This window comes from Platalea leucorodia (assembly GCF_965183815.1).
Source record: "Platalea leucorodia genome assembly, chromosome: 2".
NCBI classification, from domain to species: domain Eukaryota; kingdom Metazoa; phylum Chordata; class Aves; order Pelecaniformes; family Threskiornithidae; genus Platalea; species Platalea leucorodia.
The window spans coordinates 6,770,975-6,842,233 of record NC_138824.1 but is presented as its reverse complement, the minus strand read 5'-3'; the positions used below and the strand labels follow the sequence as shown (position 1 = coordinate 6,842,233).

The 71,259-nt window shown below is 43.6% G+C and overlaps 2 protein-coding genes across 7 annotated transcripts; one reads left to right on the top strand and one right to left on the bottom strand.

Moving 5' to 3' along the window:
* Window positions 1-14,732: 14,732 nt before the first annotated feature.
* EED (embryonic ectoderm development) lies at window positions 14,733-40,324 on the top strand (the record flags this gene model as incomplete). 3 transcript variants are annotated; one of them, XM_082337761.1, is made up of 13 exons in its annotated part: window positions 14,733-14,861; window positions 17,686-17,838; window positions 24,718-24,810; window positions 25,722-25,787; window positions 26,527-26,652; window positions 26,770-26,851; window positions 28,439-28,530; window positions 29,453-29,586; window positions 30,734-30,839; window positions 31,629-31,787; window positions 32,237-32,310; window positions 39,722-39,874; window positions 40,273-40,324. In XM_082337761.1, the coding sequence occupies 13 exons, from the start codon at window positions 14,733-14,735 to the stop codon at window positions 40,286-40,288; spliced, it is 1,383 nt and encodes a 460-aa protein (XP_082193887.1). In that variant the 3' UTR covers window positions 40,289-40,324. The 3 variants fall into 3 exon arrangements, with proteins under 3 accessions (XP_082193887.1, XP_082193886.1, XP_082193888.1); XM_082337760.1 differs by lacking the exon at window positions 40,273-40,324 and having other exon boundaries at window positions 39,722-39,958; XM_082337762.1 differs by lacking the exons at window positions 39,722-39,874; window positions 40,273-40,324 and adding an exon at window positions 33,403-33,588.
* Window positions 40,325-41,949: 1,625 nt separating this feature from the next.
* Window positions 41,950-56,193, bottom strand: HIKESHI (heat shock protein nuclear import factor hikeshi). 4 transcript variants are annotated; one of them, XM_082337764.1, is made up of 6 exons: window positions 56,039-56,149; window positions 54,987-55,224; window positions 48,177-48,328; window positions 45,520-45,638; window positions 42,352-42,454; window positions 41,950-42,022 (listed from the first exon to the last, which is right to left on the bottom strand). In XM_082337764.1, the coding sequence occupies exons 1-5, from the start codon at window positions 56,066-56,068 to the stop codon at window positions 42,400-42,402; spliced, it is 594 nt and encodes a 197-aa protein (XP_082193890.1). In that variant the 5' UTR covers window positions 56,069-56,149; the 3' UTR covers window positions 41,950-42,022; window positions 42,352-42,399. The 4 variants fall into 4 exon arrangements, with proteins under 4 accessions (XP_082193890.1, XP_082193892.1, XP_082193889.1 ...); XM_082337766.1 differs by lacking the exons at window positions 41,950-42,022; window positions 56,039-56,149 and adding an exon at window positions 56,159-56,193 and having other exon boundaries at window positions 42,226-42,454; XM_082337763.1 differs by lacking the exon at window positions 41,950-42,022 and having other exon boundaries at window positions 42,226-42,454.
* Window positions 56,194-71,259: the final 15,066 nt, after the last annotated feature.

Genomic DNA, 71,259 nt, shown 5'->3' with positions numbered 1-71,259 from the left:
TAAACCTCCCCTGGCGCAGCTTGAGGCCGTTCCCTCTCGTCCTATCGCTTGTTACTAGGGAGAAGAGACCGACCCCCACCTCGCTACAGCCTCCTTTCAGGCAGTTGTAGAGAGCCATAAGGTCTCCCCTCAGCCTCCTCTTCTCCAGACTAAACAACCCCAACTTGGAGTGTTTCACGCCGTAGGATTTACATGGGAAAATGGGTGTAATAAAACCTTTGTCCCCAGATGTCTCCGAAATGGTACACTCTCGATATGAAAAAGGGCTCCCACTGAAGGCAGAATTTGCTGGGGTTTTTCAATTTCCTTTTGTCTTTCCTTTTTGTCTTTGCAAACTTGAATACACTGAAGTCCCGATTCAGCACAATATTAAACTCTTTGATAGAACTACGGCATGTAATTACAGTTGAGAAGGTGTGGAAATGCTGTGTATATAATAACGGCGTGCATATATGCATTTAAAGTTAGGCATATCTTTAATTGCTGTGAACTTGTAAAGCCAAGTACAATCTGGTTTTAGTACTGGACACACTTCTTCAGCCTAGAAACAAGGCAGATAACTCTGTTGTGATTGTTTGTGGCAGCTGGCTATGTTCCAACATCTATTTAAAAAAATAAAGCCATACCAATACGAGCCATAATATTTAGAAATATTTAGAAAACACAGATATGTGAATTATTTTCTTTATTCAAAAGCTTTTGAGACTTCTCCTTCTGGAGCATGTGTCACCAGCTTTTGGTAAGGAATTTATTACTTTACAAATTGCTATGAATCAGAACTACAGTGCATATGAAATGATGCACAAAGGGAAGACAGACGATCGTAACCAGCAGCCTGACGGCCGGTGCCTGTTTAGCTGCTGTGGGAATCTGTGTATGAGCATGAGTGTCATTAAGATATTACATCTGCTTTAACTGTGAAGTGCCATTCCCTGGGTGAAACAAAACAAAGGCTAGATTAGATGATCACCGTTGTTACAAATCTTAAATCAAAACAATGCAGTCTTTCTTTTCTTTTCCAGTATTTAAACATCTCATTGTTGAGCCAAGAGTAAAATAATGCTGTTCTGCAGAAGCCTACACATTATCCTGATGTGCAGCAGCTGAGGATTTAGTCAAGGTTGCTAACTGGGACCTTCTCCCTAAACCTCTGGCCTCCAGTTCAGGTCTTTAACAAAGCGGCTGCATTCCAGTGGGTATCTTCAGGGACCTCGGAAATATGCTGATCTCGTTTTCTTTGTAGCCTGTAGTCCAAGATGTAGGCAGGGCTCCTCCAAGAACAATTTGAAAATTGCAGTCCTAATATTACCTCTTCCATGCGTCTGTATTGTACTGAAACTTGACTTTATAAATAAAATGGTCAGCTTTGAGGTGGTGTCAGCTCTACGGATGAATTGTGAGAATGGTGTTGAACTGTGGCTTTTTGTCAGAGAAACTTAGGGTTGTGACTCAGGGTCACAGGCAGATTAAAAAAGGCTGTAGGGGCTGACACTTTTATAATATGAACACAGATTTCAATGATGTCCTCCATTGTGTTGACACTGGAACTTGTCCAGCCCCTTGATGAGCTGGTTCTGGGCACCAAAGTGGTAGGAAACTACTTCAGGAGGAAAAAAAGTGAAAGCTTTCTGCTGATTTATTGCCTTGGAGTGGGTCATCGAGGGTCATGTGAGCATGAGAGTTGGCACTAGGAACAAGATGGGATCATATAGCCAGGGACTGATCGGGGCTGTGGCAATTAGACTGGCTTAAACTGTCACAGAATTGTGACCAGAGTTGGACAACCACTGTGGGTCAGAGCCCCGTGGCTGTGGATGGAGATCCTTTCTTGCACTCAGCGGTGCCAGCTGCTGGTCCCCAGCCTCCTCCTCCCACCGAACGGTCCTCTTGCCCGAGATCTGCCAGGAGAGCTGCCCTGTTCAGCCACGGTGAGCCGTTAAAGGAATTAAGCAAACCAAACTATTTGGGACTGAAGCGGGCTGGGAAACAGGTCTGCCAGCAGGCAGGGGACAGTAACCTCCAGGGGAGGAGCACGGCAAGAGGTTTGATGGGCTGGGTACACAGGGTACTCCTGTGGTCATAGCTGTTTACAATATGCATGCTGGTTTCTACCCTTAAAAAGCCTGTTTTATCTTCAAAAAATAAAAAAATAAAAAAAAAAACAACCAAAAAACAGAGACAGATTACTAGGTGGCTTGATAACAAAATTTATTCTTACAGGGGAGATATACGAGGCCTCTTGATTTTAGCGAAGAGAGACATAGCAAGAAGAGATGGTAAGAGCTGGGGCCAGGCAAATTTCACATGAGAAATAAGGCACAATTTTTCAACTCTGAGAGCGATTAACCAGCGGAACAGACTACCACGGGAAGCAGTAGATTTTCCATTTCTTCAAGTCTTCAGCTCAGGACTGGATGCCTTTGTGGAAAATACTTTTAATAAACATGAGATTTTGAGCTCAACACTAACTGAGTAAAATGCTGTTGTGCTTATTAAACAGGAGGTCAAGCTGGATGATATAATACCCCTTCTACTCTTAAAAATCCATGAAGTATAAATGAAACAGCTATTGAGCTCCACTATGGAACTGGTTAGGGTACACATTCATACGCTTTCCTTGCCAGTGGCAATGTTTCGGCTGGAAAATTGCAGCTCCTGATGACCCGGTGTCCAGGACAGCATCCTACTCCTGCCGAACCCTCCGCTGAGCTCAGGCTGTCTCTGTCTGAAGCCCTTTAGCTATAATTCCCTCCAGTTCAACATTCTTTGTGTCCAATTCGGATTGTGTTATGTAAAAGGAGAACTACAAATTATGGGAAAAAGAAGTACGCTTTAGTACCAAGTAAAAGGTAAGTAGAAAGAAGTAAATTTAGTTAGATATAACAGAGGCTACATGTGAAGGAAAGCTGAGTAACAGGCTTTTCATGAAGTTTTAAATCTGCAATTTTCTCAGCAAGTCATCTCAAAAGCTCTCAGAGTCCTTAAAAATCTGATTTTTTTTTGTCCTGAAAATAACAAAGCAGGTCTTAAAAGAGCACTTTCCCTCAATAGGGTCCAAAGTCTATTAGCGAGGAAATCTGCATTATTATTTCCTTCAGTTTTATACATGGAAGTGGAAAAAGCGGGCTGTCCATAGCTAGTCAGAAAGTGCTGACTGTGATCCTGCTGGCTGTATCTCAGATAAGTATCTGACAAGAGTACAAGTATACAAATATCTTTATTTTATTACAAGAAACCCAATTTATTTTCTTAAAAGGGTATTCTGTGGCTGTCTTTTGACAATAATCCTGAAAGAAGCGGACTAAGGAATTCTCTTGCTCATAGTTGGGTCTGGCCCTGATGATTTCTGCCAAATACAGCCGCACAACAGACAATATATAGTTAAAAGCTGCAAACATTTCTAGCACCCTATGTAGTGTCATTTCCATCCACTTAACAGCCCCTTTAGATGCAGTTAAGACGTTAAGTTAAGCCAGCAGTGTGGGTACTGTGCAGCCCAATGGCAAATGAATGATATCAGGTGGGAGAAGAGCAGACACGAAGTACCTGAGGCTCGGCCTGACATTCAGCCTGTGGCTGTGCAGCCGCTTTGCACGCACAAAGCTGGACGCCCGCCTGCCATCCGAGTATTTACACGAAGCCGTGATTGGGAACGGTGAGCATGTATGCGCTCAGACTGTCTGTGCAGTTAGCTACACAATTTAAAAGCAGGCCTTCAGTTTGAGGCTGAACTGAAAAAATAAGAATTCCTACTCCTATCATTGTTTTACAATATCACAACACGGTTTTCATCCACAGAAGAGCCACAGCACAGAGCCAAGCAGAGGCCATGGTACACAGAAAGGATCTGAAGGCTCCACAGTTTTCACAGTCAAGTTTCTTCTACCAGTCAACTTTATAAACCACATCCCAGCAACAAGCCAGCATACGCACTGTGGAAACATTAACTTTTAAGTTTCTCAAGGATTATCGGAAATATGTAGCTACCTGAGCTCAAATATTACCTTGGCACTAAAGGTAAGGGCAACAGGCCAATAAGACTTTCTCCTGATTCTGCTGCTATGTAATCTGTTAGACTATTTTATTCTCTACTAATCCCTGTTAATTCTGTGCTTCCTTCTTGCCTGCCCTGCACCGGGAACATGCCTGTCTAGAAGGGAACTCAAGAGGCCATTGGCCTCATTGGCCTTATATAGGATCTGTTATGCCTAAAATATTCCTGACTGACATTTCTCTAACCTTAAAGTCTCCATATACCATCTTCCACAGCAATCTGTTCCTATTCATTATCTATTCCTACAGTTTCCTATACGTAAACTGAATCTTCTTTACTGTAATTAAAGCCTATTGCTTCTTGTCCTACAGAAAATAAATTATTTCTTTTTTCCAATGGCCTTGCCTTTCTTTTATGTCTATTATCATCTCTCTTCTCAGATTTCTGTTGTTTAGGGTAAGAAGTTCCAGTTTGTTCCATTTTTTTATTCTCTGTCCCACGCTTTTCCAGTTGAACATTTCTGCCTAACTGTAGTATCTCGAATTTATCGCCATTAAAAAGCTATTTTCAGGCCCTTTTAGAAATATGTGAAGAGCTTTTGGAATTCCAGTCCTATACCCCAGTGTATTTTCAGTCCCCTCCCACCTCTTTGTCATTTCCATGTGGAATGTGCCCATTTTCCATCCCAGCAGTTAAATTATTACTGAATAGATTGAAAAAGACTTAACAAGGGAGAGTCCCACTCGGTAATGCTGCTACCCGAATAAGGGACGGCAGCAAGGACCGGCACAACGCAGTTGTGAGAGCGCTGTGCTAGTCTGGTAGTACCCAACACGCGGAGAGAGCAAGTTGGTAATCTCCAGACCTTTTAAGGTCTTCAAGTGGAAAAGCGGCGCAAAGCCATGTTGGGCCACGGTTTAACCTGTTGTTTTTAAAAGCAGCATCAGGTTATGTATTCTGTTCCCTACCTTCCCTTTGGCACTTGCTCGTACCCCTGCACGGCCTCTTCTGTCAGGCCAATGCAACTATTAGTGCAGCCCAGTGGTAAATCAAGTTGGGGGAAAACTAAAAGAGCACAAAGACAAGTGTAGGTCAAGGCCAGATGCATGCTCGGAAACAGTTCACCACGGAGCTTGTGCCCACACAAGGAAGAGGAGAGGCAAGTGTGGCTGGAAGCGTATGCTCACAACGGGTTTAAGAAAAACGCAGCTGGTGCTCAGAGAAATGGCCCCATGCACCTCTCTGCACTTGTCTTCTCTCTGACGCTGGGTGTAGTACTTAAAACTACTCTACTCTTTTCAGCTTGGTTAGTTTTCAATCTGATCGGACCCCTGATCTGGCTGACCGCATACCTAAACAGTCAGCAATGTTGGCTCAAGACAGGCATTGGACATAGGAGAGGGGTCCATAAAAAGTAGTTTCATGCCTGGCTTTCACCTAGCTAAAATGATGTTTTGGCCCAGAAAAGATTCTCTTTTATTGTGCCTTCCACCAGCTCAGCGTGCGGCCGACAGAAAGGACGGAGCACGTACCAGCAGCGCGTCCTGGGGCTCTTGTGCCTTAGGTGCCTTCGCCTATCAGAACGCCATACCCGCTTTCCACCCCCGGCTCCGTGTCCTCTCGCCCCAGCTGCCTGGGAGATGTTTCCCAGAGCCCCTGGAGCAGTATCTTGCCCTTGTTTTTCTCATGCTGTTCTCTCATGCTGTTATTCTCATGACCTTGCACCTGCAAACCCCTGATAGTGTTCTCGGCAGGTTCTCATGGGAAGCGATGGCCACCAGCGTGAGAATCACCCTTTCTTCCCCCCTTTTGCTACCCCTTGGTTGTAGCTTTTGGTTTGCATCACAGGAGGCACAAAGCTTAACAACCATCCAGCGTGCAGGACCTGCAGCAGTAGTGGTTACAACCCATAGCATTTGGGGGGGCCCAATAAACTTTCTATCGTTACTACGGGACAAGCGCTACGGGGGGGCCCTGGAGGGGAGTCCAGGAGAGGATGCTTTCTGGGGTCCCTCCCCTCACTTTTTTCTCAGCTGCCTACTTAGGAGAGTTCTCCCGTTCCCTTTGCTTTCTCAGTCTCTCTGTTTTCACTATTAGATTCACTGCGTGCCCTCAGCTATGAACCCCACTGTGAACGTGTCCCCACACCGCATGTGCGACAGGGGAACGGCATCGAAGGCGGGCATCCCCCTGACAGCCCCCTTGCTTTAGCAACCACACAGCGGCAGACTAGCTTTGCAGCATCTTACAGGTAAGAGTGCACTTAGACGCAACTTAAATTAAACTAAATTGGGTTTGCCATCACGTGTAACGGAGGGAGCGCAGAGCTGAGGCAGGAGGGAGAGTGACGGTGGAATGAGAATGTGCTTTTTGGTGGCAGCCTGCAGCTGCACTGGACTGGAATAGGGTGAAACCATACTCTAAGGGGAAGAAAAGCCATTAATACCCAAGAGCTTCCTCTCTGGAGAGAGTGAACAAGTTTACATGAAGTGGTGTGAGCAGAGGAATGGGTCAGGAACAGAAAGCTGCCAGTCACAACAGGGACAGGTAGATGGTGGGGAGCGGGGCTCCCGGGCGAAGAGCGAGCGGAGGCAAAGCCACGAGGGGTCGGGACACGGGAGCTGCTCCCGCAGCTGCCGCCGCGGACCGTTGCCCCCTTAGCACTGGTGGCAAATCTGTGCCTGCACCCTGTCACGAGGTTTCACAGTTACTTTGGAGTTTTTCCAGTACAACTACTGAAAAATTAAACTGAAATATGAGCTGAGAGAATAACCCATTTATTTAAATATAGATTAACCTTAGGTGTCACACCATTTTTCCTAGCAAATAATTCCCACACCACACAGCTAAGCAAAGCCTGAATTAGAAAGAATAAGTATGTCTCTAAGGCATTTCTAAATCATCAGACTTTGTTGCAGCTAATCATTGCACCGATATTTTAGCACTCTGAGTTGCTTCTGAAGATGATGCCAACACAGTCATCATGGCTGTGTGTGTTTCAGTGGAAAATATTTTGGGCTAAGCGTTGTGCGTGACTATTTCAATAGAAAAATATTTAAGGGAAAGTGTATTGTCATGGTAAACTACATAGAAAAACTAGGGCGGGGCATGGGAAAAAAAGGCAAAAGTTACGTACAAATAGGAAAAGGCAACAGCCACGTTTTGCAAAATTTTATTCAATTATCCGTATATTTTTTGCCTTAGCTGCTCCTTTGGTGAGCGATGCTTACACAGACCAGACAACGTGGCGCAAGGCCTGAGTCGGTACTAACTTCCCCAGGGACTGGCTGTGGAACAGGGTTGTTTACCTAAGAGGATTCCCCGGTGTTAAGGAGAGAGCCAGACCAAGGGCAGCCTGCTCCGGAGGCGCCGAGAGGTAATGGGAGCATGGGGCTTCCCTGGATGGTCCTGACCTGTTGTGTCTTTCCCAAGTTGAATGCAAATCTCGGTGGGGATCACCCTTGTAGTGCTTTTGGGGAAGATGTGGAGAAAATTCTAGGGAGGTAGCTGCACATACTTCTGGTTGCTATACAGACAGAGAGGACAAGAGGAAATGGCCTCAAGCTGCGCCAGGGGAGGTTTAGGTTGGATATTAGGAAAAACTTCTTCACCGAAAGGGCAGTCAGGCATTGGAACAGGCTGCCCAGGGAAGTGGTTGAGTCTCCATCCCTGGAGGTATTTAAAGAACGGATAGATGTGGTGCTTGAGGACATGGTATAGATGGACTTGGCAGTGCTGGGTTAACGGTTGGACTCGATGATCTTAAGGGTCTTTTCCAACCTTAACAATTCCATGATTCTATGATTCTATGACAGGGCAAGTGAAATTCAGTTTAGCTGAACATTAGTTTCTTTCAGATTCGTTGATGCTGTGGTGATAGATTCAGTACTTCACCATTCATGCTTCTAGGAACAAGTTCTGGAATGGCCAAAAGGATGGACGTTAGCTCCTAGCATTTAGGACGTTTTCAGTTGCTGCTGATGCAGGCACAGCTGCCACAGCAGCAGCTGAATTCCTGTTGATGATGGAGGTTGCGTTGTTATTGGACTTTGTCGCAGAGCCAGTGTGGGGCTGCAGATCCCCCCCATTTCTTCCACAAACTGGGGTCTGAAGTCCCTTTGTAAATAGGCTTCGTACACTGTAAATGTGCCTGGCTGGTTCAGTGAGAGCTCCTTCACACACAGAACAAACTATTCTGGAAGAAAGGTCACTTTAAACTAGACTAAAGGCTCTGCTCACATGAGCTGTGGGTCCGTGAGGATTTATCTGGTGACGATACTGGCTGAAGTAATTCTGGCCTTTTTCCTCCCACCTCCCTCTCTTCCCACCAATTGTTCATGTGCCACTCCCTGCACTGCGCCAGCAGAACTGTTTGTGTAGCTACATCGTGAACAAACAAGGGAACTGATCTAATACAACTAGGCAAAATGGAGAAATGTTGTTTGTTTTCTTCTGCCGGATCCTTTGACCTGGGTGATTCATTACACAGCTCTATAAATCACTCCCTGCAGAGAACAGGAGGGCAGGTGGAAGCAGAAGAAATCAGATGGATGGGGTGGGATGGGACTGCCTGAGCAGCGCTGTTGCTGACCATGAAACCACAGACTGAGTTGAGGCGTTACTGATGCTAACGGCACGTTGTTGCCCCTCTGTCATCGTCACAGCAGAGTTGTTACAGTGGCATGGACAGTCCTACACCTCGGGTCAAACTCTTTCACCCCTAAAGACAAAGCACGAACTAAAGTGGCACACAGGGAGAGTTCAGGAGATGGCTGAGCTGTAGCCCACCACTACCATCAGGATGAGATCTTGTTTCTCAGCCATGTTTTGCCCCTGGCTGCAGCTTCCAGCCTTCCTTTGCACCAGTTCTGGTGGTCATCAGAGAATTTGCAGAAGTCTGGTCTTCTTCATTAGCTAAAGAGGAAAGACCGAGTTACTTTGTGCTTGATCGGTTTTCTTCTGGGTTAGGAGCTGACCTGGCTCATTGATAGCCTTTTGAAAAGCAGAGCCCACGGAAGGTAAGCGGTGGAAAACCAGAACTAGGAACATGGAGAAGGTTTGGAAAGGAGGGTGGGTGAGATATCCTTCCTTCAGTAGCGTTGTTAGGTCAACTCAGCTGTCTCATCTTCTGATTCAGATACACCTTCCATTTTTATGCAGGTCGTTAGCTCTAGCAGATGGAGAAAATATATGACTTCTATCCACATCATCCTGAACTTCTGCAGCAAGATTTAAATGTGTGAGCTGTTCCTTGCTTTCAGAGCATGAGTCAGCTAAAGGCTTGACCCATTAATCTTTCAAAAGTGAGAAGGGAAAAAAGACTGCAGCCTTTTCTGGCTGTTGCATTCCCATTACGCAAAAGGGACGCTACGGGTTTCTGTGTTAATGCTTTTTCATTGGCTTCTAAATTTGCCATTTTCATAAGGCAAAATCTACAATGTTAGCTGTCAGACTTACAAACTCAACTGGTGTTCTGAAAATCCAGCTGTGTTTCCAGATTCTTAACAAAAATACCAGTAAAACAGCTTCTGTCATTGGAGATTAACTGGCAGGGCTCTTGACAATACATGGAGCAGAACAGAATCCACCTCAGTTGCCATGGCTATGTTTTCCCATTGAGCTAACAGAATTAAAAAAAATTACTTTTTCCAGGTAATTCAGCAATTCTGACCTACACACACATAGAAAACACTTAATATCAATAAGAAGGAAGACTTTTTACACAGCAGATGCTGGTATCAGGGGATTGAGGTGCAGGGTTATCTCTGTACGTAGGTAAAATAACCGTCACCTAAGGCAGCACAGTAGCAGGGGCAGCGCAAAGGCCAGGGCCCCACTGTAAATGCCGGAGCTCTAAAACGTCAGACCCGTAGCTGCTCCACTGAGTAATGCGAGGGGTTTGAGGGCAGCAGGTGCTGCCTGGGGAGAATACCCCTCCAGCCTTTTCCGTGCTCCCTGGGGCAGTGGGAACAAGCAGCTTAGTCTTCCAGGGCTCTGCTCCTTGATCTGCCTGCCCACTAGCTCTCCATTTCAAGTATCCTCCTTCCCCAGCACAGCACAGCCCCTTCATCTTTAGGACGGCAAAATTCAGTGTTACCTACACAGCTGAGAACCCTGAGCTTACTCTTAGTCTCTTTAAAACACCACTATTTCTTACATTCTTTCTTAAGTATCCTCTACTGCCTACTCTGGGAGAAAAAAAGCACTGGGCTACCTGGACCAGCTGATTGCCAGAATCACCACCAGAAGAATGCAGGAGGGCGGCAGTCCTTGTGTTTTATACAGACTACCTGAAGCATATCAAGGAAGAAAGATGCCAGAGGAGATGTCTTGCTGGAAGAATTGGTCAAAGATGTGAAGGTGCAGTCTTGGCTGCAGCAAACACAAGACTGTAGAGTTGAAAATCTGGAGAGAAATGAGCAAGGCAAGTAGTAGAATCACAATCCTGGACTTCAGGAAAGCAGATTTCGGTTTACTCTGGAATCTTCTTGACCTAGAGGGCACGGGGCCCAGGGCAGCTGGTTGATCTTCAGGAACAACCTGAAAATCAAGCAAGTGTGGCAGAAGGCCAGCATGGATGTACAAGGGACTCCCAGCTGAGCTCCAACACAAAAAGGAAGTGTACAGAAAGTGGAAGCACAGATGGGCTGCCCAGGAGGAATAGAGACATCGCTTGAGCACGCAGGGCTGGTGTTGGGAAAGCCAAAGCTCAGCTGGAGATGAAATCAGACAGGCAGGTGAAGGTTAGCAGGCAAGGCTTCTGTAGGTATGCTGGCAGCAAAAGGAAGGCTGAGGAAAATATGGGTCCACTGCTCCGTGGAGCAGGGGACACGGTGACAAGGGACATGGAAAAGGCTGAGGTACTCATTGCTTTTTTTCCCATGTTTTTCACTGATATGATCTGCCCGTAGGCTTCCCAGTTCCCCAAGCCTAGTAGCAGAGTCTACGGGAGTGAAACAGCACCCAGCACAGAAGTCAGAGAGCGCTGAAGCCAACTGGACGTACTCAAGTCCACAAGACCAGATGGGATGCAACGAAGGCTGCTGGAGGAGCTGGCCAATGTCATTGTGAGGCCACTCTCTATCATCTTTGAACAGTTATGGTGATCTGGGAGATTCTTGATGACTGGAGATGGGTAGATACCACACCTTCAAGAAGGGCGAGAAGAAAGATCCAGGGAATGAAAGGCCAGTCTGCCTAGCCTTATTCCCTGGGAAGGTGATGGAGCAAATCCTCCTGGAAGTCACGTCCAAGCACATGAAGGACAAGAAGGCAATTGCAAACAGCCAGCATGTGTTTACCAGGGCAAATTGATTGCTTTCTACAATGAGATGACTGGCTATGTGGACAAAAGAGGAGATGTGGATGTTGTAAATGTTTTGCAAAGCTTTTGACATGTTTTCCTGTACTATCCTTATAGTCAAATTGGTGAAACATGCCTGGGTAAGTGGACTACAAGGTGGGTGGAAAGTTGGCTTGGCCATTGGCTCAAAGAATAGTCAGTGGTACAAAGTCCAGCTGGCTGCAGGTTACTAGTGCCACCCCTCAGGGATGGATACTGGGGCCAGGACCGTTTAATGTCTTTTCTTGATGACCTGGATGATGTGATGGGGGCAATCACAGCCAATTTGCAGGCAATACTAAACTGGGGGCGAATGATTGATAAGCTGGAGGTCAGGGCTTCTATGCAGTGTCCTAGATGGGTTGGAGGAATGGATTCACAGGAACTTCATGGAGTTCAACAAAGGCAAAGGCAAAGTCTTGCACTGGGGGAGAAACAGCTTTGTGCAACAGTAAAGGTTAGGGGTCAACAAAGGCGCCCAGCGGAAAAGGACCCGGAGGTCCTGGTGCACAGCGAGAGGACCATGAGTCAGTGAAGTGCCCTTGCAGCAGAGAAGGTTAACCACACACAAGGCTGTTATCAGCAAGAGTGTAGCCAGTAAGTTAAGCAAAGTGGTTCTTCCCCTCCATCTGGCACTTGTGAGACCACATCTTACAAGTGTCCAGGTTTGAGCTCCCCAGTACAAGAAATACATTCATCCGCTGGATTGAGCCAGTGGAGGGCCGCCAGGCTGGTCAGGGGACTGGAGCTCGTGATGTATGAAGAGAACCTGAAAGAACTGGGTCTGTTCAGCCTTAAGAGAAAGCAAAGGAGGGAGCTTATTGCTGTCTACAGCTGCCTAATGGAAGGATGTAGAGAAAAAAGATGCACAGGGAAAGGATGAGAGGCAAGGATGAGGGGCAAGGGACACAAATTGAAGCATGAGAATTTCTGACTCATTACAAGGAAAAAAAAAGATTACCAGGAGGGAGGGTAGTCAAACACTGAAAATGGGACCATAGTGGCTGCAAAATCTCTTGCGTTGAAGGTATTCAAAACTGGACTCAATGAGGCCTTGAGGAACCAGCTTTAACTGGCCCTACTTTGAGCAGGGGTTGGAGATGATGAGCTTTGGAGGTCCCTTCCAACCTACATGATCCCATGATTCTGTGAAGAAGCATGCCTTGAAGAGAATGAATGAAAGCAGTGAGACTGATTTACCCTCAACCTGCTGATATAAAAAGTATTTCAATGTCCCTGAATGATCCAGAAATATTCCAGTATGTAAAAAAACCCAAAACCAGCTCATCTCTTAAGAGCCCATGACTTCAAGGCATTCCAGAAATTCTTTTTTTTTTTTTTTTTACATTTACTTTTGCAATCTTATGAGAACTCACATTTGGCAAAATCCTCCCATATATATCAAATCCAGCCCTCCCAAGTACCCACCATGTGCCTTTAAAATACCACTAAATCATTGTTACTTGAAATTGACCGCAGATTTTTTAAAAAATATTTTATTGTTCTCCCATTTTCCTCTATACACTACGTCAAGGGCCCTGTTACTTCTTAGTTAATATATGTATGGTATTTATACAGCAATATCATACTAATTAAACAAATCATGAACTATAATATATATATTCTTTCATAATACCCCCGGGTATGTAAGAAATTCTTCTCCCATAATACAATGGAGAAACTGAGGTACAGCAAAGCACAGGGGCTTTCCAAAGAGAATCTTGGCAGAGCACAAATTGAAGCAAATTCTCTGAACTTTGAAGCTTGTGTGTAACCACACAACTAATTCTTTAAATAGAAGCTCAATGAAGTGTACAATGACTTTTGGAAACTCAGGTCCCCTGGTGTACCGGCCTTTCAAGTCTTCTGAGAAAGCAAAAAAAGGCAAGTGGTTTAGACTAAGAACCGTCTAGAGAGGGCAGCAGGATTGTCACCTGGTGAAGGAAGCCCTCTAGCATCCAGAAGACAGAAGGCAGAGACCAGCCTGGGCCCAATAAGTTGGTGATGGAGACTGAACTGGTTAATTCTGGGTGTGGGTGGGGAACCTTCCTGCGTGTGGGCCAAGCAGCACAGGCTAGCCGAGGCTTCCACCTTCCTTACGTTTTGGATGAGCCAGTGGGAGCTGAATGCATAGCTGGCCATCTGGAGGACGTCAGTTGACAGCTGCAAAATGAAGGGGAGCTGTTCTCTCTCCAGTAGCTCAAGGGCACCCATGGGGAGAAGTTAAAAACCTTCACCACTGAAAACTTTGTGCTGCCCTTCTTTCAATGGATCTGCAGCACAGTCGTGATTTAGTCTTAATTAGGATGCCAATCTAAAAACATCCTGTCATATTTTAAAAACAAGCCTGTTCTTTCTTTGTATGTTTTCCCACAAACAGTTTTATCACAACCTTGATCTTACAGCGCAGACCCGGGCAGAGCTTTTATTAATTGTAAACTACAACCTTTTGCTATATATTATGCAACGCTTCATTGGAGCCTACAGTTCTGCAGAAGAAAAAAAAAAAAGAGGCTGTCTATTGCTAAAACCACTACAGTCTATGCACCATTTTAAGCATATCTCTTCCTTTTTATCTCCGAAGGTTATGCAAGATTAAATTTTACATATGGGGCACGGCTCACCTCTGTCACTGCCCTCAAAGCAATCACTTTCCGAGGCTGGAATGTCTCCCTGGGGGAGGAAAGGCTTGTTTCTGCCCCTGCAAGAAAAGCAGGTAAGATGCTGTGCTTGTGGGCAGGTTACTTTTCCCCTTTGGTAGGAGTTTTTTTGCTGTTCATAATTACTATGACTCTGGGACTTGTGGTTTTTCAAATAAATAAATAAAAATCTGGCAACTGCAGTTATTTCATTTATAGATCTAAGTGGGAACTTGCCAGGGAGAACAGGAGCAGGCAGCAGAGCGGAGCCTATCTTCCTTCTCCGTGCAACACCGTTTTCAAGTTAAAGGACTTTTGTAGAGCAAGAGAACGAAAAAAACCCCTTTGGGCACAAGACACGGCCCTCGAGAACCGCGCGAAGATGGACAGAGGGACCGTTAACACCCGTGGCGACGGGGACTGCTTGTTTCTACCCCACACGCGTCCTCGGCCGGCCCTGCCTGGCACGGCCGCGCTGCAGGCAGCGATATAAAGTGCCACTACGCTTCCGTGCTATTAAAAGACGGGTTAATGTAACGCCCAGCCCCGCCGCGGCGAGCGGGGACCGGGCCGTCCCCTCCGCCAGCGGCCGCCTCAGGCGCCGCGCGCCGCCGGGCGCGGGAAGAGCGCTTTTTCAGCAGTGTGGCAGCTCGCCGCTCCCCGGCCGGGCAACGGGACGCGGGGCTGCTTTACGGCAGGCGTTTCGACCTCCCCGTCCGCGCTTTGCGGCTGCGTGGCGGGGTGGGGGGCGGGGAAGATGTCTGAGCGGGGAGAAGCCCCGGCAGCGGCGGCAGCGGCGGGAGCGGGGGGTGAGATGCCGGCGAAGAAGCAGAAGCTGAGCAGCGACGAGAACAGTAACCCCGGGGACCTGTCCGGCGACGAGAACGTGAGGCCGGGCGGGGGAAGAGGCGGCTGGAGTGGGGGGGGGGGGGGGCAGGGGGGAGGGGAGGGGCGGTGAGGCGGGAGCGCGCGCGGCGGCCGCGGGGCCTCGCGCCGGGGGCGGGCGGGAGCGCTGAGGCGAGGCGGGGGGGGGGGGGGCCGCCGCCCGCCGGGCCCCGCCGTGAGGGGAGCTCCCGGGCCGGCCCCCTCCGGTGTCCCGAGGTCCCCCTCGGACCCCGCCGGGACGCGGCGCATCCCGGGCGGGAGAGGGGACGGGGGTGAAGGGGGAGAGGGGGGTGTCAGCCCGCCCGCCTCGGCCCGCTGGCCGCCCCGCAAGGCGGACGGGCCGTTAGCGGGAGGCCCCGGTGGGAGAGGCCGGCGTGGGTCTGAGGGGGAGACGCTCGGGTTTCCTCCACGTGGGTGAGGGAGAATTTGAGGCCCAAACTCTGAGCGGGTCTGACTCGAAGTCCACTTCAAAATGTCAGACTTCCTTTTTTTTTTTTTTTTTTTTCTCCTGCAAAACAGCAAAATTTTCCATCTTTCTTGCAGTTTTGTGTTGTGTGTCTTCACCGGCACGTTGCAGAGTAACATGCAGTGTAAATTGATGTGTGCAGCCCTTTGGTGAATGAGGAACGGGGGACAGTGCTCATAAGCTTCTGTCAGCAGAAGGCTGCAGTAGGGGATGAGGGCTGTAATCTCTAAATTAGGCTAAAATGTGGTGTTCAGAACAAAGGTAATGTGCTTGATATAGAATAGCTTTATATTTGAAAGACAAACTTAATTTAAGGTATCTAGTAGTCATTTTATGTAGTTACTGGAGTGGAGGGTGTTATGTGGGTGTTAGCTTTATGCAGCGTGGGTTTTTCTCTGGTTAGAGCACTTATCCAGAAAGTGAGGGGTCTGGACCACATCCCTCACAACCTCTGAAGTGCTGCTTGTGAGGCGACAGGCAGGTTTGAGGTGCTCCACACCACAGCTACTCAATTTTTTTATTGCATTAGTGAATCCAAGTGTAATTCGGTGACAAAGGCGTTCAGGTTTCCTTTTGTGTCCATTGTAGGCTATCGGTGCCCACAGATGTGGGCTGTCTGGTTATTGAAAATGTGACCTGTCTCAATGGTGAAAGGACTTTCTTTTCAAGAGTTTGTTACTGGACTCCACGACTCCTGAAAGACGGGGATTCTCTTTAAAAGTTACCATAATAGTGTTGATTTGGCGAAAGGGTGTATTTTGTTCCACAGGTATGCTGGGTGCAAGTTTGTTGGTTATGTTGTAGTTGCAGGTACTTGTTGTAGTTGCATCATACCAGGTACCTGGTGTTCTTATATTGACAATACCTGACTAGCCCAAGAGAAAACTTCAGTCTTGTGAAGTAGTACGACTCTGGCTAGCAAGTGTGCTTGAGAGACGAGAATTTGGCGAGCTCTCTGAAATTTCTTAGAGTAAAGGAGAAGAAATGGGAAAACATTAAAAAAATACTGAACTCGCTTATGCTTATTTGGGGAGGGTTGGCTCTTTTAGGGGTGCAACGTGAAGGGAATGACTCCAGGTTTGGGCAGTTCACTTGCAGGCTTGCGTGTTGTCTTTCCTCCTTTTTCTCCTCTTGACGTCCTGATTTTCAGAGTTGTTGGGCAACCAAAATCAGTACATCTCTACCGGCTTCTGGCGATAGAGATACGAAACTGGGACAAAGAATAAATGTTTGGTGGGAATTGGTGCATTAATGTTTATAGTTGACCTTATTCTGTATTCCTGGTGGAGTTCCTGATGCAGCCTCATGTTACACTTAATCTCCTCCAGTGACAGGCTGTCGTCTGCCTCTGTCTCCCTTAGTTCAGATCTAGAAATCACATGGCCTTGAGATGAGTTGTTTTCCGCCACTACTCTGATGGAAAGTGAACAGACCTTGCCAGAAAAAAAAAAAATTGTTGATTTTTAACAAGCTGAACTTACTCCTATGGAAGCAAAGGGTTGCCAGTTACGATGCAGGTGAAGGTGAAGTGCGCTGTGATGGGTGATGCAGAGAACAGAAATGTCCTTTTGAGTAGTGTCCTGCAGTCAGACTGTGTATGAGATTGTAGTTTCTGTTAATTGTCCAAAGCTGATCTAAATCTGCTCAACGACTGGGTGGGTTGTTTTGCACACCTCTTTTTTCAGTTCTCCCCATCCTTACTTTAGCTCTGGCTGCTGACAGTTGGAGGGCCAGTTGGATTAGTTAGCTGATCAGACAGCAAGCTAGTTTTGTTTTTGGTGTTGTTTTTTTTTAACTTGGCTTTTAGTTGAAGCAAGTATCTGCAGGCAAGAGCAGGAGGGAGAGGTGGGACTTCCTCTTCTAGTGGCAGCGCTTACTTATTGCAGAACTGTGCAGTGCCTGATGCTGCTGAGGGCGTACAGAAGTCTCTCAGAATGGTTAGATTCTTGGTGTGGCTAAGCATAATGTTTTTACACAAACAACCTCTTCCTTCAGTACTTCAGAAGTACTCATTTCATCTACGCCAAGGATGGTTTCCAGGGAAAGCAACCACTTTATCTTTAGACATTTTCTTAAAAGCCGCTACCAGGATTCTGAAGAAACTTCACTAGATCACAGTTCACGTCTCTCCCTCTTGGATTAGTCCTCATGTGACTCATGTTCTGTTTCCAGGGAGGAATGCTATTATGTTAGTAATAGATTTAAATACGTGAATCTAAATAACGCCAAGTCCTAGGAGATCTTCTGTTCTTACAGAGGAGAAGAAAAAGTGAAAAGGCCAAGTGCTGCAAAATTAGTTGAATTTATACAGCAGTTAATGATATCTTTATTACATTCTATATAATTTGTATGTTTTCAGGATGATGCTGTTAGTATTGAAAGCGGTACTAACACCGAACGCCCTGATACACCAACAAACACTCCTAATGCGCCGGGAAGGAAAAGCTGGGGGAAAGGAAAATGGAAGTCAAAGAAGTGCAAATATTCCTTCAAATGTGTAAATAGCCTAAAGGTAGGTATGTGTAAGCTTCAGCATGGGAATGCTGGGTACCACTTGCTGGTAGTAATGTTAATGTTGACCATGAGACGGTGTCAAGATAGATGTTTTTAAATATCCAGATATAATTATGTTCTGTGCTCATTTGAAGAAAGTACCTTTCTTATTTGGAATAGCTGAAGTTTTGAAGAAAAAGGCTACTGAGAAATAGGAAACAGTAGGTAGTGCTGCAATTAACCTAATTGTTGTACAGGTTTGCGAAGTTATGTGTGATATGTTACAATTATGTATTTCATTGAAGCTGTAGTTGCTTGAGATAAAGAAACTGGATAAACAAATGCAAATAAAACAAAATGTGTGGCAACTTGATGCAAAGTACAGAACCTGTACAGATTTTTCTACCTGTTGAAATGTATGTAAAAGAAAAAAAACAAAACAACCCAACAATCTTGGAGTAGCTTTTTCCTCACACTTATCAGATCAGGTATTTTCTGTCCTCTGGCAATTGTCATAAATGCTATATAGTGCAATTTGGTTAATTTATTGTGAGCGTTGTGATTATGTGTTCACACCTGATCTAGCTCATATTTATCTTTGCACATAACACCTGACGGTATTAAGGGATGTGGGTTCATGGCCTTTACTCCCTGTTCTTGTGTTTTAGGGTATTATTGTTTTCTTCTGCACTGATGACAGGCTATGGTGAACTGAATGAATTTTCTCTTTGATTCTTTTACGCTATCAGGATGTTGTTCTTTCATTCCCCGGCCTTGTGTGGGATATTTATGTGGCAAAAGCTGTAAATAAGCCATCTGATTTGTTTTTTATAAGATTTCTAAATAAAGAAAAGATTGCGTCTGCAACAAGATATGGGAGTTTTGTTAAACTTTATATGTAGCTAACAAGAGGATGTGTGGATATTTTCTACAGAATTGCTTTAAGAGGTTTTTGTCGTTCCCCCGCACTTAAGTGTTGAGCTGTGCTGATGTAGCTGTTTCTGAACTTGGGCTTCAGACTGCCTCACTGAAATGCTGGGGTAGTTAAGCAGGAGGGGGTTAGAGGTTTGGAGCACGGGAACCTCATAAAGGAGCTTCACCACTGGAGAAACTGTGATATGAAGTTATACTGACGAAAGTATCTGAGAAACAAGTTGACCTCAATGTGTTTTTTGAAGTATAAAAATTATCTCTGGTCCTTTCAGTGTGTAGGAGGAAGGGAAGCTCTTTCATTTTCACCTAGGTAGGCAGCTGTTCCTGTGATTCGCATGAATCACCCCCGCAAGTAGTGCTTTTTGTGGCTTCAAGTAATGCTTCAAACACAGGCGCAGGCCTTTTGGCACCCAAACATTTAACAAGTTCTGAGTTTTGCTAAGCGTATTTGTTTTCTATCTGCAGACCAAATATTCCAAAGTAGGTAGTACTTTTCAAGTGTCTTCCGGGAAAACAGAACAATCCCTCACCCCAACTTCAACCCAGGCCCCACTATAGGGTGATCCTATGAATTTAAGCAGTCCCTGACTTCTGTGGATTTGGATCAGGGCCTGGGAACAGATTCCTGTGCAAGTGGAATCAAGCTGTGAGGGAGTAAATGTAGCGTTTCAGTTAAGTGGGGTATTTTTATTATCTTTTTTTTTTTCCCCTATTTCTCTTTGAACTGAAATTAATGCTAATAATAATAAACATGCATGTTAATACAAAGACTGGGTAGCAGCCAAATTTGGTAATTCCTTTTTACTTCATGTTTGAGGAAGCCTCTCTTCTTTTCTTTTTCCTGTTCTTCTATACTAATTTTGCAGACACTGTGGAGATAAACTCTAATGATTGAATGTTGTATATGGGTTTGGAAGATACTTGTGACTCTTTGGATATCACATCCTATATCCCATAGTTTATATGTCTTTGAACTATGCTGTAAGGTACATGTACTGAAATTAATGAAGAGTCAACATGATTTAAAGACATGGAAAGTAATTTTAATATTATTTAGGGATGTATAAATTATGTGATTTTCCACTTTCCTACTCTTGTTTTTCCCCCTTATTTTGCTTTTTACTTCTTTTCCTTGGGGAAACAAAGAAATGTGGCCATTACTGTCTGCTTTGAATGCTAAATGGTTATGATTCAGCCTGAAAAACTCAGTGCTTGCTAAATATGCTTTTTAAACACTACTGTGGAAGTTATTTTGGGTGAAATTTAAGCATCAGGAAAACAAAAATATAACTTGGAAAATGACAGGAAATAAAAAACTACCTTTGTTTTTTTTCTTTTTGCGGTACTAGGTTACTGTAAGGTGTACTGAGAAGTCTTTGCTCTCTGTGGGCTGAATGGAAATGTAGTTTATAAATGAGCATATACAGCTAACATGCACATCCTCACATACATCCATACGTGTTTTGCTTATAGATCTTCCAGCAAAGAACTGTGTGTATTCGGCTTTGATGTGTTCCCTTTAAAACAATACTATTATTTGCCCTACCCTTTGCTCTTGCTCAGGGTGTGGCTCAGTGGTTGCCAGCCGTCCGGTGTTGTCTCTCGGCTTCTACTCGCTGTCCCCTGAGCTGGGAATCAGTAACCAGCCACATGCAAGATTCTAGCTTGTTGATGTGTAAAGGAGAGGTGACTAAAACCACTGCCAATAATGGCTTGCTTCCACTTCACGGAACTGGAAATGCTTGTGTGGTCAGTTGGTTCCTCGCTGGCAATGTGGGTGACAGTGCATTAAAATGTGTTCATGTGGTTCCAGGTGATGTTTTTTTGTGTTGGCGTAGTAGTTACTTGACTGCCTTCAGTCTAAAACCAGGTCTAGTCTTATTGTCTGACTGAACCTGAGTTGGTGTTGAGTGAGTAAGGGCAGAACTAACCATTGATTATTTATTTATTTGCTTTTGTAGCAATTGTAGGTCTATTTTCTCCTCTGGTGCATGAAGAACCTGAGTACTTTGGGTTTTGTGTCCTTTATTCGTTCTAGGGTCAAGATGGCATTTCACAGTTCTACTTTTGGACCCGCACCTGGGTCACTGTCTGCACAGCCAGTGGTCAGATTTGCTTGACATACTTGGCATCTCAGGATAACCATAATGTGAAGCACCTAAAAGTGTATGTTTTTAAAAACCTGCTTCATTGTTTAGCACTTGGGACAAAAATTGGAGCAGACAGGTATTATCAAAATAGCTATGTGCTGTCCCTGACCAGTGAGGATGATGGTAGTTTAAATGAGGTGAGCATAACTTCTTCAGATACCCTAGTAACTTCCCGCAAGAGCCTCTGCCCGACTCCTGCATCCATTAAACACCAGAAAAACTGCAACCTGTACAGTCAGGCTCTTGGAGGTTGTAGTGCTCAATGTGAGGAATGGAGCAAGGATGATATAAGTAGTCTAAAGACATTTGTCTCGCGGAGTAATTTTTCCAGGGAAATAGGTTGTCTTTGAAAAAGCTTACTAAATACTTTAGGTATGCACTCAAATATAGAAATATAGAAACAGTATAGCCCTCTGTTGTATCTCTCTGCTTATTTCATATCACCCTGGTCTGGGTCCTACCTAGAAAATCATGAACTTATCACTTATGCTGGAAAAAAAAAAAATCCTATCTTGAAGGGGAAAAACATCTTCCTCTTCACTTTTCCCATTTCACTAAATTTATCAGAAACAGTGCACATGACAGAGAACAAGGTAATTCCAGAAAAACAAGTGCAAAACCTGCTAATATATCTCTGTAATAAAGCAGTGAGAATCCATGCGTTTTACTTGTGTTATCTTCATGCAGCATGTCAAAAGCCCTCACTATTCACCAGCATGGACTCTTTCACACAGAAATTCAAAACCAACTAATTATTAGTGGATTTTTTTTTTTTAATCTTCTGTATTTGACCTCTCAGCCATTCTCTTCAAGGAAGACTTAAATACAGTCAAAAAATAAGCCTAGAAAGTAAAATTCATAACTTTGTTGGACACTAAAAATCATGGCTTTGTGTGTGCGGTTTTATGGCATACAGTTTTCCTCATTCTTCCTCTCTAATTAAACTGTAATGCTTTACAGATGCTGAATACCTGCTTTTTCCTTCTGTCGTGGGGTCACTAATAACCTTGCTACTTTTCTCTTTGCTAATATCCCGTATCCCGCATCACATAAAGCCACTAATCTGTTCTTTCATGTTATGATGGGTAATACTTTGAGTTAAACTTTAACCAATTCTTTTTTCTCTGTATTCAGCTTTGAAAGTTGTTACCTCTCTAAGAATTGCAGGAGGGCCTTCATAGAATCATAGAATGCTTTGGGATGGAAGGGACCTTTAAAGGCCATCCAGTCCATCCCCCGTGCAATGGGCAGGGACATCTTCAACCAGATCCAGTTGCTCAGAGCCCCATCCAGCCTGGCCCTGAGTGTTTCCAGGAATGGGGCATCTCCCACCTCTCTGGGCAACCTGGGCCAGGGTTTCACCACCCTCATCGTGAAAAATTTTTTTCTTGTGTTCAGTCTAAATCTACCCTCCTTTAGTTTAAAACCATTACCCCTTGTCCTGTCGCAGCAGGCCTTGCTAAAAAGACTATTCCCATCTTTCTTGTAAGCCCTCTTTAAGTATTGAAAGGCTGCAATAAGGTTTCCCCGCAGCCTTCTCTTCTCCAGGCTGAACAACCCCAGCTCTCTCAGCCTTTCCTCATAGCAGAGGTGCTCCATCCCTCTGATCATTTTTGTGGCCTCCTCTGGATCCACTCCAACAGGTCCGTGTCCTTCCTGTGCTGAGGACTCCAGAGCTGGACACAGGGCTCCAGGTGGGGTCTCACCAGAGCAGAGGGGCAGAATCCCCTCCCTCGCCCTGCTGGCCACGCTGCTTTTGATGCAGCCCAGGATACAGTTGGCTTTCTGGACTGCGAGTGCCCATTGCCGGCTCATGTCCAACTTTACATCTATCAGCACCCCCAAGTCCTTCTCGGCAGGGCTGCTCTCAATCCCTTCATCCCCCAGCCTGTACTGATACTGGGGATTGCCCTGACCCAGGTGCAGGACCTTGCACTTGGCTTTGTTGAACCTCCTGAGGTTCACATGGGCCCACTTATCGAGCTTGTCCAGGTCCCTCTGGATGGCATCCCGTCCCTCTGGATGGCATCCCGTCCCTCAGGCGTGTCAATTGCACCACTCAGCTTGGTTTTGGTGTCATCTGCAAACTTGCTGAGGGTGCACTCGATCCCACTGTCTGTGTCACTGATGAAGATATTGAACAGCCCTGGCTCCAGTACAGACCCCTGAGGGACACCACTTATTACTGATCTCCATCTGGACATCGAGCCATTGACCACTACCCTCTGGATGCGACCATCCAGCCAGTTAGCTATCAGCCAAACAGTCCACCCACCAAATCCATACCCTTCCAATTCAGAGAGAAGGATATTGTGGGGGACTGTGTCAAAGGCCTTACAGAAGTCCAGACAGATGACATCCATAGCTCTTCCCTCGTCCACTGATGTAGTCACTCCATCATAGAAGGCCACTAGGTTGGTCAGGCAGGACTTGCCCTTAGGGAAGCCATGCTGGCTGTCACAAATCACCTCCCTGTCTTCCATGTGCTTTAGCACAGATTCCAGGAGGATCTGTTCCATGACCTTCCCAGGCACAGAGGTGAGGCTGACAGGTCAGTAGTTCCCAGGGTCCTCCTTTTTACCCTTTTTAAAAATGGGTGCCATGTTTCCTTTTTTCCAGTCCTTGGGGACTTCACCTGACTGCCATGACTCTCTGAATATCATGGATATCATGGATTTAATCTCTGAAAGATTTTTCTCCCTTCTCTTTCTAGCTCTTCTAGCTATGTCTATTAAGAACAGATATTGCCTTTCTCAGTAAATAATGTTATTTTAAATTCTTCCAGACTTCCTTACTTTTCTTTTTGTGAGTGGTGTTGGATTCCCCACCTACACCCCCTCCTCAAATTTATTCTTTGGTTCTTGGACAGGCCCGAGCTGCCAGGGCTAATATTTCTCGTGTTGTCTCTGAAGCACTGCCATTTGAAGGCTGCTTAACAGCCGTCATGAGACACTTCCTTCCTGCCTGCACTGTCCCAGACAGTCCCCTGTGGGGAGGCACTTTAATGAACATTATTCTTACTGAAAACATCCTGTCAGGACAGGCCAAAATACTGTTATCAATTATTAACAAGCACTACCATATTCATCACAATTCATAAACATATCTGCTTTTTTTCCTCTATTAAACTGATGTAAGCTGTATAAAAATAATACTTGGCATTTCTTTGGTAACTTTGTGAAGGCGATCTGAAAACACTTTGTAGACGTGAACTTTGCAGCAGCGTTGTGACATGCTGGAGTGAGTTTGTCGTGTTTGTCGTGTCTGTGATAAGAGTTGCAAGACCTAACTGTGCTGTAATAGTTGAATGTGGCCCTTTTCCACTCCTATACCAGTATAGTTCTTCTCTGTCCTAATGATTCTTCTCTGTGAAGTTGTAAATCGTTCTGTGGAAGTAATTATAACAGTATAAAATGCATATAGATGTGGCCTTAGATGTAGAGGTTGCCTTGTTGAAAATTGCAAAACAAAGTAGTAGAGCTGCAAATATAACTCAGGAGTTCTGCCAGCTTCTGGCCATAACTGCGAGACAACGTTTCTTCCCCTTCACTTATTAAAAGCTTGGGGCGGGAGGAGAAAGAGGGGAGGGGGTGGAATATTCCTTTAGCTTCCCTTAAGACAGCCAAGTTAAAATGTGATGTTACAAAACTTTTTTTTTAACTGTTCACTCTCTGAAATTATACTGGATGTGAACCCAGTAGTTTGAGGAGGAAAACATATCAATTAAACTGTTTACCACCACAGCTGAATTTCACAGAAATAATATGTCTGTGGGTTTTATTTTTTTTGTCTCTAATCTTACTTTACATCTACAGGAGGACCATGGTCAGCCTTTGTTTGGAGTCCAGTTTAACTGGCACAGTAAAGAAGGTGATCCTCTTGTTTTTGCCACTGTAGGCAGCAACAGAGTGAGTAACTTGTTTTTAATCCTAAGCCTGTCTGTGTGGTTCTGCTTGCATTCTTTATATTCAACCAATCCCTTTACCTGTGTTTAGTATGGACACAGGATACTTCATATAGAAAGCTTTATTTCTGAAGTATGTAGCATCTGTTATCTGGGAGACTTGCATCCTGTGGATTGTTTTATGAAGTCATGTGTTAGCTATTTGGGAATTAGCCTGTATAGTAAAGAAAAAAAATCCTTCAGTAATATAAACATGGGATAAGGAAGAGAGGTGCATGAATGTATCTTTGCACTAAAATTACTCTTCGTGGTTATTGTTTCCAAAAGGTCATGTGCTCTAAAATGGGATGAGAAGTGTCTGCAATGATGCCAGGCAGCTCAGTAGCTAAATTACTGGCCTGTGTGAAGTGAATTTATAGGCTTCCTCTGAACAAGGATCTGTGTCATTTCAGTCTTGAAAATATCTCCTGAAGTGCATTCTATGCAAGTGTTGTGAATAAACAAGAAGCCTTTTATTTCCAGGTTTGTTCCACCTGGCAGTTACCAAAAGTGCCAAACTAAGATTAAACAAGGTATCAATGGCTCATTAAAAGACCAAGTCGTGTTAGAGATAGCTGCAGTAACTAATTCCAAATAGAGTTTAATCTTACTAAGACAATTCAAATAATAGATTTTAATATCTGGGAAGGACTGCTGACAAGTCCTGCAGTGGTGCTTTACTGAGACTGCTGTGAGGATTCTTTTATCAAACTGTTTCTTCCTGTTGGAAACAAACAGATGATGGATGAGATCTAAACCATAAAGGAACACTACCTCTCCCCATCAGGAAGTCAATACACAGGTGCATGGGATTTCCTTTTGAAATATCACAAGTAAGCAGCAATCTCTCCCACTTCTTTTTTTTTTTCCCTCCAGGTAACTTTATATGAATGTCATTCCCAAGGAGAAATCCGTCTGTTGCAGTCGTATGTGGATGCTGATGTATCCTTTTAAGTTAAAAAGCCACCTGTTTGCTTCATCTTATCAAAAATGAAGAGGCTTTGTAGGAAAAAGCATATGAAGGTTTTGTCTGTGTTTTAATACTTTGCTCATGTGGCACATTCCTTATGTTAGGTCCAAGTCTTACCTCTTTCCCACATCCTAGAGTCCCTCCTGTTGGAAAAATATTAAAAATGCAGACATATGGAACATGTTGTATACAATATATGAAAACTGATTCTCCATCGGTTTAATCTTCCCAACACTAATATTTGTGTAATGTTTCACATTCGCCGCTTTACAGCGGTCTCACTTCCCCGTGAATTGGAACTGGGTTTAAAGCCTAAGAATTATGTTTCGTGCTCCTAAGTGGTAATAACTTGTGTTGATCATTTGCGGTACACAAGTCAATAATTTGTGAACTCACATCTTGATTCATCCTCATTTTATTCCCAGTCTTCGGATGTTTTGGAGAAAGATGTTGAAAAGTGATGCCAAGAGAGAGAAGGTGTTCCTTGTATGTTATGGAACAGAAGTGAGGAAACTGGCATCTATGCAAAAGGCAATGTTGATTGCATTTGTAGATGTATAACCAAATATGTGTCTTTTTCTTATTGGGTCCAGCAGAAGCTCCTGGGCACTTGTATAAAATAGCAACAAGTTTACTTAAAAAAAAAGTTCTTTTGCTTTAAAAAAAAAAATCTTCTGTTTCTTCTGTCTTCCTTAACATAAGACGTTGTAGGCAGATGAAAATTTCTATACCTGTGCGTGGACATACGATAGCAATACAAGCCATCCTCTTCTGGCTGTGGCAGGGTCCAGGGGTATTATTAGGATAATTAATCCTATTACAATGCAGTGCATAAAGGTGAGTGCTCAGAACTTTGAGACACAGCTTGCATTTCAGTAAGGCATGAAACTTATGTCTTCTAAATACATGTAAACATGAGGGAAATGATAACTTGGTCTCTGAATTCTATCCCAGCACTACGTGGGCCATGGAAATGCAATCAATGAACTGAAATTCCATCCAAGAGATCCAAATCTCCTTTTATCTGTAAGCAAAGGTGAGGAAAAAAACCTCTTTTGTTTTTGTATAAATCAGAATACTTTGGATTGGATTTTGGTCTTGAAAACGGCCAAAACCTTCATGACTTTTATGAATGGCACGGAACAAGTTTACCTTGAAAGTTGAGAGCAAATCTTGTTCTTTTATGGCTATATATCTTGTACTTATTAAATCCATGGCCTACAATAAACATAACTCTACCTGTGGTGCAAAGGGATTGTGAACAGTACTGCTTTTAGGAAAGAAGAAATGTGAGCATTGAGGTTGCTCTTTCCTTTCTACCAGTTGAGTTAAATTTTTTTCAGTTGTTGAATCATGTTGCCATCTAGTGGGGATGTCCTAAAGTCGCAGACAGCATCCACCACCGTGTTCATGGGGAAAACTTCGATTTTCTGTTGCTCAGGAGCAGCTCTGACTTTAATTGGACTTTGTGTAAAAAGCATATTAGTGAAGGGAGAAGCAAGTTTTTTGTATGGTGTCTTACGGGCTTGTCCAGAACGTCTTAACAGTCACAACTTCCTAATCTTGACTGTTTTGTTAAGTAAGGGAATACTCGATCTGCCGCAAGAGCAAGGCTTCAGGAATGCTAGAGTTGGAAACGTTCACATAAGGGGACTTTTGACTTTAGCATATTTGATATTACTGATGAAGCTACACAAGAATAGGAGTTGGGAACCTCTCTCAATTCTTGCAACTGTCAAGTTTGTGCTGTGGGTCTGTAATGTTGAATTTCTTAGAGTTCTGTATATTTTTTAGGTTCTCTTTTAAATAACACTTTGACACCAGCCATAGTACTACAAGTTTTAATGTGCGATCTCTGGACTGGGTACTATCTCCGAGAGGGCATGAGGCAGGAGAATATTGGAGTCTCAGAACTGCTTGGCTGAGAGATGAGTAGAAAAAGAGGAAATTATTCGGGACTGTGTAGCCTTCCAGTTGATGTTGCTGTAATTCAGTGCAGTGTACTTGTGGAATCCAAATGGGAGGTACAGTAGAGGTTCCCATTTCCAAATGGGAGGTACAGTAGAGGTTCTTAATAAGAAATTGTTAAAACTTTCTTTAAACAAGTGGATTAGTCCGATTGACTTTGGAGTACGTATCGTTTGTAGAAACAGTTTCTGCCATCACTACAGTCTGTGGTTCATAAAGAATAATATTTTAAAGATTAAAAAAAAATGGAAAATCAAACCTCCTCTGAATGCTGATGTAAGAATGGCTGAAAGGAATTCTAGTGTTTTTTCATACATGCAATTATTTTTGAGATAAGATTGAATAAAACTGTACTTGTCCAAGATCAGACCCTTCTTTGCTTTTCGGATGATCTAAAGATCCAAGTATATTCTTGTTAGAAGCTGTCCCGAGGGGAGGGGGGTGGGCACACTTTCTCAATTACAGAATTACTCTAACGATAGTTTAGTTGTAATGGCAATTGTAGTTAATGCAGTTCCGGTGTTTCTTACAAGTGAAGAATTAAGTGCCTTTTTGATGTTTACATGAACACCTGTTATTGAAAGTAGTTAAGCTGAAATATATTATTCATATGTACATATAAAAAGCAGCATGTAATTTTATTTGTTCTTTATAGATCATGCATTGAGACTGTGGAACATCCAGACAGACACGCTGGTTGCAATATTTGGAGGAGTAGAAGGGCACAGGGATGAGGTGTTAAGTGCAGTAAGTGGAAGACTGTGGGGCAGTGATTTAGATTTACAAAGGGTAGTAAGCTTACAATATGCAACTCTTTATCCTCTTGTGCACTGTTTTGATATTATACCTACTTAAAAAAAAAACCTGAAGTGCATAAATACTGTTTTAAGGGGATAGACAAGTTTAAATCTAAGGTGGTTTGACCGATCTGGCCACCTTTCAATGCACAGGGCAGGTGTTCACTTCCCGTGTCTTTCAGTAGCTAGTTTTCTCACAGTGCAGCCTAGAGGTAAACAAAATAGAGCTCAGTGGGGCTAGAAAGAGTAACAAGTTTTCATGATGGTCCCACTTCTGAAGTTCTTGAGGTCTTACCAAGCTGAAGCAGCAGGAACAAATAAGCCTTGAGAAACATGGTAGTGAAGGAAAGAAGTTCTTTCAGGTGAGTTATGCTGCTTTTCAGTGGCTGTGAACAGACACTGGTAGCCAGCAAAAATCAACTAGAGTAGTTGACTTTTAATACGCTGCTCTTAAGAACTGTTTTCATTCCTGTTGTGTGACCTGAAAGGTGAGGGTCTATATGAAACCTGACACTGTATTATTCTCTTGTGGTTCTAAATAGTCATCACCCATGTCGTAGCCCTGGACTTCTGCCAGAGTTGGTCCATAAAATGAAACCTAGGGAATTTACTGAGGGGGGAGCACTAGCAGTAGATTCATGGTCTGTCAGTGCTGTTGAATATGCCTCTCTGTCTTGAGAGAGAGTAAATATAATTATTAAGATACTGTGCTTCTTTGCAGTGAGCAGGATTAAGTTATTACTATTTTTCAATTTGAAATACACAGTTCTATTGCATTCACTAAGCCAAAAATGTTGTTTTGATGGAATCAAATCTGAGCTGATATAATGCAGCTTAGGCTGGGGGTCCTCAAAATTATTTCATATACATAGGATTATGATCTTCTTGGTGAAAAAATCATGTCCTGTGGGATGGATCACTCTCTAAAGCTCTGGAGAATTAATTCCAAGAGAATGATAAATGCTATCAAAGAGTCTTATGAGTACAACCCAAACAAAACCAACAGGTATGTAGTCTTCATCTTCTTGGCTGTCTTTGCAAACCATGAATATGGTCCAGGTTAATTCCTATCCAGACTGGGAGCTCTTGGGGATAGTGAGTGACCTGGGGATTGTGCTGGATACTAAATTGCTCCAGAAGATGTGTCTTATTGATGTTTGCTTCAGTAGAATTTTATTGAATTCAGATTTAAAGTCCTGACACTTTTATTTTTAAATATCTTAATTATTCTTATCTGCTTGAGTAGAAAATGTCTGGAATTATTATCTTTATCATTCTTAATTAAAGCTTGTATTTCACTGTGTTTCAAGATGTCAGTGGCTTTCTCTCACCCCAAAATTTCTAGGCAGGAATCTAATCCATGTAATTAAATATAGCAAATAGTTTTAGATTGGGTAGTTATTACTCATTATCGTATCTGTTATCTGACTTTGGGGCAGGGACAAAACTGTTTATGTAGTAATAACCTGAACTTTAATCTTTCTCTGATCTGACCTCAGATATGAGTAAGTTGTCAAGTAAACATGGCAATTAGATACATGATAGATAAATCCTCCTTTATGAAGTTCATCAACTGTTTAATCTTAACTTCCAGTTAAACCATTGAGAGAATTGAAGAGTCTAAAACACAGTGAACATGTTCAGCAATGAGGCTAGCTGTGAAAATACTCTCGCTTTTTTTGGTAATGTTACCAAATATTAAATGATGCTTTTTTAGCGTGCTTTTTTTAAAAATTACTTTTTTTTTTTTTTTTTTTTTCTAGTGTGCTTTTCTGTTTAACAATGTAGACGTTGCAGGAGCAGCATCAGGAAAACTGAGCTTTAATTAGTTCTTGAAGTATTTGGCAATGGAAGCTGTATTCAGCATCTGAAGGAGTGGTTTTGTTTAGCACTGTCTGCACAGGCTTGTACAGTGGGAAACGTTATTTCATTAGGAATGAGGGTGAGAACAGGGACTGTTCCCATTATTTAAAAAATAAAAACAACCAGCCAAACAACAAAACAACACACAAGATCGACTTTGTTACAAAATTGTTAAAACAACAAAAAAGACAGGCTTGTCCTTTTAACATTGAGATCTTAAAACTGACCATTAAAAACTAGACTTGTGCTTCTGTGTTTCTCTGAACCTCACTTGGCAATTTTCTCCATAGGCCTTTTATTTCCCAGAAAATTCACTTTCCCGACTTTTCTACAAGAGACATACATAGAAACTATGTTGACTGTGTACGATGGTTGGGAGATCTAATTCTTTCCAAGGTAAAGTGGGAGCTTTTTCAGCTATATTACTCATATTTGCTTGTTTTGAGGATCTTAAACAGTAGAAGTTTTACTAGAATTTGGGTTGTAGGTTAACTTAACATGCTAGGTCAAATGATTTTATGCAGTGTATTGGGAATTTTGTCAGCTGCCAGGATGTGTGGATAAGCAGCTTGTACTTAAAAAGTAAAATAATTACTACAGCTGTACCTCTGCTAAAAGTACAGGGATACAATTAACCAGATCGGTAGAGAATACAGAAGGAGAATACATAGATACTGATGAGGGGTCTTGCCGCTAAAGGAAGAAGTGAGGGTTCCCATAATGGACTAACTTTGATTTGTGTTTGTTGTGTCCACCAGTAACATTTACTTGCAGATACTAAACTAGGCGGTCTTGCTGCCTCTTTGCCAGAAGTTGTTGCACGCACGGTCCTGTGGTTGAAGGGGTTGGGTGAACAATCCTCAAGTCTAGGTTAATTTAAACTGCTCATGAAAGTGTCTTTGAGCGCATCTGGTTGAATCCCTCTGAAGTGGGTGAGGGAGGGCGCCTGCGGTCCTGTTACCTGGCAAAGCTGTGAGGGCAGCAGGCTCCCAGCGATGGGCGCTGACGTATTGTTGGTGATGTGGCTGTGATCTAAGGACAGAGGTGAGATTTTCAGTTTTATGGTTATTTTTAATGTAGTTGGGGAAGCTGTGAGATGAAATGTTTGGTTATGAGTACTGTTAGACTGAATGTGCGGTATAAATTGTAAATACAAGTGATTCTTTTTTCACTGTTTGCCCCCAGTCTTGTGAAAATGCCATTGTGTGCTGGAAACCTGGCAAAATGGAAGATGATATAGATAAAATCAAGCCCAGTGAGTCAAACGTGACCATACTTGGGAGATTTGATTACAGCCAGTGTGATATATGGTACATGAGGTTTTCAATGGATTTCTGGCAAAAGGTATGTGTGAGCTTTGACTTTGCTGTGTTTGAAGGTGCATAGCTTTTCATTGATTCCATATTTATGGACGTGGGAAGTCTTGGTTCATGCGATGTGATGTTTGAGAAGCAGAATGATTTACAGCAAGGGGCTTTATATGAAACTGGAGGAGCTCCAGATTTTTCATTCTGGGTCCTGCCTGATGGAAAAAGTTCAACCAAAGATGGATTTATTCTTCACTAAAGATATGTTTACTGATGTCTTCCTCCCCCATCTGCAGAGGTGGATAATGAAGTTGGAGAAAGGAGGCAAATTTTATAGCATTTCTAGCCCCTCCAACAAACTCATTAAGTCATTCATGTTCAAACACTCACACACAATTTATCAGCTATAGATCCTTTACAAAATTCTGACTTCCATACTTTGACGTAGTATTTTAAAACTTTTCTATCCTCTGCTTTCCTTTAAAGATGCTTGCTCTGGGCAATCAGGTTGGCAAACTTTATGTTTGGGATTTAGAAATAGAGGATCCTCATAAAGCCAAGTGAGTACTTATTTTTTTTTGATTTATTTTTGTTAAGACAGGGAGTTGGGGTACTTTCCTTTTTCCTTTACTGATAACTATGGAAATTCTTTAACAGTAGTAGTCACTTTCCACTTTAACTACTAGGTAAATAAGTATTCTGAGCCCCTGAAGGTTAACATTTATTATTTTATACTGATTTATTATTTATATTACAGTACTGCCAAGAGGCCCCAATCAGATTGTGCTGGGCACCATACATAGATACAGCAAAAGACAATTTGTTCCTCAAAGAGCTTACAAGCTGGTTAGGTGGAAATTGACAAAGCAATGAAGAGGTGTGCTAGGTGGGGGTAGCACGTGACAAAGGAGAAATAGGTGAAAGGACTAGAGTAATGGGAGTATAAAGGTTAGCTGTGAGCATAATGTGGAGAAACCAGTATGGCTTTCCAGTTCCTTACCTGTGTGGCCAGAAAAATTTTACATCATATCATCATATTTTTTCATATATATATATATATATATATATATATATTTTCACACACACACACACATATATATAAAACACCATACAAATACATATAAATAAAATATATAAAAATATAGACATAATATATACATGATGTGTCTAAAACGTGTATACACTACGTATATCAATAACATGCATTATATTTGTATATACACTATATAATAAATTATATATATTTATATATAAAATATAATTATATAACTATGTGTGTGTGTATAAATATATACATAAACATATGAAGTTCCTGAAAATGCTGCAGTCTTTAATCACCCAATTACAATATTTTATTCCTAACCACTGGGAAAGAACATTGATGGTGAAGTCCTAAATAATGTCATTCAACAAGCTTTCAGTCAGTGCTTCAGCGAAAATTGGGTGGATAAGAAATGGCAGTGGGTGAACAGGAAATTACTGCTTTCCCAAGTCCACATTTGGAATACAAAATACACCATGAAGGGCATAATCCTGTTGCCCTTCAATTCCTCCTAGGTCACATAAGTAAGAGGTTGGTGAAACAGCACTCCATAATGTAGTAGCAAGTTCAGATTTAACGTTGCAGCTGAATAATTTTCTTTTATTTATAGGTGTACGACTCTTACTCATCCTAAATGTGTTGCTGCCATTCGACAAACCAGTTTTAGCAGGGATAGTAGTATCCTTATAGCTGTGTGTGATGATGCCAGTATCTGGCGCTGGGACAGACTACGATAAATTTACTTTTTCTTAATTCAAAGTAGAAAATATATTTTCAAATTATAATATAGTCTGTTAACTCGCTAGTACAGTAGATGCATTTAGTGTAGACTTTCTCGAAGGTTCAGCAGGCTGGAGCTGAACTTAGTGATGTTTACATTCTGTGTATTGTTCTGCTTGAAATTGCTGCTTTTAATAAAAAGAAGTATTTTTGTAAAGTTTTCTGAATTGTCCATTTTAATTATTTCCCACAATGAGTTTTCACTTACAGCCTATGAAATTGCTTTGCGTACAGCTATCACATGAATATACGGTAACTTGCTAGATATTTGATATGTGTATGCTTGCAGCTGTATTTGTGCCTTTTTGACTGGAAACCTAATGAAACTATTGGATGTTATCCAGGGACCTCACAAAGGAAATACTACATTTAAGAATATAATATAAGTAAATGTTAAATCACTGCTAAAAATATTTTGAACTCATTCCTTGAGTTAGTTGCATATCGAAATTGATTAAGTTTTAATAATCTTAAATTGGGATTTAAATAGTCTTAAATTGGGATCTAATAATCTTAAATTTCACCATTTCTGTTACTGACTGGGGAGAAAAGTTTACTGGCTTTTTTTTTTTTGTGGATCACATTGCTCTACTGTTTGGCTTCTGGCTGTTTAGTTACTGTGATTATCTTAAAGTTTGTTATTAGAAATATATTTTAATAATCAGTATTGTCAGTATCCCCGAATAGCCTCATGAGTGTTTTACTTGCCCTAGGAATAATGAATTCTAAACCCAATACTATTTCATATAGGTTTAAAATATGTACGATTAATAAAAATGAAAGGGGGGGAAATGGATAAGAAGGCAGGCATCATTAACAGTGATAATCTGTGTTCAAAACACTTGTGTATCTCTCGTCAGTGTATAGTTGAAATGTTACGGTTTGTATTCTGGAAGTGGTCCAAGACATTGCACAATAGCTGTGTGTACCTGAATAAGGAAGGTGGTTAATACCATTTACTGAAGCTGAACCATTTACATACTTTTTCTCCTACTGTGCTCTTCTGATCTTTCACCATAACATGTTACTTGAAAAGAACGTATGAGGATATTATATAAATACAAGTACACTGTTATTGGCAACATAATAACACTTTTTTGATCAGTAGATTACGTTAAGTAGTCCTGTCTGCTGCTGACTTCTTAAGTGCATATCTGACTTTTATCTTTCAGGATATTGCTTTTTCCTCTTTGGTGCAGTTTGGGAAGCTTGTAAATGCTCTGTTTAGATAAACTACCTGCTCAGTTTGAAGTAATGTGACTAAGCCAGTTTTGATTTGTGTCCTTGGGAGCCTGCAAAAAATGAAATCCAGAGCTGGCAAGTAGTTTACAAGTGTTACTCTATAATATATGATTTTGTTCTCCCCCCCTCCCTTTTTTTGTTTTTTCAATCCTTGTCCTTACTACTGGGGAGGTGTGGTAGTACCAGGCTGCCCAGGGCAGTGGTTGAGTCCCCATCCCTGGAGGTATTTAAAAGAAGGGTAGACGTGGTGCTCGAGGACATGGTTTAGTGGTGGACTTGGCAGTGCTGGGTTAACGGTTGGACTCAATGATCTTAAGGGTCTTTTCCAACCTTAACAATTCTATGATTCTATACCATTGTAGCACAGGTCTGCCCAAAACTAGGGTTAAATTAGAGCTGGATTCTGGACCTTCTCTTTCTTGGTCAAGCCAAGTGGCCAGCATGCTCATTCTCTGACGGGGTGCCCTTGGCTGACTGGTCATGGGGACATGATCAGTATAAAACCAGAGAGTCGGGCAGAACCAGGTACTATGAGCCTGAGTGCTGGAGGGAGGAGACTGAAATACCTGCAGAGTTGAACGCAAATTAGCTGAAGAGGGAGAGGAAGATGAGAATGGAGCTTGGAGGCAGTTTTTAACCTCTAGTTCTACTGCATCTACAGAACTGCTGGCACGGTACGAACCAGCAATGGCCTGTATCCCTCGTCGTTCATTCTGTGGAAAGTATGTGGGGCTGGCAGAGTCTGAAAAATGGGGTGGGGATGTGGTTGGGAGAGAAGTCCAGGCAGGCAGTGGGAGTGCTCAGGCTTCCTGCAGCCTTCAAGGAAACTGCTTTGATCAGATGAGCTAAACTATATTGAGAACACTTGGGTTGGAGGCTGGTACCGTTCAGGCTTTGCAAGTGCTTTACTGTAGCGTGCCATTGGACTTGGTCTTCTGTGTTTTCCCACGTCCAGGGTTGAGAGTGAAATGGGATACAAAGCAGTAGGGATTGTTCAGCCATGATTGCTTGGGTTTTTTGGTGCGTAAGTGGTATGTTCTGACAAATGAGCTGCTGTGTTTCTGAGAGGAAGGAAAGGAAGGGTGGTGCTTGACTAGAGAAGGGCCTAACACAATTAAGGTCAGCTTTAACTTCTGTATTAACTTATGAATATGCTGAAGACTGTTCTCTTAAAATACAGACAAATGTTCCAGGACGTTTGCCCTGAGAAAGCTGGGTGGAGCTGAAATTATTTGAATGTGTTAATGAAGGGAAGAACTAGAGAATGTGAACTTGCAAAAGTAGAGCTGGAGCAAGCCATGGAAAAGAAGTAGTTCTCCTTTATGCACTCAACTCCATCTGCTTTTAGGATATAAAATCAAGTCAGTCTTGGAGTAAATAATATGTTGAATATCGACCACAGGGGAACAAACTCCTTTTCCACATTCAGACCCATAAAGCTCAAGTGAACCTAAAAGTTGTGTATTTATTTGATTGGGGTGTTTTCTTCCTAGAGTTGCCTAGTTCTAGACTAAAAAAGGGGGAAAAAAAATGAGTTATTTCTGTTGTGTATCTTCTGGAAGATACAGAGCTAGTAGAGTTATAATCATTGGAAAAGGATTTAAAGAAGAGTTTAATATTCTCCAAAACCATTTAACTTTTTAATATATACTTTTGTGTAACATATCTTGAGAGCTCCAGCGCCTAAGTTCTTCAGCAAAAGAAGTGTGGTTTGACCCTAGTATCGGAGAAACCTACCAAAAATATCCTGAAAGACATTAACCTGTGTTCTTCCCCGTTGTCTGCAAGCCACCTGTCGTTCTGTTCTTTGACAAATTCTGTAATCGGCTCCTTCTGTTTCCCATCTCAGCAAAAGGCAGATGAGGGAGAGGCAAAATCTGGCTCTGCCTGGCTCCAGTTCTCCTGATTGATTGTTGCAGGACAGCCAGGAAGCTGTTCCAGGAGGCGGCAAGCGTTGCAGCTCTCTGCTCTGTATGAACTCTGCATGGAGAGTACAGTAAAGTTTGAAAGTCGCCGTTCGCTTCAGCTATTGCACAGAGTATCTCCCTGAAGAAATTCATCTTTCATCCCTTCATAAAAAAATAAGCTGGAGAGCAGAGGTACTTGGAAGTCCTTGTCTTTCTCCACCGACTTTCAGAGACGTAGAAATTGGCTAAACGATAGGCTTGGACGACAATCCTCATTTTTAGGCAGAGGCTTTCCCCAGAGTCAGCAAGAAAGTCTGTAGCACAGCTGGAAGTGGAAAACGGGTTCCCGGTTGTTAAATCAGCGTTTCAGTTAGAAGGGTCTCTCCTCCCCAGAGATCAAGGTCCTGTTTGCTGAGGTTTTACTCCATCTGGTGGTGACTGAATAAAAAAAAAAGTTACCACAATGTACGTTAAAATCAGGTTCTTCTTGAGGCTTCTAATTTTAAGCCAAAGAATTTCATGCAAAGGTGGATTGAATTTGCCCTTCCTAGTACATGTAGGAGTGCCTCTTTTCTTTGCTGTTTCATGCTCTCTCTGGGTTTTCTTCACCGCTGATTATGTCGGGGAGCTCTGGTTCCTTGGCTGAAAATCAAGAAATGCACTTCCTCTACAAGTGCTGCAGGGAAGGCTTCAGGCTCAGCTGAGAATGCTTAGCTGTCAGCACAGGAGAGGATCTGTGTGCCAGAAAAATACTTGTTTCATTTCATTAGCCTAACTCTTTTCAAAAGCAAACAAACAAAACTACAAAAAAGCCCCCCTGCATAATTAGAATTTTGACTGCTTTTCATGGATTTTGCATCTGTTTCAGCATAAACCAGCAGCAGTATATGCACTTGCTGCTCCTTGTATTTTAATTTGCCTCTGGGTGTGGTGCTGAGGGGAGGGCAGACCCTCCTGAAAAGAAACTTTCCCAACTCTGGCTACAAGTTCATGTTGACTTGGGAAGAAAAAACGATTGGGAAAATGGCCCAAAATGGAGGGAAATAAGTCTGTTGCTGTCATGGTTACGACTCTGCCGTGGCAGGGCATGTTCAGCCTCAGAGCCTAATGCTCAGTAGACAGCCTTTTTTTTGTTTTAAGGGGTTTTCCGTTCAAGGGACCTAACCTCTTAGTAGCAAGAAACTGGCAACAGCACGAAGGAAAAATACTCTAAATGTAGAAGGACCTTTACAAAATAATTTAATTACATATAGGTTATTATTATTGCAGGCATTGCATCTCTGGAAGTACCTGGGGGAAGGATTTTTTTTATTGTATGGGGAAAAAAAAACCCTAAACAATCTATATGTAAAAGGCAGGATAGATTGATGTGTGCATGGTGTCTTTCTGTTTCTCCTCAGGCTTATTCCTGAACTACTTCTATATAATCCTGTTCTCTCATTTTAAACCACTGTGTTGAGGGGAAGAAGTAGTGTTAGGAGATAGAGATCTATACAGACAGGTATGCTGAGCAAGCGTTTGGCTGTTCGATGATGAAGACATAGTACAAAGTCTAATCCCTTCCCTGGGAACTGCCTTTCTTCGGAAACATGCAGAGAAAAGGCACTAAACCACTATTCATCCTGAAACAGGAGCATTTGTTATTTATATTTATTTATTAAGTGGTTTATTCCATTCCTCAACAAGGAAATACTTCTCTGTTCTAGCAAGCAGGCCAATACATCTTTGATATCCTTCACACACACACAAAAAAAAAAAATCAATCTTTTGGAATAGTTTCTGTTCTCCTGTTCATTCTCGTTACTTCTGAAAGCACGTAGATGTGGATGTCCTAATGAACATGAAGAGCATGAACTCTGCAGATGAGTGAACAAAGAACTTCTCTGAAACCCAGTTTAGACCGGGTGTGTGGGTCACCCGCAGCCCAGTAACCCGGTTGATGGGAGCTCTGTGTTCTTCGAAGGGCAGTGTCAGTGCTGAAAGTTGTGGTCTGTTACTGTGCTGACGGCTTTTCTCCTGCAGCGGGACTGGGCTCCCACTTGGGTTCAGAGCCACCCACGAGAGTTCCTGACTCGTGGGACAAAACAGACAAATGTAAGAGCTAACCACAAATTTGCAAACCTCACTTCTGAAGTCCAGATGGTGTAAAAGGTGGATTGAATAGCTCAGTTTTAGGCTTCTACTTTGAACAATAGTGATCAGGCTTTTGTTTTCCTTCTCATCACAAAGAAATAGTAAGGACTGTATTGGGAGACCTTATTGCGGCCTTCCAGTACTTAAAGGGGGCTTACAAGAAAGATGGGGACAGACTTTTTAGCAGGGCCAATAGTGATGGGACGAGGGGTAATGGTTTTAAACTAAAAGAGGGTAGACTCAGACTAAATATAAGGAAAACATTTTTTACGCTGAGGGTGGTGAAACCCTGGCCCAGGTTGCCCAGAGAGGTGGGAGATGCCCCATCCTTGGAAACATTCAAGGCCAGGCTGGATGGGGCTGTGAGCACCCTGATCTGGCTGTAGATGTCCCTGCCAGTCGCAGGGGGGATGGACTGGATGGCCTTTAAATGTCCCTTCCATCCCAAAGCATTGTACGATTCTATGACTTCTGGTATCTCTCAGGACAAAACCATGTGGAACAAAAGTTTGGTGAGGCAGAAAGGAAAAAAGAAAAAACACTTATGCTTGAGAAGCACAGCTTGGCAGTTCAAATAACCCCTAGAAATAAATGAATTCTTACTGTCGTCGTGGTTTTGAAAGACACCTCTCTGATAATACAATTTGAAGGGGGATGGAGCCTTCCTTCTGCAAGTTTTTGTTCTGTCACAGCAGGTTGGAAAGAAGAGGAAAGTAATTTACAGTGATGGTCTCAAGCGTCTACCACATTCACTAAGCTCAGAGACAACACCTGCTGAACCCACGGTGGCTACGGCGCTGGGAGAAGTTCTTAATGCGCGCTGCTGAATTATTCCAAATGCATATGATGACATATATTCATTTACAGCCTTGAAGACTGGAGCCAGGGCAAGAGCAGTCAGAAAGCTCGTGCTGGAGAGACTTGGCCATCCCACCCACGCGGTCTGGTCTGGCTTCCTGAAGCCCAAACAACAACAATCCCACCAGCATCATGGAATAACCAGAACGCAGTTTTGACCAGGTCAGAACAGAAGCAGTTTGTTACTACAGCTACAGGAGGGAAGACAGAGCAGCAGTGACAGCCTCTGCTGGTACGAACTCTGCCCAGCGGGGCTCCTTACAGCGTTGATACACCGTTAGGTTATACGGCTCATTCTTCACCAACCATGTCAGAGAAGCAGGACTACAGAAAATTGCAAACAAAAAGCAGTAACACGTGGATTACTTCATGCAGGGCTGCTCCAGACAGTCAGATAAGGAAGCTCTAGACAGCACCTCTTTTTTTACACATAATTCACTCCTTTGTTAGTTAAATCATGCTGACCCAGGGAGGCTGTTAGGTCATGCTGACACGTATTTCTTAACCAGCGAGGCCTCGCAAAGGCCTATGAAGTGTTAATTGTTTTACTTCCACACCAGGCAGATGCTTCCCTAGAAGCGTGAGAACCTGAGCAATAACCACCAGCAGCCTTCAGTGCCGTGCCACAACTTAACAATGCTTTTACTCTGGCCTCCATTTGGTCCCTCTGTCTTCTTCTGATACCACTTCTGACATCGGCAGCTATGTGAGGCATCCGCATAACAAAGCTACCCTATCCTACGGCAGGATTTGACAGGTGACATAGAATGATCCCGTTCAGCCTGGGCCTCTGCTAACTGTCCTCAGTGTTGCTTCTCCACAAACAGCCTACAAATGTGTCCTTAAGGAAATCAAGTCCTTGGTTGAGCAGGAAACCAGGTATCTGAGGGTTTGGGCCTGTTACGTGGCTTCTGGGAAGCAACTTGGGCCATAAGTTACCTTGGAGGAGCGATTTTATTTCAGAGCCCAGGATCTCTGTACCGACCCTGCCTGCACAAAGCCAAGTTTCTGATACAGTGAACCCACAGACATTCTTCTGGGGAAGCTCATGACCAATTAAGAAGAAAAAGGGCTGGAATTCCCAGATTGAAAAGTGAAGTTCCTTTTGGCACAGGTGATGAACCTTTTCTACAGCCATCTCCAGATGATGTTTCTCGTCAGAGGAAAACAAATAGGCTCCATGAGAGAGGGAACCATCACCACCACCGGCAGAATTTGGTATTCAGCATCCTGAAGGATCTTCGTAAATGTTTACTCCCTGGTGCACAAACCAACTTAGAAAAGGAAAGAACAGTTTGCACCTGCGATTCACCAGAAAGGGAGAGCAGATCCTCGGCAGATGGATCTGTACCCTGTGCCACGCAGGGGCCTTTTCACATTTGCCTGAGGCACCCAGCAAGACAGACAAGAAGAGAACACAGAGAGTGTTCTCAGGAGCCTGCTCTCACATTAACTTTCCTGTTAATCTCCGTAAAATAATCTCTCTGCTTCTCTCCTCGGGGGGTTTAGCGGGTTTTTCACAGAGGGATTTAAGAAAAAGTTCCCCACGCTCAGTGTTGCGCTGCAGGCTGCAAAGACGACAGCGCCAGTTTGCATGAAGGACGCCACGTTCCCCCTGCAGCTTTCGTGAACAACCCCCTCCTGCCACAGAGGTATCTCACAGTCGCCTGCAGCCCGCTGCCTCCAACAGCCTTGAAAGCTTTAGTAGGAAAGCAGGTTACACGGGAAGGGACTCCAGTGCCCGGAGGAGCTCTGTCCACTCTTCCAAGGTCTCACGAATCCTCACTGTTAAGGAGTTGAGTCCAATCCAAATCCTCCTTGCTCCAGTTGGAGACCATCTGTCATCCCTTACCCCAAGCGCACCTGGAGACCTTCTGCTCTCCGACATGCCAAGAGCATTTTGAATTTTAATCTTACGCTCCCCTTCACTGGGGTACGTAGCCTCCCTGCCTGACATCACGGCATCTGTAAAGAGGGAGCTCCGTCACCGGGGTCAGGAACGGAGCTCCTGTGCAGCGTTAGACTCGGGACACATCCTACAAACAGGCCTCCTGTTTGCCAAGAACTTCTCCCATACTCCCCAAGAGGGCATTTCAGATACAATTTCTTCACTTAATTCTCACAAAAGGCATGGGAATTTCACACACACGTGACCTGTATGGATCCCATCCTCTGTCACGTACAGTTCTGTAGAATGTAGGATTCGGCGTGAAATCCTGCAGGGGAACGCAGTTGTCCTCAAAGTGAAAGAGCTGACAGTGTAAGTACCAGCAGGGAAACCACCAGCATATTCTCAGTTCCCGCTTCACGCTTCAGAATGAGGAAAAGAAGGAAAAACGACACGTATTTGTTTACAACTAAACACCCCAAAGCATCACACAAGTATGAGGCAGTGCTGCCATTTTTCATCTGGTCATTTCTTCCACTTTAAATGCAGTTTCAAAAGAATATTTCTACACATGCAACACCGATTTCTTGTTGCAGCCTAGTACTTCAATTAAAAAAAACACAAGTAGTTTTCACAGATTTTAATTTTAAATAATTTTCAAGAGTAATACAAAAGTTACAAGTTTGTCTATTCAGACTAATCGTTTTTGTTTTTTTTTCCTCCCCCAAATTCTTCAGTGGAGTTACTGCACCTTTCAGGTAACACTGGTTAGAAGCACTTCGAATGACACAATTTAAGCTTATGTTTTCCAGAAGAGAGGGTTCTGTGTCAGGCGTCTCTGGAAGTTCTCATACCTAGGAAAAAAAACCAAAACCAAAACAATCAAAACCCAAAAGCAAATAAAAGGGCTTAAAACAAATGATGCAAATAATTTAGTCTACGCAGAGAGCATGATAAATTACATCTGCTCCACGCCAGAAGTGAGTAAATCCAAAATTCTCCTTTCTGATTCCGTATGAAGAATATTCACAGCGAGGTGTGTATTTCAACAATGTTTTTCATTCAAGTGGTATCCCAGAGGCTGCTCATTCACGCCTGGTAAAATTGTAAGTGAATTAAAAGTGGCTATTTCGCGCAGAACATTTTTTGGGCTAGGAAATCAGAGTTGGGGCAGGTAGAAGTGCGAGTCCGAGGCTGCCCATCATCCCAGTAATCCGGCCAGGTGTCTCACAGGAGAAACCCCAGCAAAACCAAACGAAGAAAACCTCGGGCCATTTAGGGATACACCGTAATACTGGGAAAAACACGGGAACACCACTGCTTCTGAATCCAGTTCAACAGAAACCCTGAGACAGAGTAGGCCCCATTATTCTTCCACCCTCCCCAAATAATGCTAACTTCCACATGTATTATATACAGTAGTGTTTTAGTAAAAATCTAATGAGGAAAAGTAATTCTCTTAACACATAATGGAATCAAGTACGCACACATGCTGGCCTAATTTCACTTTCCATACTCACAGAAACAAGCAAACCGCAAACAAACCAAGCATCAGAACTGATTATTGACCTACAGTGAAGAAATAAGGAATGTATGCAATTTCCATGACTTTCTAAAAAAATAAAATAAAAAATACAGGTTTTGAGCTACAAAAGCCTAAAAACCCCTTTCAATCCTGACAAACGCAAGCTGTAAAGGTACCAAAAGGTACTGCCCATGACACAAAGAAAATAAAACAAAGGTTTTCCTACATCTCGTAGCTCCTAACCCAACTCAAATGAGAAAAGACGCTAAAGGGTTTTAAACGCACTCGAACTAGAGAAAGGCTTATTTATGAATGAATTTCTAAGCCAAACTATTGAATTTCCATTGCGGCCAGCCCATTGCGAGACCCAAGATACTCTGCACATTACAAGCTATAATTAAACACATTACAGCAATTCACAAACACATGGACAGAGCCAAAAAATGTTGGGTTTCCTGTGGCTGTAATCACATTAACGGATTTCTGTACACAAATGCGGTCAGTTTATTAGAGTCAGGCCTCACTTCGCTATACTGTGTTGAGCAACAGCCAAAAGCAAATTCAGCATCGTCCAGGCAATGACCAGCCGTCACCCTGCTGCCTCAGCCTCTCTTCCCTTCGATTTCTCCCACAGACCTTACCCACAGACGTTCATGGAGTGCACACTGTTACCTGCTAAACAGAAGGGATCTGCATCAAATTACACTCCCAAAAGAAAATATATTGCTTACATTAACCACTTGCATATTCATGAGCTCTGTACTGATAAAACTGTATTCAGAGAGCCCAAAATACTGTTTTAAAAAGGGTTTGGGTTAATACTGTAGAGGCTAAAGAGGGCTAAACTGATCAACTGTAGGATACAATTATTCAGACATCCTAAATGTAATCTAATCTCATCTAATCTGCACCCTCAGCAGGTTTGCAGATGACACCAAGCTGAGTGGTGCGGTTGACACGCCTGAGGGATGGGATGGCATCCAGAGGGACCTGGACAGGCTGGAGAGGTGGGCCCGTGTGAACCTCATGGGGTTCAACAAGGCCAGCTGCACCGTCCTGCACCTGGGTCAGGGCAATCCCCGGTATCCGTACAGGCTGGGGGATGAAGGGATTGAGAGCAGCCCTGCTGAGGACTTGGGGGCACTGGTGGATGAAAAGCTGGGCACGAGCCAACAATGTGTGCTTGCAGCCCAGAAAGCCAACTGTATCCTGGGCTGCATCAAAAGCAGCGTGGCCAGCAGGGCGAGGGAGGGGATTCTGCCCCTCTGCTCCGCTCTGGTGAGACCCCCCCTGGAGCCCTGCGTCCAGCTCTGGGGTCCTCAGTACAAGAACATGGAGCTGTTGGAGCGGGGCCAGAAGAGGCTACAGAAATGATCAGAGGGATGGAGCACCTCTGCTATGAGGAAAGGCTGAGAGAGCTGGGGTTGTTCAGCCTGGAGAAGAGGAGGCTGCGGGGAGACCTTATTGCAGCCTTTCAATATTTAAAGGGGGCTTATAAGAAAGATGGGGACAGACTTTTTAGTAGGACCTGTAGTGATAGGACAAGGGGTCATGGTTTTAAACTAAAGGAGGGTAGATTTAGACTAGATAAAAGGAAGAAATTTTTTACAATGAGGGTGGTGAAACACGAACAGGGTGCCCAGAGAGGTTGTATATGTCCCATCCCTGGAAACAACAACTCAACCTGCGTTGGACAGGGGTCTGAACAACCTGATCGAGCTGAAAATGTCCCTGCTCATTGAAGGGGGTTGGACTAGATGACCTTTAAAGGTCCCTTCCAACCCAAACCGTTCTATGATTCTACGATTAAATGACTGCCTGCAGTTCACAATTCATCTCCAGACTACATGGGCTATCCCCAGAGACAGTTATTTCTTAAACCAGTCTCTGGAAAACAACTCTCAGAGAGACTTCTGCATTTGTGCTCAAGGGTCTGGGTGACTGAACCAGGTCAAGTAAGAACACTATTTCTCCACCTCTCCCATATTTTTAAGCAATGTAACTATGCTGCAACTATCTCTAGGAAGAGACCAAGCCTAACAAATAAGCACAAACTGACAAGTATCAGCGTGTTCTCTCTTCCCGTGACTCCAGAGCATTCGCATCATCAGCAACACAGTGCAAATCCACATATGTCAAGGGCGACATTTCTAGAAGCAAAAAAATTTCGTAGGCTCTATAGCACTTTTCTAACAAAAAACTGATAGGAAGATGCTGACAAATAAATATAAAAACAGTGGATAGAACCTCTCTATACTTGAGATAAATAACAAACACTTTTAAACTTTTTTGCATCATCTCACTGAGTAGCATGACAGTGGTTCAGTACTTAGAAATCAGCTGGTTTAATGCCTAGAAAAAAGAACACTTGTTACTAGAGATCATTGCCATTACCATTTCAGAACTACGTTTGCAGGAATGAAAGCTTCAGAAGGATTTGGGGTCATCTGCGCCTGAGTAACAGCAAACGAGGAAGCAAAGTTATAGAAGTTATCCAACATCTTCTGAGTGAACTGAAATAAGAGAGAGACATTTTAAGTAAGTTCTTTTTATAATGTGAATTTTTGTGCAAAAGTTTAACAGATGTACAAGTCCTCTGTGAAGTAAAATTAGCATTAAAACACAATGGGAAAGTGGATATAGTAGGTCCAGGGATGTCCATTTTAAATTGATCAAAAGATCCTAACTCTCAGTTTTGCCCTCGGATCCATCCAGCATCCACAAATCATTTTCAGAATCTTCACTTGCCCTCTCCCTGCCCAATTTCATCCAACTGGATAAAGAGCTTTGGGAAGAACATTTTCTTCTTGCGACAAAGAAGTGACGCAGTGACAAGAGCTGTCCCTCTCCCCCACATTAAACCATCAGAAGAACCGCAGACCAGGTCAAAGCTGCCACTCCAGCTCACAGCAAAACCCTAGTTGTGAAACCAGCTGAAAAGTTTGCAGTCTGCCTCGTTACGTTACAACTCATTGTCAGACTCCAGCGACTGGGAAACTTCCCTCAGCTTTCAGCACAGAAGGGCTGCTATCCTGGCATCCTCTGCCACAGGATCTTGCTGGGGAAAACATGAAAAAGATGCATAGGAAACTCCTAAACTGTAGGAACAAGTAAGTAAAAGAGTGAAAAAGAGGCCAAGAAGTAGGAAGCCCTGTGTGCAGAGGATGAAGCTGTAGGACATTCCCAGCCAGTCTACACTACATAAGCCTGCAGTACCTCCTTCTCTCCCCTGTTCTTTTTATTGTAAGAAAAAAAAAAAGTACATGTTGTTTTGGTGGGAGACCAAACTATTTTCATAGACAGTGAAATAATGGAAGAAAACAGAGCCTGGGGCAATAAAGGCACACTCTTGTGCTTCCCTCCACCTGCTCCGACAAAAGGAGTGGAAGACCTGATGTCCTAGAACCCAGGAGCCTACCCTCAGTCTCACCCCATTCACATGCAGAACTCTGGTTTTGTCCCACTTTTTTTCCATATAACTTTTTAATAATATAACTATATATATATATAAAAAATATTTATACAATCATAAAGCTTCATAAAATTTACTAAAAATGTAGTGGGAGAGCAACCCCTTAACTTAGAGTAGAAACAGATGATTTTGCCTTTAAAAAAAAAAGACTTCTGTTGCTATAATGTGGCAGTTCCAAAGAGATGATGTCAAGTATTAAGTAAAAGCTCTTAGTCATTCACAAACATGCTCCCAGTCACACCCCCTTCCTCTGCTATCTACTCCCTCAAAGGTTTCCTTCAACTATGACTTTATACATTTTCTGTATAGGAGTAACTATTACTTCAGCCTTTGGCTCAACTGCATTTCTGGAAAGCAATATACAATTTCAGTTAAGATGCTACGCTTTTTTAATAGAAAAACCCACCTAACCGGAGATAACATTTGTAAAAAAGTTATGCAATCATGAGGTGTTTTTTTTTTTCTTTAAATACTATTGCCAGAAAAATCTACCAGCTACCTTGCAAATGACCTCAAGTGGCACATTACTGCCTCATGACTTAGCTACTGCTATTATAAAAATTGGCGGCATCAGAAGTATTATTTAGATGTCATTTGCCCCTAACAACTCCAGAAAAGCTCAATTAACCATACTACACAAAAAAAGCTGTCAGTCAACTCCTAGTCATGATACCTTTCTCCAAGAGACCGTACCTATTTGGAGCTATTATGTGTATAAGCTGCCAAAGGACATCAGCTTCATTATCGGATTACTGTTCAATTACCAGTCTACCTCAGCAAGCGTCTGTAAGGAAAGCGAGCAAGAAAAAAAAAAGCCTGAAGAAAAGCTTCACCAACTTCTGAAATGGTAGAAGACAATGCCAGAGCCATCAATCTTAGGGAAATCAAGACCTGCCATGCAGATCTAGCTTGCCTTGAACTGCTGTTAGACAGTCAACTAACTGCCAGCGCTGGCGGAGGATTGCCAGAGGTTCAAACTAACAGACAGGCTGGGTAAAAAATGGCAAATGTTGCAGCCCAAGGCCTGGGCCACAGGGAAAGAATTGGAAAAAAAATTAAAACGCCACATCTTTCTGTGGGAGAGGGCATGATTCTGGAGTTCTGCAGAACTACATCAGAAGGATTTCTCGAGGGTCAGTGGTACAGTTGGATATCTATCTGCATCCATGCCCATGTCTGCCTTGACTTTTGAGTAATTTTTGACCATCCTTGCAAATCTATGCACTGGAGTTCCAGCACCTACAGGTCACTAAATATCCACTGTCTCTTACATGCATTTAGTCACAGCTGCTCCTATAAGGAGCTATCATAAATATTTTGACACAAGCAAGTCTATTGGCCTGATTCCACTGAGCACGCAAAATCCAATCCTTTACAGGAGACATAGTTTTCCAGTGTAAGAAAAAGTCATTTCAAAATATCAAAGCATCCAGTCAAATGATTTGACAATGATTAGGTTGGTTACAATCCTAGAGCCACCCACAGTAGCTTTTTTTTTTTTTTAATTAGTTCTTCAGAGGCTCAATTTTTAAGACTTTTACAATACAGAGAATTTCTGAAAACAGAATGTCCAAGCTACCTCCGTGAACGAATCTACTGATGACACAGCAGCACTTGCAACAGGAGTCTGCTGGGCCAGGTTCTCCAGCAGTTCCACCGAGATGCCAATCTGGGCCACCGCTGGTGTCTGAGGGAGGATCATGGCACCAAAGGGATGTTGACTTCCCTTCCCTGAAAGCACCACAAACAGCACACGTTAGATTTGGCACTCATGTAAAGACTGTGTTACTTAAATCGCCGTGTTTCTTCTGTAGAAGGTATTCCTCAGCTCCCACCAGAGAGATCTCCCTACCTCAGAAATACAGAAAAGTCACGCAGTCCAAGCACAGGTACAAGTACGCACAAGCACAACAAATGAAACAGTGCAATAGGTACATTTAGAAAACACAGCAGATCTTAAGGAAATGTTGAAAAAAGGAAAAATACAATTTTAAAGCTCCCTATGGAGTAAATGGATTCAACAGGAAATATGATCTGTCCGTGAAAGACAGCAGAACCTTCCTCTGTGGGAAGCAACCCTTTAATTCACGTTGTAACTGCAGATAGATAGGAAACATGCAGCACTGCTGCACAGTTGTTTGATCCACTCAATCAAACCAGGTGCTTGTGAACCTGTTTGTGCACTGAAAAATAGAGAACACTACTACAAGAAGCTCTCCCTGTGGAGGCTGGGCAGCCCCAGGTCTCATCTGAACTGCTCAAAACCACCAACAGCAGCAAAGGTCAAAGCAACAGCCAGGGCACAGAAAGGCCTCTGACTTTGCAAGAGCCACAAAAGGAAACAATGAACTGGGCAGAAAAACACCCCCAGTTGCATACCACTCATACAGGCATCATCCCAGCCCCCTGCCATCACTGCTGACCTTTCTCAGCTGAGTATTAACCAGTACTTTCAGTCCCAGCTTCAGCTAGGGTCTCTGCAAGCCACGAGAGGCACCTAGAGTCCCTTAAATCATGCACTCCTCTTTGTCAGCATCTGTAAAGGAAAATACAGGGAGAAAGTCTGGGGGACCACAATGCTATTAGTAAACAAATACTAATACTCCACCTAAGTTTGGGTGAACACAATAGACAAGTACCCTCTTAACACAGAAGTGATGTTTCAGTAGCACTCTCTGGCCTCTTACTAGCAGGAGAAAGCAAAGCTAATTAAGAGCTGTCCTACAGACCAGTCAATGCTATCTTGAGCTGCAAGAATGGCTAACTGAAATCTAAAGCACCATCTGACTTAGTTCCATGGTGAAAAACTCAGCCAGCAAAACCAGCACAAGTCTGAGAAGTCAGACTGAAGCTCAAAGACTGAAGATCTCGGAAACTTGCCCATTCTTCTGCAGAGACACAAGGCATCACCACGAAGAAGCCAACATCCGACCCCTATGGAAAGCACATTCAGAAACTCTGTACCCTTTTCAACTGAAGCCAAGTGTCACTCCTCACTCCAGATCCTACAACTGCAATATAGCGCTACATTTATGAGTAAAGCACTTGCTATTAAAATGTTACTCTAACACAAGGCCAACAAGAAGAAAGTTCATCTCCTGAAGTGGTGTTTAGAAGCATTTTTGAGAAATGCCATTGCTGTATGATCTCAACCTTTACTGTAGATAGATGCTTGCTTGATAAAGGTAAAATTCATTAAAGTATTAAGAAAGAAACAGAAAGGCTATTAGAAACCAAATATCACACAAGCTCACTATTAAAAATCCCGATAGCAATAGAGCTGGTAGAAGTTTTACATCTTGTAACACCTTCACCTGAGAAGCTGACATTTACAATAAAAATATAACATCCTCAAGATCCATCAGAATATATCACTACTTTAGAAATACACTCATGATCTAAATAATAAAATACATCCATTTTGTCACTTTGCATGCACTCCCATGGAACCACTCTTTTGGAAAGATGTCTGCCTAAAAGGGTGAGAGAAAAGCATCCCCTGCCATCCTTGCACCGACCAAAATACACTGCACGTTTTCAATGCTTGGCTCTTGCAATTAACTTTTCAAACCTTACAAATACACCAAATACAGTACGTTAATCGGTACTGAAATACAAGCTCAGTTTTTTGCATTCAGACCCCACACTCTCCAACGTGCTATGTCATAGCAGAGCAACTGCAATATTTTTTCCCACCCCTTTCTTTCCCTTCATTGAACCCTTGATTCAAGACAGTGAGCCCTCATTACCTTTCAGCCCAACCATGTCAAAAACCTTACCCATGTGCAGGCCTCCAATTCAGACACAGTATCAGAGGGTATATTTGTAAGTGGAAAACAGCATCACACCCATCGTTCCATGCTGCACAGCAGAAAGTCTGTAATGGGAAAGGCTATCCTGTAACTTTTATCCCACTTGCCAACATCCTTCCAGTAAGGGTGCAAAATCCCAGCTCAAGGTTTGTTTTCTATTTCTACCACACCTTCAGGCACAACTGAAAAATAAAAACCTTAAAATTCCAAGGCAAGGAGTATTTCTAAGCCCCTTCTTCATGCAGAATCACATTAAATTCATCTACTCTCGATCAGTAAAACAACACGGAGTCAGAGAAGAATATAGAATTGCATGCACTAGAGTGTTACCAGCCATGGATGATCTTAAAGGTCTTTTCCAACCTGACTGATTCTATGATTCTTCTTCTCCAGATCTGAAAGTACGGACAAGGCGGTAACAGTGACCACTGCCAGCAACGGCATTCTTCTAAAGCTCGATTCTCTAGGCCCCAACTGCCTCCCTGCAGCATACCTTCCTGCTTTGAAAAGGAAGGCCAGCAAAACGTTTTCCAAAGCAAGCTAAACACAACACCCGCGGCAAAAAACAGCAGAACCTACATCCTGCCTTCCAAGAGCAGTCGTGCTCTGCAAGGGCATCAGGAGACCAAACAAAAAACTTGAACTCTTCAGTCACACCACGAGAACTGACCACAATTCCTTGTCATCAGTCATGAGGACAGGCTGGATGGATGGGCCGGGGCCAACTGCATGAGATTCAACAAGGCTCAGTGCCGGGTCCTGCACTTGGGTCACAACAACCCCATGCAACGCTACAGGCTGGGGGAGGAGTGGCTGGAGAGCTGCCTGGTGGAAAAGGACCTGGGGGTGTTGGTTGACAGCCGCCTGAACATGAGCCAGCAGTGTGCCCAGGTGGCCAAGAGGGCCAATGGCATCCTGGCTTGTATCAGGAATAGTGTGGCCAGCAGGACCAGGGAGGTGACAGTGCCCCTGTACTCGGCACTGGTGAGGCCGCACCTCGAGTCCTGTGTTCAGTGTTGGGCCCCTCACTCCAAGAAGGACATCGAGGTGCTGGAGCGTGGCCAGAGGAGGGCAACGAAGCTGGGGAAGGGTCTGGAGCACAAGTCTTATGAGGAGCGGCTGAGGGAGCTGGGGTTGTTTAGCCTGGAGGAGAGGAGGCTGAGGGGAGACCTTATGGCTCTCTACAGCTGCCTGAAAGGAGGCTGTAGCGAGGTGGGGGTCGGTCTCTTCTCCCTAGTAACGAGTGATAGGACGAGAGGAAACGGCCTCAAGCTGCACCAGGGGAAGTTTAGGTTGGATATTAGGAAAAACTTCTTCACCGAAAGGGCAGTCAGGCACTGGCACAGGCTGCCCAGGGAAGTGGTTGAGTCCCCATCCCTGGAGGTATTTAAAGAACGGATGGATGTGGTGCTTGAGGACATGGTATAGATGGACTTGGCAGTGATAGGTTAATGGTTGGACTCGATGGTCTTAAGGGTCTTTTCCAACCTTGACGATTCTGTGATTCTATGATTTCATTAGGAATGCCAATGACCTTAATGAATGAATACAGTTGGCATGATCAGTGCAGCTCCAACAGGCACCAAGGGATCTTACTACAACAGCTGATTACAGCTGCAGCTTATTACACAAGTGCAGAAAATGCATAATTTCAAGAGATCAAACACAGCCTCTTTCACAAAAGTATATTGCTACTTTATGCCTCTTGGCACTAAAGAAGCCACTCAGCTTTATTAAAGCCAGAAATATTCTATTCTGTCTTGACTACAGGCTGTTAAACATTTCACCTGTAATGAAAAAATCCAGAAGTGGGAAGAATAAGAGACCGAAAGAATACACATTGACTGTCATCCCACTGCGGGGCGGGGAAATGACCAGAAAACCCCAAAACCTCACAAACACACATTATTCAGCTTTTAGCATGAAATCTAACCACCAATTTTTCTGGGGGGAGGGATGTGGGAGGGAGTTGATTTAATAGGCTTATTTCCAGCAAACATGAAAACTGCACCTGAAGAGAAAAAAAATAATTCAGATTTAATGCTTATTGCAAAGCCAGTCACTGTCTTACATGATAGTTAATCCTCAAAAAACCCCACATAATAATGCTGGACACTTCGGGCCTTTGACTCCTAGACTTATAATCAGTATCAGCAGATGCAAGACTTCACTCACTTAAACCAAGGAGTCAAAATAACAACAACAAAGCAAACACAAAAAAAACCCCACAAACCACACAAGCACTTACATGTCTAGCCTCACGGCATAGCTTTTAAGAATGGTTAAAAGTTAGCAAGAACAGCAGAAAAGGCTGCTTTTAGATATATTAAGTTTGTAGCAAGACTACTAAGAAATACAATTCAACAAACTTTTCCTGATTATAGAGGAGCTCTAAAGGAATCTTTTAGAGGCTACTATGACATTGCTGTGAGACACCTTCAAGACCCAATCTGGAAATGTCTTATTCCAAGAAGGTTACCCAAGTTTAAATAGCACCTGTAGTCAAGGAAAAAAGTGTCCAGGTTCATAATTTAGTCTCTACTCCACAAATCACCGTCACGTTGAAGACTGTATTGCACAAAAGCGATTTACCCTTTAGTTCATGTATTGTGACAACCTTCTGGTATCCCGCTTGGAAACATTGCAATGTTCACCTGCATTGGCTTTCCTAAGTGAGCACGGGACAGGAAGGAGGAGAGAAGCAAACAAAAAAACCTGGGGCAATGCCATTTTACTTGACCCTCATAGTCCAGAAGTCTGATACCACATCCCCAGATACTGTATTTAACAGCCAAACCAGTCCTTAGAACAACGTGCAACATGGGCAAGTTACACACATTGCAAAACCTGCACAGTTCCAGGGCGTTTCAGACACTAAACACAAATGTAATATAAAAGCTACAAATGATACATTTAACCTTTCCCAAAGTCTGTGTAATAAAACACCCTGCCACTTCAGCTGGCCACTCACGTCCACATAAGAAACATGCTGGCTCTCTTCACCACACAGCAAGAAACTCTGCTACCACCACTGCTTCACAGGGAGCTGACAAACAGGGACACAGTTTTGTTCCTCTCAAGAAAGGATTAAACCCAAAACGCAGATTTCAACAGTCAGCAATGTCTCTCAGTGATTCCAGCTAGAATTCCAGCTCTCTCTAATCGCTCTCTGGTCTCCCTTTCTACAGCCTCATAGTCTTCTCCATCATACAATTGTTTATGGTTGTGCCAACTGAGGCTGTGTAGCTCATACTGACTCCACAGTCAGAGATAAGCTGTAGACAACAATGGGAACGGCGGGGCTCTCTTGCCTTACGTCATTGCAAATGCATCCAACCATGTCACAGTTCTTCCTTGAGAGCAGCCCTTGGAAATTATGGCTAATCACGCAAAAGGCATCTGAAAACGTGTTTTCCTACAAAGCTGTCTGAAAGCATCTATAATACAGTAAGTCTTTCAAGCATAAGAAACATACCGCAAAAGCTGGCAAAAGAACTGCCAACACTCTTTCCTGTTTCACTAACAACACAGCTGTGGAACAGACAAAAACACACCCCCCCAAAGCCTTCCTGTGGCTCTTCTCTCTTCTGAGGAAAGCCCAAATTTTTGAGGAACATATATGATCAGAATTCATTTTGCTCTGCACCTTGAGAGCCCTTATCTCATCTCATACTGCTATCCAGGACTGATTCAAAAGAAAGCATGCCACGTTATGAATTAATATATTTTATCACAGCAACCTCAACGCTTACCTAAATACAGATTCAAGTTAAGGCTGCAGACTACACTGAAGCCTATAAAAGTTGTGTATTAGTTTATCACCGTAACACTTTAAGCTACTTGACTGACCTATCTGTCCCTTTAGTAAGAAAAAGGTGTGCCATTGGGGAGCTTCATCATTTTGATAACATGCATGGCAAAATCCCCACATATTTAGGAAAACAGAGCCACACCTACTTCAGGTAGCGCCAGCATTCTCTGGCTCCCATATGAGTCAGACTTCTCTGACTCGGGTCTATATCAAAAATACTAAAACATGCGGAAAGCTGCTTTCCAATGACGATACCCTCTACCGGACAACTATAGAGTGCAACCACAACGGAACTGGAAGCAGCTAGCTGTCCGAAATCACTGTGTCAGACTTTACTCACTACAAAACCTGCCTCTGAGCTGCAAAGAATACAACTGCTTAACAGTGGAAGCTGAAAGAAGACGCTGCGGGCATGTCTAGACAAGTGCCTAAAACCCACGCTATGGAAGTTACTGGATTATTCTTCCTCAGGTTTTCTATGCAGAAGCACTGGAACACACGCCAAGCCTGCTGAAAGGAATTGCCAGATCAACACCACACAGAAGAGAAGACGAGAGAAATTTCGCTAGGAACATTAATGTACAGACAGACTTCCATAAAGCTGACAGACTGCTTCTAGCACCACATCTACTAGGGACTACCTGACAACACACAGAGGTCTGCCTTTTCAAGCAGCTTTTTCTTCAAAACCACCTTCAAACATCTATCCCCTTACACATGCAGGAACACATCTGTTTCACTGACTGCTATGTTTTACCAGTCTTACCAGATTTCAGACCAGAAATTTTGAAGATGGCACTTGGCTTCTCATTAGTGACAAACCCCAGCAGCTGCCACACTGCCATCCCACTCTGGTCCGGATAACAAAAATACACAGATCCTCCCATTCCTTCTGGAAATGGTATCGTTCCCAGCATGAAGACCACTACATGGTTGATGTTTTCATAGTCCGGTAAATCAAATACAAATTTGTCTTCAGCCACTTGTTGGGGAGCTGCTTGTACCTAAAGAGAACAAAACCTTTATTAGTATTACTATGTTTTTCATCTTTGACTGTAACTGTGAATTTCCTTTCACAGAAATACACCTAAAGTGGAACATAACAAAACGTGAGGAACGTACTAACCTAAACAGCAAATAGCCAGATAAAAGTCAAACACAGCAGAAGAACAACTGCAAAAAAATATTACTAAAAAGGCACGACACTCTTGTTCTACCTGCACTGAACGCACATCCCACCCGGGACTACAGGATCAGAATACCTTCGCTCCCCTTGTGCGTAGGAGGAAAATAGAGTGCAGAAGAGGTTGCCAAGTCTATAAGCAGTGGCTGTTGACCACCTGGCTGGCACAACCCCAGGATCATGGAAACCTGTTCACATAGGAAATACAATAGACCTTGAGACAGGCAGCAGAAGGACGGCTAAATGCCAGAGCAGAAGATACCCTCCTCTTCACCCGAGACGCCACATCCTTGCGGCCAACGCACGATCTAGCCTTAAAAAGCTTCTTTGACGCTCCCCGCTCGTCTCTGAGGAGCCCGAGCCTCCCCACGAACAGAGGGGATGGCGACTGCCTCCCGGCAGGCCCCCGGGGACGGGGACCGCCTCTACGACGCAGCTGCCTGGGGGACGCGGGGCAGGAGCCAGCCGAGGCGCCGGGCGGGCGTGACGGGGACGGCAGGGTCCCCCCTGCCTGGCGCCAGCCCCGGGCGCAGCCCAGCGAGGGGCACGGCGAGCCCCGCGGGGCGGCCCTGCGGCAGCTCCACCCCGGCCCCCAGCGGGTTGAGGGCCCCGCCCGCCGCCCGGGCAGCGCTCACCAGCCTGCCCGCCACCAGGCAGCCGAACATGGCGGCGGCCGCCGAAACCCCCTCAGACGCTTCGCGGCTCCGGAGCCTCCATGAGCGCCGTCTCCCGGAAATCAACGCGCCCCCATTCACCTCCGAGCCCCCGAGTCACTTCCGGAGCGCGGCCAGCGGGGGCGGAGCGGCGCAAGAGGACTACAACTCCCGTGGTGCAACGCGCGCCGCGCAGGACGCGGCGCAGTGCGGGGCGGAGCGGGGCCTGACGGGAGATGTAGTTCGCGCGGGAAGGGAAGGGAGGCCTCTCTTCACACAGCCCTGGGTCCCACCGACGCTGCCATCCCTTGCTCTCTTTTCTGGATTAAAACGTGACTGATTTGTTCGGAGTGCTGAGGAGCAGGGGGAATTTTGTATCTTCTGTACCTAGAAATTCAAGTCAATCTTGCTATGGAAGTAAAAGGCTAGATCCGAAGTGTTTAAATCCGGATTAAACTGGCCAAAGCAATTAGGAACAAATAAAATCTGCATTCAAAAATAAAAAAGAGAAAAAATGGACAAGTTAATCAGAAAAACTACCCGATTAAACACACTGACATAAACCAAGTATACCGAGAGACAACTGCTGTGACAGCATATGATGCTGCGTTACCGAGACACCGTATTTGTCCTCACAGGCACAGTTCAGATTCTGCAAGTTTACACGGAAGAAGTGCGCACATCATGTATATTTACTGCCTCAACTGATCGTCAGCGCCATTTCAGCGTACCTACCATTAGACTGCACGCGGTGCTCAGAGCACAACCCTCCTTGACTTCAGCAGTAGCTTCCACCAGTGACATTTCCAAGCCCGCATCAGCCCTTCCAGAGATGCCTGCAAGACACTCGAATGGCCTGGTTAACATCTCTTGGGGTTTAACCAAGCACCGCACAGCCGCTCGCTCACCTTCCCTGCTCCCAGGGGGGCAGGGGAGAGAACTGGAAAAAAAAAAAGTAAAACCTGTGGGTGGAGGTAAAGACAGTTTAATAGGACAGCAGAGGAAGAGGAAATAATAATAATAACAATAATAATAGTAACAATAATAATGATTATGATGATGATAAAAGAATATCCAAAACAAGTGATGCACAATGCAATTGCTCACCACTCGCCAACAGATGCCCAACCCGTCCCCAAGCACGGATCGCTGATCCTGGCCAACTCCCCCAGTTTATATACTGGGGATGACGCCATACGGTATGGCATAGCCCTTTGGCCAGTCTGGGTCAGCTGTCCTGGCTGTGCCCCCTCCCAGCTTCTTGTGCACCTGGCAGAGCATGGGAAGCTGGAAAGTCCTTGACCAGTGTAAGCACTACTTAGCAACAACTAAAACATCAGTGTGTTATCAACATTATTCTCGTCCTAAATCCAAAACACAGCACTATACCAGCTACTAGGAAGAAAATTAACTCTATCCCAGCCGAAACCAGGACAACGTCGTATGCGAACGCAGAGGCACAAACAGAAACACGTCTAGTTTTCCAAGGGCAAACCCAAAGACAGTGTTTGCTATGCCATCGTCCCTTCCTTTCTGCCAATGCCTCTCAACCTCTTCCACCTTTTGCAAAACGAGGGAAAGGTCATGACAGCAATGGGAGACTTTTAAACTTCAGTGCCACGTGGCAATGGAAGGGGACTGGAAATGTACATTTGCGTTTCACAGACGTTTGTGCAGCTAAGAGGTGATAAGCGTCAGAGCTTGTGCTCTGTGCCAGATTAAAAGGAAGACTCTTACAGAGGGTGGAAACATCTGCTCACTCCCCTTGGGCTCAGTCCCCTCTTCTGTCTCTGCCCCAGGTTTCCTTTCCAGACCCACCTGCAGTCCTGAGAAGTCTCGGCGCGCTTTCAGTTTGTCTGTCCAGTCCTCCCCTATTTTCCTAAGACTGTCACCCCGCAGTGTCTGGTTAACCTCTGTCTACAACCATTTCCAGTTTCTTTGTCCATCCAGAGTCTGCTTCCAGGACCCTTCCCGGGCTCCTCATCTGTCGCAGTTATTCACAGCTATCCCTTTCTATATCCCTTTTAGCCTCTGTCTTTCTGCCATCCCTTTCAATCTCCATCCTGGGAATCTCATTTTTTCCACTGACTACCTGCTACCTGTATATTTTCCTGGCAGCATTTCTCACACAATTCCCTAAATCCCAAATCCCAATCTTTATTCCCCATTCCCCCAATTTTAGGTATGTTTTAAAGACATGCCACAAACAACTACAATACAACAGATTACCAGAATGCATCTTTTTCCGCCAGAGAGCTGATGTCTGGTTAAAGAAATACGCAACAGAAAACAGGGGATTTCCACGGGGCAGTTTCAGCACACATTGCTGCTGATTCCACTTACCACACAAATTTTAAAGATAGACCTAATCAAATTTGATTTAACTGAAGGAGGCTAAAGCAGCTTTAATGCTTTGAAAGTAATTTTTCATCAACTTTCGCATGAACTTCCATTTAAGAGGTAAAGGTATCCCACCTCTATCCCATATCCTTCACTTAGCTTTGAAAAATAAAGGCAAACCTTCATATAAGCATTAGGTTCACTTTGATTTTATACTTTAGAATATGCAGCTTTATCAGACTTAATAAGGAAATTCCAGAAGTAGCAAATACATCCCTCCTTCATCAGAAAATATTTTTAACGTGTTCTACTTGAAAGAATACTAGTTGAAATTTCTTCAACATCAAGTAGTCATTCATTATCCTTACAGTAAGAAAATCCAGACAGCAATAAGAGATCCTTGGTGCATCTTCCAATTAATAAATGCATTGACTAAGCACTGAAAACTAAGAAGCATATTGTTAAACTGAAGTAGGGAATCAAATTAAATTGGTGAAAACAGTGGTAACTATATGTAAGTAATGTCTCCTGACCTCATTTTGACGCCAGTGAGAAAGTCACCATGAAAATGGAAGTTGAAATATTACCTCCTCCTGGATGAGGGATATGAGACAGGTTCATATACTCCAGAAGGAGCCTAGTGGAAGAATACTAATACATAAACAGAAGGGGCAGAGATCACATATCCAGAGCCCTAAGCTGATCTCCAAGCTCCTTAGGCTACACAGAGAGGTAAATGAATCTGCTGGCATTCCCAATATCTCCTTAATGATTGCACGAGGTCAACCTTTCCAAGTGGATTTGATGCTTTGCCTTAAGCCCATGAACGGGAAACACTGTGTGCAAGGATGAGTCTGAATGGCCCTATATAGTAGTAATTCCACATTTATCTGGGATCAACATGCTTGGCGTTGAACATCCTACTGAGGGGTGGTGTGACTGAGCGAGGGAAGGAAGGATGGAAGGCAAGACAGCCAGTCCAGCAGCCGGTAGGGTAGCACACTTGTTCAGAAATAGGAGATATAGTTTCTAGGCTCTCCTCAGTTTGAGGTGGTTTGAACCCATTACTCCCTTTCCCCAAGGCAGCACCCTACCACAAAGCAATTTGGTATGATTCTTGACATCCCTCCTGTGGTAGCTGGGTCACAACGTACAACAGAGAACAAGACTAATGAACCAGGAGAGAATTAACAGGGAGACGTTGATGAGCACTTCCTCCAAGGGAAAATACAGTCTGTAGCTCAGGTTTATGCAATGTCTTTTCAGAACAGGATTCATTAAGCAGATACAGAAGCCCAGAGCTCCCACACAAATATGGTTGGCAATGACCCAGTTGCTCAGGAAGATCAGAAAAGAAATAAAATGGAAAGTAACGATCCATTAATACAGTATAATTCTTTAAAACTTTGTCCATTAATCAACAAGTTAATCAAACGTGCACAGACTAGCTCAAAGGCACTATTCACAGATACTAATCTCCATAAAAAGAAGGTGCCATACTGTCTTCCTCATTTAAAAAAAAGACTGATTCTTTGAAGTTTAAAAGCCCAAAAGAGTAGCATTACTGCAGATATTAAGTTAATGACAAGCCTTTCAAAAGAATGCTACTGCTCTAATGCATTTTTTCCATATGTAAAAGATGGCCATTGCTTATTTCCTAGGTATATATGCTTTGTACTTTCAAGTCTTGTTAGTGCTGAAAGCAGCCCATCAGCTATTTAAGCTTTGAAGAATATCCAGTGCTTGTAGCAGAAGCTGGAAACCAACACTCGCCATCACGTACACGAAGTGTAAAGGTGAACATCTAGGTGTTTCACACAAAGTGTAGAGGTGGAACTCCCATGCTTCAGCAAAGCTGCTGACTCAGAGCTTGCTCTTTTGGGAGGGGAGCGAGGTCTTCTGATCCCTACTCCAAACCTGGGAGAAAAGACATCTTCATCAGGGTCAGACAGATGATTACTCTCTTCACTAGAGGCCTTGGGAAAAGGGAACTCACAAGCACCATCAGCACTGCTACTAACTAATACCACTACAGGACATTTTGCTCAAGAAAGATTAAGGTTTTGCTCAAGAAAGAATAATTGGCCAACTCCAGGTTGGCAGCTGAGGCTCAAGCAGAGAGAGGCACCCCTCAGGATTTGGGGACCTTTTAGTATCTCTTTTAATTTGATGCTAAGCAGGGCCTCTACTTGATTTTTGGACCACACCAAGATCCTTCTGCCTGTTTATCACTGCTGTCATATCCATGGAGCAGTTCACCAGAGAGGTGAAGGTGAGGCCCAGGGCAGTGCCAGTGGTTGAGCCTGACTCCTCACAGCTGTTTGAGAAGGAGGAAAAGGCTGATGCGAAAGCAGCAGGAGAAACAAAAAACAAAAAGCAGCTCTGCCACAGCCTGAAGGAATCAATGGATAAAGAGATGCAGGAGTTGTCTTCCTATGTGTAGTAAAGGAGAGACAGGTAGGCATGTTGCAATGGTCTCAAAACCAAAGTTGCTAGCTCCTTGAATGGCCTGAAAAAGGACAGTGGCATTAATCCACCAAAGGTGCCAAGAGCATAAATCACTGAGCTCTGGGGTTTGATGCCCCTTTTTCTGTTATTGAACACATGGGAATAACTCAGAGGAGACCCTAACTCTTAAAGTGCCTTTGTGCAAATGATGATTGTAGCTGAAACTCATTGAAAGCTTAAAGTTGTGGGTACAAATTACTCTGTTCAGATCACAGGAGTATGAATGTCGCTACCCTCCGGTACTGCATGATGATAGAGTCTCAATCTAATTCCTGCCTAGAAAAAGCCAAGGTGAGCTAGAGGCTTAAGAAAGAGATGATTCCCATTCATAAATCACAGGGCTTGCATTTCCAAGCAAATGAAAATTAAGCTGAGCCTGACAGGTTGCCATCTTCCTTCTTGGGCAAGTGTGTAGTAAATGTATTTTTGTGGTTTTTCCACATATCATCTTTGCCTTAAGGATCACAGATGGAGCAGCCTTGCTTAAGCTGAGCATCCTGGGGGGACTATTGAAAGGAAAATAGTGCTGCTGGATGTTTGAAGTAGGAGTGCCACCCCCTGTACTCTTTTTTTCCTCTGTGTAATTTCGGAGCAAGTGGCATAGGAAGGAAGCGGTGAGAGAGAAGGCAAGGAGGAGAGCTTATTTCTTCCTTAAGGCCCCTAGACTCTCCTTTGCAGATGTGTGTGTGTGGTAAAAAGGATCACGCTTTCTGCAGTACCATTTCATACACAGGTGGGTAAAGGACCTGTGCTTTTGAAATGCTCAGGCATGGTCGATAGCCATGGGAGAGCTATAGCTTGGCAGAACAGATTTCGTGTGTGTGCACTTTGTGTGCATTGTCTGGATTCCCATCAGGGTTCATACAACAGATGCTGCTCTGCAGGGGACTTGTGCAGTGCCGCTGGGCTGGGGGTCTTGTGGGCTCACAGCTGAGCTTCTTGCTAGGGTCTTAGTTTAAAGGCCTCTGTGTGCCACAGGATTATACAGCTGTAGCGGATCTTTCTACCAAAGGAGATGTTCTAGGGCCTGGTGTCTACTGCAAACTGTTCTTTCCTTTTCTAAGTTGGTTTGTACACCAGGGAGTAAACAGCTAGGGAGGTCTTTCAGGCTGCTGAATACCAAGTTCTGCCTCGAATTGCTGATAGTGGTGGTGTTTCTCTCTCTCATGGAGCCCATTTGTCTTCTTCTGAGGAGAAACATCATCTGGAGGTGATTGTAGAAAAAGCTCCTAACCTGTACCAAAATGGAACTTCACTTTTTTAAGTAAGTTGGGAATCCCAGCCTTCATTCTTAATTGGTTACGAATTCCCCAGAAGGATATCTATGGTTGGAATGTGTCAGAAACATGAATTTGTGCAGACAGGGCCAATACAGAGATCTTAGACTCTGTGAAATAAAATTGCTTCTTCAAAAGAGACTCCACTAGGTCTCTGGCCTCTCTCAGCCAACTTTTCACAATAGGGACAAGATAAAGCAGGGGACAAAAATTACTGCCAGGAGCAATAATGACTGAAATGAAGTGTTGGACAAGTTCCAGTACAAAAAGAGCCTAAGAGAAGGACAGATGGGGAATTAATGGTCTTAGTTGTTTTTATGGCCTGACTGAACGTGTCTGCATGTCATTCTCATGTGAATCCACACCAAGACGCTGTTTTAAGAGAGGTGTTGCTTAATTTTCACAGGGTTTCTTCCAGTGCTTAAGGTTGATTTGAAGGAAGGACCAAGGGAGAAAATCAAGAGAAGACAGTCCTCAGTCAGGTGTGCCCCCTGAGGAAACGGTGGAGGGTAACGCTGTGCCTTTGTGCTTGTGTGAGTGAGATGTTTCCTTTGGGCAGGCAGACGTCCTTTGGCAGAAAGCTCCAGGTGGGCTGTCCAGAAAATGGATATACTCTACTTAAATGCCTTTCAGGCTGTTCAGTGGTATTTTCTGTGTTTACAGCTCCACCTAAAATGCATTACTATTTTTTTACTTGCAAAATAGATGGAAATGCTGGCAGAAAAAGAGAAAAAGAAGAGAGTATGGTTGTATGATGAGAAGCTTGCCTAGCTGAAGAGAAAGAACAATATGTATTGAACTAAGATCCTTTGGTAAGAATTGTTTTTGAAAAGAAAAAAAAAATTCCTGGTAATTTCTTTGTCACAACTCTAGAGCTATTTCTCAGAATCCACATAACAAGCAAAGAAACCTTGGAAAGTGGCCTTTCTGCTCAAGTGAAGCATATTTGTCCACAGGACAAATTTCTAGGCTGTTTCTGGAGAAGCAACAACTGGCCAGTTAGCAGTGAGACCAAGATAAAGTCCATGGTCAGAGAAAGCTGTTAGGTTCATTTTGTACGACCTGCCAAAGCCCACTGTAGGATTCAGGTTCTAATTTTTGCTATGCAAACGGCGATTGCCTCATGTAGTTTATGATGTCCTGAGTGATATCAGAAAGATAAAGGGGTGGCCAAGTGGAAAGTTGAGTGAGAGCGTAATCAAACAGTGACATTGCTGTAAAGACTGCATGGAGGTGATTAGGGTTATGGTAGTGTCCATGCCTGGTGGAATAGTTAGTTTGGGCTTTATGAAGCCAAACTAGACCGTGTGGGTTGGATGGCCGGCTAGCTCTTTTCATCACTGGTTTCTTGACTGCTGTGTTTTCAAAGTGTTTGAGAGAGGTTAGAGCCAGGGTAGTATCTTCATCAAATTCCTCCATAGATTGAACTGCTGTACAGAAAATTGCAAGTGATTAAGCTAAGTCAGCACTCCTGTTTCGCAAGTATGTGATTGAGAAAAAGAAGTCAGTGAAATGCCTGGGAAAGTGAGAAGTACCATGAAACAGAAGAAAAAGAATACTTTCTGTTATTCCATAGGAACAAATGAGAAAGGAACAAGGTTGGTGGAGGTGATTTATATGATAATTATATTTGAATAAAACAAATTTCAAGTTTTGGATTGATATCCACTTTCTTGACAGGAAATAAAATACTGAGTGAGCAGAGTATAAGGTTTGGAGGGGTGAGAAAGAACTGCTCAGGATATAGGGACTGAGTTTCAATTTCTGTTTACGGGGCACTTCTCTCCCAAGTTAGTGCAATAATTGCTTCATTGCTCGTCCTCTCCAGGGTATCAGAGCACAGGCTGTCTGGGCTAGATGGAGATGAATCATTCCTCAACTTGACTGGGAACAGTGTTCTGCACTTTCTATAGAAGCCATTCTTTTAAATCGTGTTCTGCTGTTTCTTGCGGGGTTTACGCAGGTGTTTTCATTCATGCTTTGAACTCAATCGTACCTGTTTTAGTATTTCTGTTACAAATCTCTATAAAACTTCCCGCTTTTTTACTGTGCCAGTGTGCTGCTCTGGGCTCTGAAATCTGTGATTAGGCCCATCCCTGTAGGAAATGTTGGGGTCTTTCCTGCAGCCAGGCTCAGCTCTGGTGGACAGCTTCTGCTGGTGCGCAGGGTCCTCAGCCATCCCACCACAGCCTTGCCAGGCCCAGGGCACTGCATCTGTGGCTCATGCTGGAGGCCTATCACTGGGGAAGCTCCCAGGGTTGCTTTTGTTGCCCACTTTGCATTAGTAGAGTTGTTAGCAAAGGGTGACACTGCCTTTCCAAACGCTAAAAACTTAAAAAAGACAAAAGAAAGACCCTGGTGCCTGCTACCAGATGGAGTAACCAACCTGTGCCTTGCAATGTGTTTATGCATGGGAATTATAAGAGCAAGATTTATTAAAAATCCTGGTGCTAGCCCACTGTTATTTGTATGACCATTATGGAATAAGTATTTCTGTCTGATTCGCCTCTTGGATTTAGCAAGAAGCCCAGGTGTGAGAAGTGTTGAGGCACTAGCGCAGAACTGCCCAAGTCCCGGGCCTCATTTCGGATGTGAACCTTTGCAAGTGAGTTCTCCACTTGGCAGGTGCTTTTCCAGCTGGCTCTGTTGAAATGGAATGAAATAAAGTGTTTTAAAGCTTCAGATGTTGCAAATCAGCGGAGGGTGGCCGAGCTCTGCAGTGCAGTTGCTGAGGCACAACAAGAAATCTGCTAATTGGGCAAGAGCTCATCTCACATTACCAATTTGCTACAGACCTTTGAGATTACACCATGTCTAAAAGGCGCAGGGCAACCCCATCTTGCAGGTCTGAGTTCAGCAGGGCTCTCATGCACTCTTGCTGAGGCATGAATTTTGTTTTTTGTTTTTTTTTTTAAATTTAAACTTAATTCTTTAGTATTTGCCTAAAACTTGTTGAGCTTTCCATGCGAGGACAGCAGCAGAGCTGTTGCTGCTCCCCCTGCCAAAAGCTAATCTCAGCCTGGCTATGGTGTTGCCCTAGAACATACTTGTGACACTTTGATCTGCACTTGAACCCCTACTAAAATCTGTGGATTAGTGCCATTTAGGTAAAAGAAGGTCATATGGAGCAGGCATGGTACCTGTGTGCAATAAGTGAAAGTATTTCCCATTCAATATTAACAGATAGCGGCACAACAGAGGAAACAGTTATATGTAGAGAACCTCTAAGAAGGTAGCTGTTCCTGGGTGAGGCAAAGGCAAGAATAAGAGGAAAAACCCCAGGCAAGTTGAGTCCAGACTGATACAAAACTTCACCCATAAATAGTGGGTGGTGTGCCAGAATACGGACTGGGATCCCACCTGAACACACAGACCGGCAGCATCTACAGGTATCTGAACGTGGGTGCAGTGAGGTGTGAACTCTGGGTGAGCAAAAACTGTGAACAGTAACTTTTTCCTGAATAAAAAGTAATTTTTGTGTACTAGGAGCTTGGTCTATTCAAATTAGTCACAGTTGCAAAAGCAACAATACCTCGTAAAAGACTGGTGGTGTAGGTTTTTTTGTTGTTCTCCTTTCCTCCTTCTCTAAATGCCTTTTTCTCTTGGTTTGCTGGTGTATTTTTCTGCCATCTGTCTAGTCTCCAGGCCATTAATGAGCTCATGAGCCTATGTCACATCCCTCTTCACTTGCATCTTTTCCAGCCTGAGGACTCCTAGCCTATGTAGTCATTTATTGTGCAGAAGTTGTTCCATATTTTTGATTGTTCTATGATTCTATGATTCTGTGATTTCTTGGTCACAAGGAAGTTTGGGTTTTGCATCTGCTTTTCCAGGGACAGAGATTTTTTTCCTCTCTGCTGCTGTACAAGTGAGGAAGGACCTGGAGAGAATTTCTTCTTGATGTTCACAGTGTTTCAGGCAGCTGCAGCTGCCCGACTGTGTATCTACCAGATCTGGGCTGAGCAAGCTGCCCGTGGTCCATCTTCCCCAGATGCACTGCAGGAGAGCAGTCAACCCTGTACCCAGTTCTAGCTGTCAGCAGTCAGATAGGCACTAGCCAGATCTGCCCACAGGTGAGTGTCTCTCCCGTTTCGGGAAGGTGGTAAAGCTCTCTTTGTCGGCCATGTGAGATCAGATGATATTGAAGAATGGACTCTTGACCTGTTCCCCTGACTTAACAGGCCTGGGATGCTTCAAGAATTGATTCCTCTGTGTAGCTGAGGTATCTCGGAGCTCTGCTTCTTGAGAGCTTGGGTAAGGCTGCGTAGAAACACGCAGGTGCCAGAAGGTAAGAGGGCTGAGGGCATTTGGGGTAATGGAAATATGTGGTAGGAAGGATACGGTTATGTAATGGTGAAGAAGGAGCTGCCTCATGGGATAGAGGAGGAACAAGGCTAAATAGAGCACGCAGGGGCGCGATGTTGAGTGACTTTAAGGTCATTTCAGAAAAAGATTTTAATCATCTTTCTGCTGGGCAGTGGTCTATATCTGTTGTGTTGCTGCTTTCCTCAGTGCTGTTGACCAAGTGGTATTAATCTTCACCCTTTAGGAGCCAGTGAACATTTTGTTTACAGAAACAGTGATCAGGAAAAATTACAAGATAAATCTGCAGAGGTTGAATATTTACTTGGAGACTGGAAAAAAGAGCCAAAGTGCCCAACTTAACTGCAGACTAGCTATGTTCTTTTGTGTCTGTTCAAATAACTGTGTAAAGCAATCAAAATCCAGAGACAGTGAACACAGGTGCAATTGGTGGCACTGTTTTATATTAAAAGATTTTAATTTGCATTATAATTTGCTATTAACATAACATTTCCTTGGCTGCTTCTCAACTTTTCCAAACTTTAACTGTTATGACTAAAGTTCTTTTCACTAAGTTCCTGCCTTAGGTTATTTTTTTTCATATGTGAAAGTTTCAGCCAGAATATTTCAGTTGTTTCCAAGACACGGATCAAAAAATGCATTGTTTTGCTCAAGCTAAAAGAATAAAATTGGGTGACCTGTTCTTTCAGAAGCCCTAATTCCCTCATGTTGTAAAGGAGGGACTTGCAATTTACTGGCAAGTAGCCTTGAGTCAAAAATGATGCCATGAAAAGAAGCTCACCTGTATCTAGGTATGAAATATTTGAAGAATCCCAGTTTGTATGTGCTCAGGAGAAATTTAGATAGCACCACAGATTCTGTCCATGCTGAACAGGTCCCACCGGGGGCTGCAGAAGTTCCTCTGTAGCTGCCTCTAGGTTGAGCACCGAGCCAAGAAGAGAGTACTGAGGCCACCTCACCTAACTGAACAACCTGAAGGAAGTACCTAAATTAAAAACATGGTTTCCTTCTGTTCTTTCTAGATAGTGGCTGCACTAAGACAGAAATTGTCCTCTTTGCTGCCAGTGGCTACAGAAGACATCTTGGCGGTACCGTCTTCTAACTGAGGAGCCCCAGTTACGCTGGAATTTAAGTGGGACGAATCCAGTCATTTCTCAAGCTCTCAGTGCTGGTGTTTAGGTGTGATAGGAGGTACAGGAGGGAAAGGAAGGAATAGTGAGATTGAGGGAAGCCATAAAGATGTTAGGTTGCAGCAAGGGGCAGGATGGAGGGAGAATATACTTTACTTTTTAGTAGTGCTGCTTTTCTGAGGTTTGAGAAACAGTTTTAAGACCCTCTGGGCAACTGAAAGAGATGATCACTGGTCTGCTGGTGAAAAAGTGCCTGGCTTACTGACCTTGCACAATCTTTTATTTTCCAGTGGTAGAAAAGAAATTGGTGTCTGTACTGTGAATTTTATTTCACTTACCAACAGCCTTGAAGCTTTTTTCATGACAGTGATATCTGAGAGCACCTGGCTATGGTTCAGTGAAAGATTTAGCAATGACAGAACAGCTTAATTGTAGGAGAATATAGGAGATCGTGTAATTTCTGTCTGTTTCTCAGATGGCTTTTCGGGACCTAAGTTCCATGGAGGTCTTAATAGTCCGTGCTGCCTTTAGGATCTTTGAATCTTTATGGAGAGGATTATTTTCTCCATGAAGTCAAAAGTTCCAGGATTGAGGCTGAATTAACATTTTTTTAAGTGAATGACACTTTATCTCCAGCAGATGGTGATAAAATACCAGGGTTTGGCCTATTAAAAACCAACTATTCGTGTCAGAAGTTGAGACTGGCTCTTATTGTATCTCAGGGGAAAACCTGCTCAATTCAGTTTAAACCATAATCGGGATGAAACAGTTTATAAATGTATTAATGACATGTAATTAACTGGCAGCCAGTGAACTATACATTCAGGGTAAAAACTGGTGATCCGGCAGATAAACTGTACTGCTAGAACCTTTACAGAACGTTACTAAAGCTCCAGACACCTTTCTGCAACTTATCCCAAGAAGTTTGAGTCCCCCTCTTGCACACACACACACAGATACAGGTACCCCCCGCCCCCCAAGGTTTGGGTTACAAGCAAACCAAGCTTTTCTGGGTGTGCTATCCCAGTGCATAACTCTCCACCTGCATTTAGCATTTACCATCAACTTCACAGCAAAATTCCTTTTTGTAGATCACTGTGTAAGGATTTTTTTTGAGGACATCTCTATTTGGTTATGTAAAATCCTCTAAGTTACACAACCCCATTTGAGATCTACACTGTCTGAGTCTCTCTCCAAGCACAGCTTTTCTTAGATACTTCAAACGGCCAAGCCTGGCTTCCCCAAAGTTATTAACATCAGTTTAATTCTATTTCATCTAAAGTTGCTCTGTCTCCTTCCTGTAGAGATAGATAAAAACTAGCACACAACTGCTTAAGGAAAAAGTTTGGATTGATTTATAGCTAAGCAAGACACTTATTCTCTGGACTATTTTGACGGGTGACAACCAAAGGTATTGTCCAAACATACTTTTCTAGGTCCAGCTGTGCTGGCTCCATAGGTCTTGTCCAGCTGTGCTGCTCCCATCGATCCAGCCTGTCCAGATCCCTCTGTAGAGCCCTTTTAGCCTCCAGCAGATCAACACTCCCGCCCTGCTTGGTGTCATCTGCAAACCTGCTGAGGGTGCCCTTGATCCCCTCGTCCAGATCACTGATAAAGATATTAAAGAGAACTGTCCCCAATACCAAGCCCTGGGGAACACCACTTGTGACCAGCCACCAACTGGATTTAACTCCATTCACCACCACTCTTTGGGCCCGGCCATCCAGCCAGTTTTTTACCCAGTGAAGAGGTTCTTCACGTTGCCTGCTAAGTGTTCCCCAAGATGTTTTGGCCAAAATAAGCTGGATTAGTTTAAACAGATTAAATATTAGATCTCTGCTAACTGGTCACATTGTGAATGAAACGTCAGTGGGTAAAACGAACGCTGGACAACGTGACACTGCAGCTTCAGGTGTTGTTCTTCTGTCCGTTGTTGATCCATGATACATACCAGGGCTCCTCACCCTTAGTTCTTGTTTGCACTGTCCTGTCATCTACAGCTCATTAAATGCAGTTACTCAACTTCTGATCAAGGCAAGGCCATGATGCTCCCCCGAAAGGAGTATTCACAAAAGCCAGCAGATCTTAGATCCCTGAGATCCTCAGATACATCAAAGATGGGCATGGCTCTTTCTCAGTGAAGAAAACTGCTTCTTTAGGAGCAGAGTTTTTCTATCTTGTGTGCTGTTGGGGTTGCTATTCAGTGGGCAGAATTGTCCTGTTTTTCTTGCTGTTCTGAAAAGAATGAATAAGAAATTCTACGCCAGGATGACTGTGTTCACTGCTGGAGCTGGGAGAAGGTGGGAGGAATGTGCAACTACTTGAAGGTGAGGCATGAACTGATCTTGAGGGTTTGTTCACAGGATTGCAGGTGGTTGACTTCGCCTGTCTCAGTCTGTTACATCTTGACATTGAGACATCATAGCTGACCATTTCTGAACTCCTGTCGCAGGTGAGAAAGTAACTTCCCTGTGTTTCACTTTACAGTATGTCGCCTGGTAGACTACAGGTCTCAACCGACACGTGCCAGGTTGCTGTCTCACTGCATATGGAATGGACTAAACCTTTTCGGTGTGCCGTTAGTAGTTAACTGCATGGGTTGTTAATTCCTGCTCTTAGAAACTGTAGTAACTCTTCATCATACCTGACAACTTTTTGCTTCCCCAGACGGAACGGAGAATCTCTCTGCAGGGTCATTTGACTGTCCTTTGAATCCCCAGCTTTGCTGACATCCCTCATGCTTACTGGTTTTTCTGTCTTCACTCATGACTGAAAATAGCTGCTCTCTTGATGGAGCTAACCTGGATGTCCAGAAGCTCCCATTGCATTTCAAAATTGGTCAAGTGCTTTTTGTTCATTTTCATCTCACTAGATACTATAGGAGTGAGATCAGTGTCAGCTTGAGCCAAGGTGCACCCACATTCAGGATCTGAGCTTGCTGTTCATGTGTGCTGGAATACCTCCGTGAAGGGCAGGTGTAACTAAAAGAAGCACTTACTCTCATTATCGTGGTAATAAATTGACGTTACACAATACACGTACTGCTATCTTTGCAAGCAGAAATGTGGGAAGAGGGGCTGAATCCAAGGTTTTCATGTCTGAGCAGTTGGTGAGAAACAGCAGTTGTTGGGTGGTTTGGGCTGTTTAACAAGATAAATGTAAGGGAAGGCAAAGTGATTTGTGTTGTAGGGGTTCATTTTAGAACCTCTCAAACTTTTAAAAAAACATTTTATTCAACCTGAAAGAACTTTTGTTAACAAGAGACCGTGCTTTTTTGGGGGGGTAGTTACTTAGGACTTTCCAGTGAGAATACAGAATACAACCTTGTAGCCCTTCCTTGTCTAAGCAGTCTGATGATGTTCCATGAGGGTTACAGGATTTGAATGTTTGAAGACTTAATCCATAATAACTAGTCTCTGCCTATCTGCTAACTAAAAATATGCATTAAGAATGCAGTATGTCTTGGCTTCCAGGATTTAGAAAAACATTTTGAGATACAGGGCCAGTCCTGAGCCATGTTGAACTTCTTCAATTCCTGGTAAGTTCAAAAGCTGTGATGGTACCCAGCAACCCTCTGATGGAAGTCTGGAAAATCAGTGGAGGGAAAAAAAAATTGGTTTTCCTT

Coding starts and splice junctions, on each gene's coding strand:
- HIKESHI (XM_082337764.1), bottom strand. CDS start 56,068: ATGTTCGGCTGCCTGGTGGCGGGCAGGCTG. Junction 48,329..54,986: donor AATTTCTGGTCTGAAATCTG/GTAAGACTGGTA, acceptor TGGTGCTTTCAG/GGAAGGGAAGTCAACATCCC. Junction 45,639..48,176: donor CAGTAGATTCGTTCACGGAG/GTAGCTTGGACA, acceptor CTCTTATTTCAG/TTCACTCAGAAGATGTTGGA.